Below are 65,062 nucleotides of genomic sequence, written 5' to 3'. Positions count from 1 at the left end.
GCAAACTAAATATTTAGCATAGGCAGAGTAAGAAGATGCAAATATTTGGAAAGATCATTCGTTGGAATAATATATGCAGGAATATGATTTAGATTGGCAATGAGTCGAAATGCTCTTTTTTGCTACAAAAATAAATCCTTAGTGACATATCTTGGAGCTAGATTATAATAAATGTGGATACCATAAATAATATGGCAAAATATAAACTGGTAATAAAATGCAATGGGAGGTTTTGAGTTCATGTATGTTTATGATATGCTTCAATTCTCAAGTACCAGACATCTCAAGTCTCAAGCTTCAAGTCTAAAATACCAAGTCTCAAGTTTTAAGTCTCAAGTACCAGGTATCCACATCAGGATATTTTTATTTTGTACAAAAGATGCACTCGACATATTGCTAATTCTTTTCATCTCTTGTCAGAAGAGATCAGATGTACACCTAAGTATATATAGCATATATAGTGTATATAGTATATATAGTATATATAGTATATATACTATATATAGTATATAGTATATATACTATATATACTATATATACTATACTATATATACTATATATAGTATATATACTATATATAGTATATATACTATATATAGTATATATAGTATATATAGTATATATACTATATATACTATATATACTGTATATACTATATATAGTATATATACTATATATAGTAAATATACTATATATAGTATATATACTATATACAGTATATATACTATATATAGTATATATACTATATATAGTCTTGTTAAAAAATGTTTAATAAAGCATTAAAAAAGAAAACAATATATAATATATATATTATATAAATATATAAAACATTTTTCTATAAACAGGCTTCATTTTTTAGGTTTCGCTACAAATAATTCCTCTAACTTTCAATTTTATGGGTGTAATGGGGCTTTATAACACTAGTCCCTGTATTATGCCACTTTCTTATCCAATAACTCTGTATTAATAAGATGCAAGCGAGCCGTATGTCTGGACTCTCTCAGTTCACTAGCATCCACAGGCGTAGTTTGCGGAGAGCTGGATGGATGCAACATAGCGCTTTTATTAGTTTCTTGGTGTAATGGTGCAGCACTCTAATTAGAGTGCAAGAAGAGTGCAAGAGTGTGCTCAATATAGACCCAGAGTATTATCATTAAGTGTAAGTGCAGAAACTTGATATGATCTCTTATGAGTGTAGCTATAGACCCTTGGAAGAGTACGAAGAGATATGGTATGCAACACCCGCCGATGCGCATACCAATGAAGATACGTCGATGTGCACAGAAAAGAGGGAAAGCATGAAGGTTTGAGAATAAATCAGAACACTACAAAAACCGCTGCTAAGTATATCATTAATGAAAAAATTGTAATATCACAAAGTAAAAGATATTGACAAGAGGAGAATATACATAAATACTGCTGGATCAGTTGATTGAGTGACTCATCCGCACGTGTGTTACTGCTGCCGCGCAAGAAGAAATTTAATGCCATAAGAGTTGTACATCTGAATACAAAACTGGCTGCTTACTCACCAAACTGTAGAAGGTGACAAAACCATGATATGAGAAGGCCTAAATGCCCTCGGAGCGATCCTTTTGCAGGTCTCATCCCTCCTATAGCTAAAGCAGTCTGTTGACACAAGTGAGCGAAAGAGAGAGCCAGAAAGGGAGGTGTGCTGACCTTAGCGAATCCAGCCCGGGCAAGCAGGCCTTCTTACACAACTCTAATATTATCAGTGATATAGAGAGCAGCATGTATTGGATAGCTCACACCCGTAATCAATAGCGGAGTCTGGCTTAACTTAATTTTACCTCTGTGCCAGCTCTATACACAACTCTATCATAAGGGCTGAGGCCTGTAGAGCTAACAATTATATAGAACTGTATCTAGAAGGTGTCTGTGAAATCTATCAGTATTTATACATATATATGCATATATACAGTAGATATATGTTTATATATACAGCATACATGTGTAGATATATATTTATGTACACAGTGTATACATGTAGTACATGTAGATAGATATTTATGTGTACATTATATATACATTATATATAATTATACATAAATACAGTACATATATAATGTATTATATATAATATATATATATATGTATATATATATATATAAATTTGGTAAGAAATTTATTAAAATTTGACTAAGCAAAAAATTACTAAAAGTTTCGTATTACACAAAAGGTGTGTAACACTCATCAGATAAAATGCTTAGTGAGGACTATACACAAGATTCTGCATTAGCTGGTAAGCTGAAATAAAAGCTCAGGTATTAAAAGCTAGATGGATCTTATCCATCTAGCTTTTAATACCTGAGCTTTTATTTCAGCTTACCAGCTAATGCAGAATCTTGTGTATAGTCCTCACTAAGCATTTTATCTGATGAGTGTTACACACCTTTTGTGTAATACGAAACTTTTAGTAATTTTTTGCTTAGTCAAATTTTAATAAATTTCTTACCAAATTTATAGTAAGCTCTACTTTAGTATCGAGCACTTTATGCTGACTTTTAGCCTATACTTTATTGTATATATATATATATATATATTTATATATATACATTGTATATATATATATATATATAAGCAAAGAAAAAGAAAAGGTAGAGAAATATCTCCCTCTTGGAGAAGAGATTGAAAAATGCTGGAATGTAAGAACAATGTATTATATATAATATATGTATATATGTATATATATATATATATATATATAGTATATATATATATATATATATAAAAAAAATTGTTTCCTCACCCCGGATACCTCGTATGGGTGGTAAATTCTGCTCTAACTCGGGTCTCCTACCAGAGACCTGGGAGTTTGAGCACTCGTCTCAAGATCTTAGCTGTTCCCAATAGCGCACTTTTCTGCAACTCTCCTGAGTTGATTGTTGTTGGTATTTGGGCATATATATATGTATATATATGTATATATATATATATATATATATATATATATATATATATATATATAGTATATATGTATATATATATAGTTCTATATATACATGTATATATATATAAAATTGTTTCCTCACCCCGGTTAACCCGTATGGGTGGTAGTTTCACCAGCAATCTTCACCAGACATATATGAGGCTAAACAAAGGAAACCTAATGGCCAATACAGAGTCGTTAATCATGGCAGCCCAGGAGCAAGTGCTCCCAACAAGGCAACTCCAAATGAAAACCTATCACACTAGAGACGATCCTAGATTCAGACTGTGCAAAGATGCACCTGAGACCATCCAACACATCATCAGTGGATGCAAGCAGCTAGCAGGAAACGCATACACTGAGCGGCATAATCATGTCGCAGGTGTTGTGTATAGAAGTCTATGTGATGAGTATGGCCTTAATAAACCACAACACTGGTGGGAAGCTCCTGGTAAGGTCAATGAAAATGACCGGGCTAAGATCCTCTAGGACTTCTACATCCAAACTGACAAGCATGTCCTGGCAAACCAACCAGATATAGTGGTGGTAGACAAGGAGAACAAGAGGGTTACTATAATAGATATAGCAGTACCCAATGACTACAATATAGCCAGCAAAGAAAAAGAAAAGGTAGAGAAATATCTCCTTTGGGGTATCCGGGGTGAGGTGGTGTTATACAGATCATAGTTATTATATATAATAACTATTATCTAATAATATAATATTATATATATATATATATATATCAATTTCTGTATACCTTATATATACACAGGCAGTATATATACATGTATGCAGCTGTATCTAGCACATATATATTACTGTTTAGCATATACATGTATATGCCACAGGCAGTACTGTTTCGACTATTAAAGCCCATCAGTGCAGTTTAGAGCTAGCAGGGGAGATAACTCTCAATGCCAACAAGAGTTCACATTTTGGCTTGAAACAGTTTCTTGCCATATATATATACATGTATATATATACATGTAGGCCTATATATATATACATGTATATACATGTAGGCCTATATATACATGTACATGTATATATATAGGCTTACATGTATATATATACATGTATATATATTTTATTATATATTTATTTTGCTCCAACCCGATAGTTTGACATCGTTTATTATTATTATCATTATTATTATTCTGACTGACTATATGTTTTACACACTGCCAAAATCACTCATAGACTTCTCTAGTTCTGAACTTTAAATTTACTGTTTTTACCCATCTGCAAATATGGAAGAAACAATATTGAACCAAAATGATAAACCAACATTTTATTACAATGGATATTTATTTGCATTTGCCAAGATAGCAAGTGAAGATAATACCTACTTATGACCTATTTGTTAAGATGTCGACATGTAAGAACAAGAATGAATGTAAAGCCTGGATGTGTACTAAAACAGTGATAAAGGAATTGAATGAACAAACTCGTGGTGTGTCTGCTGCAAGCGCACAAGTAACAAGTAATCATGTTTAAATGACTGAAATTCCTCAATCATCACCAATTATTAATTTCTACAAATTACGAAGTTTCCTGACGATCGAATTTAAATACTATATTGCAGTTGGCATCATTGGAAAATTATAAGATTGCTTTTCTAGTTAATTTAAACCTTTGCATTGCAATAATGGTATTTAATTGCGTTTAATAAAATTTAGAATAAAATATACTTTTCATTTTACGCCAAACAAAAGCAGAGTCTTATTTTGGGCACTAAGTTGTATGGGGGGCACTAGCGTTAGCGTCATAAAAAATCGAGCAAAAGCATCGTTGCCAAAATAGTGGCGCAAAAACATTAGCACCAGCATTTCGGGTTCAAAAGGGTGACATTTTGGCGTCAAAAAGCAGTAAACCCTCTACTGGCATATTTTTTGCTAGAGCAGGAGGAACTATATGTGACTTGTGTAATACTCATAAATAGCGCTGTTAAAATAGCCTCTAAGGAATTACTTCTATTGATCAAGGATATTATGAATAGGCTTAAGAGAGTTCATGGTATTAGCGAAGCTCTTCAGAATAACTCCATGGGCGAGTGAGTAGTTTGACCGTATCGAGTTATCGGAACTACATATTACTCCCTTAAGCCCTTTTACTTTGTACTACAACCAAGTGAGAAGATGGCTCATCATAAGAGTGTTTTGATTGAGTGATGAATATATTAGATTGTCCAGACAAATGTACAAACAACGGTATTGACAAAAAAATTATTTTTGATTTGCAAAACCCATACTGTTGGATGTCAGAGTTGGATAAACAATATCTTAAATGCACAAAAAAGAAAAGCAGTCTTAAAATACTGTTGAAGACTTAGAGAGGCAGAGTCTTACAATACTGTTGAAGACTTAGAGTAGCAGAGTTTTACAATACTGTTGAAGACTTATAGAAGCAGAGTCTTACAATACTGTTAAAGACTTAGAGAAGCAGAGTCTTCCAATACTGTTGAAGACTTAGAGAAGCAGAGTCTTACAATACTGTTACAGACTTAGAGAAGCAGAGTTTTACAATACTGTTGAAGACTTAGAGAAGCAGAGTCTTACAATACTGTTACAGACTTAAAGAAGCAGAGTCTTACAATACTGTTGAAGACTTAGAGAAGCAGAGTCTTCCAATACTGTTGAAGACTTAGAGTAGCAGAGTTTTACAATACTGTTGAAGACTTATAGAAGCAGAGTTTTACAATAATGTTGAAGACTTAGAGAAGCAGAGTCTTACAATATTGTTGAAGACTTAGAGAAGCAGAGTCTTACAATACTGTTGAAGACTTATAGAAGCAGAGTCTTACAATACTGTTACAGACTTAAAGAAGCAGAGTCTTATAATACTGTTGAAGACTTAGAGAAGCAGAGTCTTCCAATACTGTTGAAGACTTAGAGAAGCAGAGTCTTACAATACTGTTACAGACTTAAAGAAGCAGAGTCTTACAATACTGTTGAAGACTTAGAGAAGCAGAGTCTTACAATACTGTTGAAGACTTAGAGAAGCAGAGTCTTCCAATACTGTTGAAGACTTAGAGAAGCAGAGTCTTACAATACTGTTACAGACTTAGAGAAGCAGAGTCTTACAATACTGTTACAGACTTAGAGAAGCAGAGTCTTACAATACTGTTGAAGACTTAGAGAAGCAGAGTCTTACAATACTGTTGAAGACTTATAGAAGCAGAGTCTTACAATACTGTGGAAGACTTAGAGAAGCAGAGTTTTACAATACTGTTGAAGACTTAGAGAAGCAGAGTCTTACAATACTGTTGAAGACTTAGAGAGGCAGAGTTTTACAATACTGTTGAAGACTTAGAAAAGCAGAGTCTTACAATAATGTTGAAGACTTAGAGAAGCAGAGTCTTACAATACTGTTGAAGACTTAGAGAAGCAGAGTCTTACAATACTGTTGAAGACTTAGAGAAGCAGAGTCTTACAATACTGTTGAAGACTTAGAGAAGCAGAGTCTTACAATACTGTTGAAGACTTAGAGAAGCAGAGTCTTACAATACTGTTGAAGACTTATAGAAGCAGAGTTTTACAATACTGTTGAAGACTTATAGAAGCAGAGTCTTACAATACTGTTGAAGACTTAGAGAAGCAGAGTCTTACAATACTGTTGAAGACTTAGAGAAGCAGAGTCTTACAATACTGTTGAAGACTTAGAGAAGCAGAGTCTTACAATACTGTTGAAGACTTAGAGAAGCAGAGTCTTACAATACTGTTGAAGACTTAGAGAAGCAGAGTCTTACAATACTGTTGAAGACTTAGAGAAGCAGAGTCTTACAATACTGTTGAAGACTTAGAGAAGCAGAGTCTTACAATACTGTTGAAGACTTAGAGAAGCAGAGTCTTACAATACTGTTGAAGACTTATAGAAGCAGAGTTTTACAATACTGTTGAAGACTTATAGAAGCAGAGTCTTACAATACTGTTGAAGACTTAGAGAAGCAGAGTCTTACAATACTGTTGAAGACTTAGAGAAGCAGAGTCTTACAATACTGTTGAAGACTTAGAGAAGCAGAGTCTTACAATACTGTTGAAGACTTAGAGAAGCAGAGTCTTACAATACTGTTGAAGACTTAGAGAAGCAGAGTCTTACAATACTGTTGAAGACTTATAGAAGCAGAGTCTTACAATACTGTTGAAGACTTAGAGAGGCAGAGTTTTACAATACTGTTGAAGACTTAGAGAAGCAGAGTCTTACAATACTGTTGAAGACTTAGAGAAGCAGAGTCTTACAATACTGTTGAAGACTTAGAGAAGCAGAGTCTTACAATACTGTTGAAGACTTAGAGAGGCAGAGTTTTACAATACTGTTGAAGACTTAGAGAAGCAGAGTCTTACAATACTGTTGAAGACTTAGAGAAGCAGAGTCTTACAATACTGTTGAAGACTTAGAGAAGCAGAGTCTTACAATACTGTTGAAGACTTATAGAAGCAGAGTTTTACAATACTGTTGAAGACTTATAGAAGCAGAGTCTTACAATACTGTTGAAGACTTAGAGAAGCAGAGTCTTACAATACTGTTGAAGACTTAGAGAAGCAGAGTCTTACAATACTGTTGAAGACTTAGAGAAGCAGAGTCTTACAATACTGTTGAAGACTTAGAGAAGCAGAGTCTTACAATACTGTTGAAGACTTAGAGAAGCAGAGTCTTACAATACTGTTGAAGACTTATAGAAGCAGAGTTTTACAATACTGTTGAAGACTTATAGAAGCAGAGTCTTACAATACTGTTGAAGACTTAGAGAAGCAGAGTCTTACAATACTGTTGAAGACTTAGAGAAGCAGAGTCTTACAATACTGTTGAAGACTTAGAGAAGCAGAGTCTTACAATACTGTTGAAGACTTAGAGAAGCAGAGTCTTACAATACTGTTGAAGACTTAGAGAAGCAGAGTCTTACAATACTGTTGAAGACTTATAGAAGCAGAGTCTTACAATACTGTTGAAGACTTAGAGAGGCAGAGTTTTACAATACTGTTGAAGACTTAGAGAAGCAGAGTCTTACAATACTGTTGAAGACTTAGAGAAGCAGAGTCTTACAATACTGTTGAAGACTTAGAGAAGCAGAGTCTTACAATACTGTTGAAGACTTAGAGAGGCAGAGTTTTACAATACTGTTGAAGACTTAGAGAAGCAGAGTCTTACAATACTGTTGAAGACTTAGAGAAGCAGAGTCTTACAATACTGTTGAAGACTTAGAGAAGCAGAGTCTTACAATACTGTTGAAGACTTATAGAAGCAGAGTTTTACAATACTGTTGAAGACTTATAGAAGCAGAGTCTTACAATACTGTTGAAGACTTAGAGAAGCAGAGTCTTACAATACTGTTGAAGACTTAGAGAAGCAGAGTCTTACAATACTGTTGAAGACTTATAGAAGCAGAGTCTTACAATACTGTTGAAGACTTAGAGAGGCAGAGTTTTACAATACTGTTGAAGACTTAGAGAAGCAGAGTCTTACAATAATGTTGAAGACTTAGAGAAGCAGAGTCTTACAATACTGTTGAAGACTTAGAGAAGCAGAGTCTTACAATACTGTTGAAGACTTAGAGAAGCAGAGTCTTACAATACTGTTGAAGACTTATAGAAGCAGAGTCTTACAATACTGTTGAAGACTTAGAGAAGCAGAGTCTTACAATACTGTTGAAGACTTAGAGAAGCAGAGTCTTACAATACTGTTGAAGACTTAGAGAAGCAGAGTCTTACAATACTGTTGAAGACTTATAGAAGCAGAGTTTTACAATACTGTTGAAGACTTATAGAAGCAGAGTCTTACAATATTGTTGAAGACTTAGAGAAGCAGAGTCTTACAATACTGTTGAAGACTTAGAGAAGCAGAGTCTTACAATACTGTTGAAGACTTAGAGATGCAGAGTCTTACAATACTGTTGAAGACTTATAGAAGCAGAGTCTTACAATACTGTTAAAGACTTAGAGAAGCAGAGTCTTACAATACTGTTGAAGACTTAGAGAAGCAGAGTCTTACAATACTGTTGAAGACTTAGAGATGCAGAGTCTTACAATACTGTTGAAGACTTATAGAAGCAGAGTCTTACAATACTGTTGAAGACTTAGAGAAGCAGAGTCTTACAATACTGTTGAAGACTTATAGATGCAGAGTCTTGCAATACTGTTGAAGACTTAGAGAAGCAGAGTCTTACAATAATGTTGAAGACTTAGAGAAGCAGAGTCTTACAATACTGTTGAAGACTTAGAGAAGCAGAGTCTTACAATACTGTTGAAGACTTAGAGAAGCAGAGTCTTACAATACTGTTGAAGACTTAGAGAAGCAGAGTCTTACAATACTGTTGAAGACTTAGAGAAGCAGAGTCTTACAATACTGTTGAAGACTTAGAGATGCAGAGTCTTACAATACTGTTGAAGACTTATAGAAGCAGAGTCTTACAATACTGTTAAAGACTTAGAGAAGCAGTCTTACAATACTGTTGAAGACTTAAAGAAGCAGAGTCTTACAATACTGTTGAAGACTTAGAGAAGCAGAGTCTTACAATACTGTTGAAGACTTATAGAAGCAGAGTCTTACAATACTGTTAAAGACTTAGAGAAGCAGTCTTACAATACTGTTGAAGACTTAGAGAAGCAGAGTCTTACAATACTGTTGAAGACTTAGAGATGCAGAGTCTTACAATACTGTTGAAGACTTATAGAAGCAGAGTCTTACAATACTGTTGAAGACTTAGAGAAGCAGAGTCTTACAATACTGTTGAAGACTTATAGATGCAGAGTCTTACAATACTGTTGAAGACTTAGAGAAGCAGAGTTTTACAATTATGTTGAAGACTTAGAGAAGCAGAGTCTTACAATACTGTTGAAGACTTAGAGAAGCAGAGTCTTACAATACTGTTGAAGACTTAGAGAAGCAGAGTCTTACAATACTGTTGAAGACTTAAAGAAGCAGAGTCTTACAATACTGTTGAAGACTTAGAGAAGCAGAGTCTTACAATACTGTTGAAGACTTAGAGAAGCAGAGTCTTACAGTACTGTTGAAGACTTATAGAAGCAGAGTCTTACAATACTGTTGAAGACTTAAAGAAGCAGAGTCTTACAATACTGTTGAAGACTTATAGAAGCAGAGTCTTACAATACTGTTGAAGACTTAGAGAAGCAGAGTCTTACAATACTGTTGAAGACTTAGAGAAGCAGAGTCTTACAATACTGTTGAAGACTTAGAGAAGCAGAGTCTTACAATACTGTTGAAGACTTATAGAAGCAGAGTCTTACAATACTGTTGAAGACTTAGAGAAGCAGAGTCTTACAATACTGTTGAAGACTTAGAGAAGCAGAGTCTTACAATACTGTTGAAGACTTAGAGAAGCAGAGTCTTACAATACTGTTGAAGACTTAGAGAAGCAGAGTCTTACAATACTGTTGAAGACTTAGAGAAGCAGAGTCTTACAATACTGTTGAAGACTTAGAGAAGCAGAGTCTTACAATACTGTTGAAGACTTAGAGAAGCAGAGTCTTACAATACTGTTGAAGACTTATAGAAGCAGAGTCTTACAATACTGTTGAAGACTTAGAGAAGCAGAGTCTTACAATACTGTTGAAGACTTAGAGAAGCAGAGTCTTACAATACTGTTGAAGACTTAGAGAAGCAGAGTCTTACAGTACTGTTGAAGACTTATAGAAGCAGAGTCGTACAATACTGTTGAAGACTTAGAGAAGCAGAGTCTTACAATACTGTTGAAGACTTAGAGAAGCAGAGTCTTACAATAATGTTGAAGACTTAGAGAAGCAGAGTCTTACAATACTGTTGAAGACTTAGAGAAGCAGAGTCTTACAATACTGTTGAAGACTTAGAGAAGCAGAGTCTTACAATACTGTTGAAGACTTAGAGAAGCAGAGTCTTACAATACTGTTGAAGACTTAGAGAAGCAGAGTCTTACAATAATGTTGAAGACTTATAGAAGCAGAGTCTTACAATACTGTTGAAGACTTAGAGAAGCAGAGTCTTACAATACTGTTGAAGACTTAGAGAAGCAGAGTCTTACAATACTGTTGAAGACTTAGAGAAGCAGAGTCTTACAATACTGTTGAAGACTTAGAGAAGCAGAGTCTTACAATACTGTTGAAGACTTAGAGAAGCAGAGTCTTACAATACTGTTGAAGACTTAGAGAAGCAGAGTCTTACAATACTGTTGAAGACTTAGAGAAGCAGAGTCTTACAATACTGTTGAAGACTTAGAGAAGCAGAGTCTTACAATACTGTTGAAGACTTAGAGAAGCAGAGTCTTACAATAATGTTGAAGACTTAGAGAAGCAGAGTCTTACAATACTGTTGAAGACTTAGAGAAGCAGAGTCTTACAATAATGTTGAAGACTTATAGAAGCAGAGTCTTACAATACTGTTGAAGACTTAGAGAAGCAGAGTCTTACAATACTGTTGAAGACTTAGAGAAGCAGAGTCTTACAATACTGTTGAAGACTTAGAGAAGCAGAGTCTTACAATACTGTTGAAGACTTAGAGAAGCAGAGTCTTACAATACTGTTGAAGACTTAGAGAAGCAGAGTCTTACAATAATGTTGAAGACTTAGAGAAGCAGAGTCTTACAATACTGTTGAAGACTTAGAGAAGCAGAGTCTTACAATAATGTTGAAGACTTATAGAAGCAGAGTCTTACAATACTGTTGAAGACTTAGAGAAGCAGAGTCTTACAATACTGTTGAAGACTTAGAGAAGCAGAGTCTCACAATACTGTTGAAGACTTATAGATGCAGAGTCGTACAATACTGTTGAAGACTTAGAGAAGCAGAGTCTTACAATACTGTTGAAGACTTATAGAAGCAGAGTCTTACAATACTGTTGAAGACTTAGAGAAGCAGAGTCGTACAATACCGTTGAAGACTTAGAGAAGCAGAGTCTTACAATACTGTTGAAGACTTAGAGATGCAGAGTCTTACAATACTGTTGAAGACTTAAAGAAGCAGAGTCTTACAATACTGTTGAAGACTTAGAGAAGCAGAGTCTTCCAATACTGTTGAAGACTTATAGAAGCAGAGTCGTACAATACTGTTAAAGACTTAAAGAAGCAGAGTCTTACAATACTGTTGAAGACTTAGAGAAGCAGAGTCTTACAATAATGTTGAAGACTTAGATAAGCAGAGTCTTCCAATACTGTTGAAGACTTATAGAAGCAGAGTCGTACAATACTGTTAAAGACTTAAAGAAGCAGAGTCTTACAATACTGTTGAAGACTTAGAGAAGCAGAGTCTTACAATAATGTTGAAGACTTATAGAAGCAGAGTCTTACAATACTGTTGAAGACTTAGAGAAGCAGAGTCTTACAATACTGTTGAAGACTTAGAGAAGCAGAGTCTTACAATACTGTTGAAGACTTATAGAAGCAGAGTCTTACAATACTGTTGAAGACTTAGAGAAGCAGAGTCTTACAATACTGTTGAAGACTTAGAGAAGCAGAGTCTTACAATAATGTTGAAGACTTAGAGAAGCAGAGTCTTACAATACTGTTGAAGACTTAGAGAAGCAGAGTCTTACAATAATGTTGAAGACTTAGAGAAGCAGAGTCTTACAATACTGTTGAAGACTTAGAGAAGCAGAGTCTTACAATACTGTTGAAGACTTAGAGAAGCAGAGTCTTACAATACTGTTGAAGACTTATAGATGCAGAGTCTTACAATACTGTTGAAGACTTAGAGAAGCAGAGTCTTACAATACTGTTGGAGACTTATAGAAGCAGAGTCTTACAATACTGTTGAAGACTTAGAGAAGCAGAGTCTTACAATACTGTTGAAGACTTAGAGAAGCAGAGTCTTACAATACTGTTGAAGACTTATAGAAGCAGAGTCTTACAATACTGTTGAAGACTTAGAGAAGCAGAGTCTTACAATACTGTTGAAGACTTAGAGAAGCAGAGTCTTACAATAATGTTGAAGACTTAGAGAAGCAGAGTCTTACAATACTGTTGAAGACTTAGAGAAGCAGAGTCTTACAATAATGTTGAAGACTTAGAGAAGCAGAGTCTTACAATAATGTTGAAGACTTAGAGAAGCAGAGTCTTACAATACTGTTGAAGACTTAGAGAAGCAGAGTCTTACAATACTGTTGAAGACTTAGAGAAGCAGAGTCTTACAATACTGTTGAAGACTTAGAGAAGCAGAGTCTTACAATACTGTTGAAGACTTAGAGAAGCAGAGTCTTACAATACTGTTGAAGACTTAGAGAAGCAGAGTCTTACAATACTGTTGAAGACTTAGAGAAGCAGAGTCTTACAATACTGTTGAAGACTTAGAGAAGCAGAGTCTTACAATACTGTTGAAGACTTAGAGAAGCAGAGTCTTACAATACTGTTGAAGACTTAGAGAAGCAGAGTCTTACAATACTGTTGAAGACTTAGAGAAGCAGAGTCTTACAATACTGTTGAAGACTTAGAGAAGCAGAGTCTTACAATAATGTTGAAGACTTATAGAAGCAGAGTCTTACAATACTGTTGAAGACTTAAAGAAGCAGAGTCTTACAATACTGTTGAAGACTTAGAGAAGCAGAGTCTTACAATACTGTTGAAGACTTAGAGAAGCAGAGTCTTACAGTACTGTTGAAGACTTATAGAAGCAGAGTCTTACAATACTGTTGAAGACTTAAAGAAGCAGAGTCTTACAATACTGTTGAAGACTTATAGAAGCAGAGTCTTACAATACTGTTGAAGACTTAGAGAAGCAGAGTCTTACAATACTGTTGAAGACTTAGAGAAGCAGAGTCTTACAATACTGTTGAAGACTTAGAGAAGCAGAGTCTTACAATACTGTTGAAGACTTATAGAAGCAGAGTCTTACAATACTGTTGAAGACTTAGAGAAGCAGAGTCTTACAATACTGTTGAAGACTTAGAGAAGCAGAGTCTTACAATACTGTTGAAGACTTAGAGAAGCAGAGTCTTACAATACTGTTGAAGACTTAGAGAAGCAGAGTCTTACAATACTGTTGAAGACTTAGAGAAGCAGAGTCTTACAATACTGTTGAAGACTTAGAGAAGCAGAGTCTTACAATACTGTTGAAGACTTAGAGAAGCAGAGTCTTACAATACTGTTGAAAACTTATAGAAGCAGAGTCTTACAATACTGTTGAAGACTTAGAGAAGCAGAGTCTTACAATACTGTTGAAGACTTAGAGAAGCAGAGTCTTACAATACTGTTGAAGACTTAGAGAAGCAGAGTCTTACAGTACTGTTGAAGACTTATAGAAGCAGAGTTGTACAATACTGTTGAAGACTTAGAGAAGCAGAGTCTTACAATACTGTTGAAGACTTAGAGAAGCAGAGTCTTACAATACTGTTGAAGACTTAGAGAAGCAGAGTCTTACAATACTGTTGAAGACTTAGAGAAGCAGAGTCTTACAATACTGTTGAAGACTTAGAGAAGCAGAGTCTTACAATACTGTTGAAGACTTAGAGAAGCAGAGTCTTACAATACTGTTGAAGACTTAGAGAAGCAGAGTCTTACAATAATGTTGAAGACTTATAGAAGCAGAGTCTTACAATACTGTTGAAGACTTAGAGAAGCAGAGTCTTACAATACTGTTGAAGACTTAGAGAAGCAGAGTCTTACAATACTGTTGAAGACTTAGAGAAGCAGAGTCTTACAATACTGTTGAAGACTTAGAGAAGCAGAGTCTTACAATACTGTTGAAGACTTAGAGAAGCAGAGTCTTACAATACTGTTGAAGACTTAGAGAAGCAGAGTCTTACAATACTGTTGAAGACTTAGAAAAGCAGAGTCTTACAATACTGTTGAAGACTTAGAGAAGCAGAGTCTTACAATACTGTTGAAGACTTAGAGAAGCAGAGTCTTACAATAATGTTGAAGACTTAGAGAAGCAGAGTCTTACAATACTGTTGAAGACTTAGAGAAGCAGAGTCTTACAATAATGTTGAAGACTTATAGAAGCAGAGTCTTACAATACTGTTGAAGACTTAGAGAAGCAGAGTCTTACAATACTGTTGAAGACTTAGAGAAGCAGAGTCTTACAATACTGTTGAAGACTTAGAGAAGCAGAGTCTTACAATACTGTTGAAGACTTAGAGAAGCAGAGTCTTACAATACTGTTGAAGACTTAGAGAAGCAGAGTCTTACAATAATGTTGAAGACTTAGAGAAGCAGAGTCTTACAATACTGTTGAAGACTTAGAGAAGCAGAGTCTTACAATAATGTTGAAGACTTATAGAAGCAGAGTCTTACAATACTGTTGAAGACTTAGAGAAGCAGAGTCTTACAATACTGTTGAAGACTTAGAGAAGCAGAGTCTCACAACACTGTTGAAGACTTATAGATGCAGAGTCGTACAATACTGTTGAAGACTTAGAGAAGCAGAGTCTTACAATACTGTTGAAGACTTATAGAAGCAGAGTCTTACAATACTGTTGAAGACTTAGAGAAGCAGAGTCGTACAATACCGTTGAAGACTTAGAGAAGCAGAGTCTTACAATACTGTTGAAGACTTAGAGATGCAGAGTCTTACAATACTGTTGAAGACTTAAAGAAGCAGAGTCTTACAATACTGTTGAAGACTTAGAGAAGCAGAGTCTTCCAATACTGTTGAAGACTTATAGAAGCAGAGTCGTACAATACTGTTAAAGACTTAAAGAAGCAGAGTCTTACAATACTGTTGAAGACTTAGAGAAGCAGAGTCTTACAATAATGTTGAAGACTTAGAGAAGCAGAGTCTTCCAATACTGTTGAAGACTTATAGAAGCAGAGTCGTACAATACTGTTAAAGACTTAAAGAAGCAGAGTCTTACAATACTGTTGAAGACTTAGAGAAGCAGAGTCTTACAATAATGTTGAAGACTTATAGAAGCAGAGTCTTACAATACTGTTGAAGACTTAGAGAAGCAGAGTCTTACAATACTGTTGAAGACTTAGAGAAGCAGAGTCTTACAATACTGTTGAAGACTTATAGAAGCAGAGTCTTACAATACTGTTGAAGACTTAGAGAAGCAGAGTCTTACAATACTGTTGAAGACTTAGAGAAGCAGAGTCTTACAATAATGTTGAAGACTTAGAGAAGCAGAGTCTTACAATACTGTTGAAGACTTAGAGAAGCAGAGTCTTACAATAATGTTGAAGACTTAGAGAAGCAGAGTCTTACAATACTGTTGAAGACTTAGAGAAGCAGAGTCTTACAATACTGTTGAAGACTTAGAGAAGCAGAGTCTTACAATACTGTTGAAGACTTATAGATGCAGAGTCTTACAATACTGTTGAAGACTTAGAGAAGCAGAGTCTTACAATACTGTTGGAGACTTATAGAAGCGGAGTCTTACAATACTGTTGAAGACTTAGAGAAGCAGAGTCTTACAATACTGTTGAAGACTTAGAGAAGCAGAGTCTTACAATACTGTTGAAGACTTATAGAAGCAGAGTCTTACAATACTGTTGAAGACTTAGAGAAGCAGAGTCTTACAATACTGTTGAAGACTTAGAGAAGCAGAGTCTTACAATAATGTTGAAGACTTAGAGAAGCAGAGTCTTACAATACTGTTGAAGACTTAGAGAAGCAGAGTCTTACAATAATGTTGAAGACTTAGAGAAGCAGAGTCTTACAATAATGTTGAAGACTTAGAGAAGCAGAGTCTTACAATACTGTTGAAGACTTAGAGAAGCAGAGTCTTACAATACTGTTGAAGACTTAGAGAAGCAGAGTCTTACAATACTGTTGAAGACTTATAGAAGCAGAGTCTTACAATACTGTTGAAGACTTAGAGAAGCAGAGTCTTACAATACTGTTGAAGACTTAGAGAAGCAGAGTCTTACAATAATGTTGAAGACTTAGAGAAGCAGAGTCTTACAATACTGTTGAAGACTTAGAGAAGCAGAGTCTTACAATAATGTTGAAGACTTAGAGAAGCAGAGTCTTACAATACTGTTGAAGACTTAGAGAAGCAGAGTCTTACAATACTGTTGAAGACTTAGAGAAGCAGAGTCTTACAATACTGTTGAAGACTTATAGATGCAGAGTCTTACAATACTGTTGAAGACTTAGAGAAGCAGAGTCTTACAATACTGTTGGAGACTTATAGAAGCAGAGTCTTACAATACTGTTGAAGACTTAGAGAAGCAGAGTCTTACAATACTGTTGAAGACTTAGAGAAGCAGAGTCTTACAATACTGTTGAAGACTTATAGAAGCAGAGTCTTACAATACTGTTGAAGACTTAGAGAAGCAGAGTCTTACAATACTGTTGAAGACTTAGAGAAGCAGAGTCTTACAATAATGTTGAAGACTTAGAGAAGCAGAGTCTTACAATACTGTTGAAGACTTAGAGAAGCAGAGTCTTACAATAATGTTGAAGACTTAGAGAAGCAGAGTCTTACAATAATGTTGAAGACTTAGAGAAGCAGAGTCTTACAATACTGTTGAAGACTTAGAGAAGCAGAGTCTTACAATACTGTTGAAGACTTAGAGAAGCAGAGTCTTACAATACTGTTGAAGACTTAGAGAAGCAGAGTCTTACAATACTGTTGAAGACTTAGAGAAGCAGAGTCTTACAATACTGTTGAAGACTTAGAGAAGCAGAGTCTTACAATACTGTTGAAGACTTAGAGAAGCAGAGTCTTACAATACTGTTGAAGACTTAGAGAAGCAGAGTCTTACAATACTGTTGAAGACTTAGAGAAGCAGAGTCTTACAATACTGTTGAAGACTTAGAGAAGCAGAGTCTTACAATACTGTTGAAGACTTAGAGAAGCAGAGTCTTACAATAATGTTGAAGACTTATAGAAGCAGAGTCTTACAATACTGTTGAAGACTTAAAGAAGCAGAGTCTTACAATACTGTTGAAGACTTAGAGAAGCAGAGTCTTACAATACTGTTGAAGACTTAGAGAAGCAGAGTCTTACAGTACTGTTGAAGACTTATAGAAGCAGAGTCTTACAATACTGTTGAAGACTTAGAGAAGCAGAGTCTTACAATACTGTTGAAGACTTAGAGAAGCAGAGTCTTACAATACTGTTGAAGACTTATAGAAGCAGAGTCTTACAATACTGTTGAAGACTTAGAGAAGCAGAGTCTTACAATACTGTTGAAGACTTAGAGAAGCAGAGTCTTACAATACTGTTGAAGACTTATAGAAGCAGAGTCTTACAATACTGTTGAAGACTTAGAGAAGCAGAGTCTTACAATACTGTTGAAGACTTAGAGAAGCAGAGTCTTACAATACTGTTGAAGACTTAGAGAAGCAGAGTCTTACAATACTGTTGAAGACTTATAGAAGCAGAGTCTTACAATACTGTTGAAGACTTAGAGAAGCAGAGTCTTACAATACTGTTGAAGACTTAGAGAAGCAGAGTCTTACAATACTGTTGAAGACTTAGAGAAGCAGAGTCTTACAATACTGTTGAAGACTTAGAGAAGCAGAGTCTTACAATACTGTTGAAGACTAAGAGAAGCAGAGTCTTACAATACTGTTGAAGACTTAGAGAAGCAGAGTCTTACAATACTGTTGAAGACTTAGAGAAGCAGAGTCTTACAATACTGTTGAAGACTTATAGAAGCAGAGTCTTACAATACTGTTGAAGACTTAGAGAAGCAGAGTCTTACAATACTGTTGAAGACTTAGAGAAGCAGAGTCTTACAATACTGTTGAAGACTTAAAGAAGCAGAGTCTTACAGTACTGTTGAAGACTTATAGAAGCAGAGTCGTACAATACTGTTGAAGACTTAGAGAAGCAGAGTCTTACAATACTGTTGAAGACTTAGAGAAGCAGAGTCTTACAATACTGTTGAAGACTTAGAGAAGCAGAGTCTTACAATACTGTTGAAGACTTAGAGAAGCAGAGTCTTACAATACTGTTGAAGACTTAGAGAAGCAGAGTCTTACAATACTGTTGAAGACTTAGAGAAGCAGAGTCTTACAATACTGTTGAAGACTTAGAGAAGCAGAGTCTTACAATAATGTTGAAGACTTATAGAAGCAGAGTCTTACAATACTGTTGAAGACTTAGAGAAGCAGAGTCTTACAATACTGTTGAAGACTTAGAGAAGCAGAGTCTTACAATACTGTTGAAGACTTAGAGAAGCAGAGTCTTACAATACTGTTGAAGACTTAGAGAAGCAGAGTCTTACAATACTGTTGAAGACTTAGAGAAGCAGAGTCTTACAATACTGTTGAAGACTTAGAGAAGCAGAGTCTTACAATACTGTTGAAGACTTAGAGAAGCAGAGTCTTACAATACTGTTGAAGACTTAGAGAAGCAGAGTCTTACAATACTGTTGAAGACTTAGAGAAGCAGAGTCTTACAATAATGTTGAAGACTTAGAGAAGCAGAGTCTTACAATACTGTTGAAGACTTAGAGAAGCAGAGTCTTACAATAATGTTGAAGACTTATAGAAGCAGAGTCTTACAATACTGTTGAAGACTTAGAGAAGCAGAGTCTTACAATACTGTTGAAGACTTAGAGAAGCAGAGTCTTACAATACTGTTGAAGACTTAGAGAAGCAGAGTCTTACAATACTGTTGAAGACTTAGAGAAGCAGAGTCTTACAATACTGTTGAAGACTTAGAGAAGCAAAGTCTTACAATAATGTTGAAGACTTAGAGAAGCAGAGTCTTACAATACTGTTGAAGACTTAGAGAAGCAGAGTCTTACAATAATGTTGAAGACTTATAGAAGCAGAGTCTTACAATACTGTTGAAGACTTAGAGAAGCAGAGTCTTACAATACTGTTGAAGACTTAGAGAAGCAGAGTCTCACAATACTGTTGAAGACTTATAGATGCAGAGTCGTACAATACTGTTGAAGACTTAGAGAAGCAGAGTCTTACAATACTGTTGAAGACTTATAGAAGCAGAGTCTTACAATACTGTTGAAGACTTAGAGAAGCAGAGTCGTACAATACCGTTGAAGACTTAGAGAAGCAGAGTCTTACAATACTGTTGAAGACTTAGAGATGCAGAGTCTTACAATACTGTTGAAGACTTAAAGAAGCAGAGTCTTACAATACTGTTGAAGACTTAGAGAAGCAGAGTCTTCCAATACTGTTGAAGACTTATAGAAGCAGAGTCGTACAATACTGTTAAAGACTTAAAGAAGCAGAGTCTTACAATACTGTTGAAGACTTAGAGAAGCAGAGTCTTACAATAATGTTGAAGACTTAGAGAAGCAGAGTCTTCCAATACTGTTGAAGACTTATAGAAGCAGAGTCGTACAATACTGTTAAAGACTTAAAGAAGCAGAGTCTTACAATACTGTTGAAGACTTAGAGAAGCAGAGTCTTACAATAATGTTGAAGACTTATAGAAGCAGAGTCTTACAATACTGTTGAAGACTTAGAGAAGCAGAGTCTTACAATACTGTTGAAGACTTAGAGAAGCAGAGTCTTACAATACTGTTGAAGACTTATAGAAGCAGAGTCTTACAATACTGTTGAAGACTTAGAGAAGCAGAGTCTTACAATACTGTTGAAGACTTAGAGAAGCAGAGTCTTACAATAATGTTGAAGACTTAGAGAAGCAGAGTCTTACAATACTGTTGAAGACTTAGAGAAGCAGAGTCTTACAATAATGTTGAAGACTTAGAGAAGCAGAGTCTTACAATACTGTTGGAGACTTATAGAAGCAGAGTCTTACAATACTGTTGGAGACTTATAGAATCAGAGTCTTACAATACTGTTGAAGACTTAGAGAAGCAGAGTCTTACAATACTGTTGAAGACTTAGAGAAGCAGAGTCTTACAATAATGTTGAAGACTTAGAGAAGCAGAGTCTTACAATACTGTTGAAGACTTAGAGAAGCAGAGTCTTACAATAATGTTGAAGACTTATAGAAGCAGAGTCTTACAATACTGTTGAAGACTTAGAGAAGCAGAGTCTTACAATACTGTTGAAGACTTAGAGAAGCAGAGTCTTACAATACTGTTGAAGACTTAGAGAAGCAGAGTCTTACAATAATGTTGAAGACTTAGAGAAGCAGAGTCTTACAATACTGTTGAATACTTAGAGAAGCAGAGTCTTACAATAATGTTGAAGACTTAGAGAAGCAGAGTCTTACAATACTGTTGAAGACTTAGAGAAGCAGAGTCTTACAATAATGTTGAAGACTTAGAGAAGCAGAGTCTTACAATACTGTTGAAGACTTAGAGAAGCAGAGTCTTACAATAATGTTGAAGACTTATAGAAGCAGAGTCTTACAATACTGTTGAAGACTTAGAGAAGCAGAGTCTTACAATACTGTTGAAGACTTAGAGAAGCAGAGTCTCACAATACTGTTGAAGACTTATAGATGCAGAGTCGTACAATACTGTTGAAGACTTAGAGAAGCAGAGTCTTACAATACTGTTGAAGACTTAGAGAAGCAGAGTCTTACAATACTGTTGAAGACTTAGAGAAGCAGAGTCTTACAATACTGTTGAAGACTTAGAGAAGCAGAGTCTTACAATAATGTTGAAGACTTATAGAAGCAGAGTCTTACAATACTGTTGAAGACTTAGAGAAGCAGAGTCGTACAATACTGTTGAAGACTTAGAGAAGCAGAGTCTTACAATACTGTTGAAGACTTATAGAAGCAGAGTCTTACAATTCTGTTGAAGACTTAGAGAAGCAGAGTCGTACAATACCGTTGAAGACTTAGAGAAGCAGAGTCTTACAATACTGTTGAAGACTTAGAGATGCAGAGTCTTACAATACTGTTGAAGACTTAAAGAAGCAGAGTCTTACAATACTGTTGAAGACTTAGAGAAGCAGAGTCTTCCAATACTGTTGAAGACTTATAGAAGCAGAGTCGTACAATACTGTTAAAGACTTAAAGAAGCAGAGTCTTACAATACTGTTGAAGACTTAGAGAAGCAGAGTCTTACAATAATGTTGAAGACTTAGAGAAGCAGAGTCTTCCAATACTGTTGAAGACTTATAGAAGCAGAGTCGTACAATACTGTTAAAGACTTAAAGAAGCAGAGTCTTACAATACTGTTGAAGACTTAGAGAAGCAGAGTCTTACAATAATGTTGAAGACTTATAGAAGCAGAGTCTTACAATACTGTTGAAGACTTAGAGAAGCAGAGTCTTACAATACTGTTGAAGACTTAGAGAAGCAGAGTCTTACAATACTGTTGAAGACTTATAGAAGCAGAGTCTTACAATACTGTTGAAGACTTAGAGAAGCAGAGTCTTACAATACTGTTGAAGACTTAGAGAAGCAGAGTCTTACAATAATGTTGAAGACTTAGAGAAGCAGAGTCTTACAATACTGTTGAAGACTTAGAGAAGCAGAGTCTTACAATAATGTTGAAGACTTAGAGAAGCAGAGTCTTACAATAATGTTGAAGACTTAGAGAAGCAGAGTCTTACAATACTGTTGAAGACTTATAGAAGCAGAGTCTTACAATACTGTTGAAGACTTATAGATGCAGAGTCTTACAATACTGTTGAAGACTTAGAGAAGCAGAGTCTTACAATACTGTTGAAGACTTATAGAAGCAGAGTCTTACAATACTGTTGAAGACTTATAGATGCAGAGTCTTACAATACTGTTGAAGACTTATAGAAGCAGAGTCTTACAATACTGTTGAAGACTTATAGATGCAGAGTCTTACAATACTGTTGAAGACTTATAGATGCAGAGTCTTACAATACTGTTGAAGACTTATAGAAGCAGAGTCTTACAATACTGTTGAAGACTTATAGATGCAGAGTCTTACAATACTGTTGAAGACTTATAGAAGCAGAGTCTTACAATAATGTTGAAGACTTAGAGAAGCAGAGTCTTACAATACTGTTGAAAACTTAGAGAAGCAGAGTCTTACAATACTGTTGAAGACTTATAGAAGCAGAGTCTTACAATACTGTTGAAGACTTATAGAAGCAGAGTCTTACAATACTGTTGAAGACTTAGAGAAGCAGAGTCTTACAATACTGTTGAAGACTTAGAGAAGCAGAGTCTTACAATACTGTTGAAGACTTAGAGAAGCAGAGTCTTACAATACTGTTGAAGACTTAGAGAAGCAGAGTCTTACAATACTGTTGAAGACTTAGAGAAGCAGAGTCTTACAATACTGTTGAAGACTTAGAGAAGCAGAGTCTTACAATACTGTTGAAGACTTAGAGAAGCAGAGTCTTACAATACTGTTGAAGACTTAGAGAAACAGAGTCTTACAATACTGTTGAAGACTTAGAGAAGCAGAGTCTTACAATACTGTTGAAGACTTAGAGAAGCAGAGTCTTACAATACTGTTGAAGACTTAGAGAGGCAGAGTCTTACAATACTGTTGAAGACTTATAGAAGCAGAGTCTTACAATACTGTTGAAGACTTAGAGAAGCAGAGTCTTACAATACTGTTGAAGACTTAGAGAAGCAGAGTCTTACAATACTGTTGAAGACTTAGAGAAGCAGAGTCTTACAATACTGTTGAAGACTTAGAGAAGCAGAGTCTTACAATACTGTTGAAGACTTAGAGAAGCAGAGTCTTACAATACTGTTGAAGACTTAGAGAAGCAGAGTCTCACAATACTGTTGAAGACTTAGAGAAGCAGAGTCTTACAATAATGTTGGAGACTTAGAGAAGCAGAGTCTTACAATACTGTTGAAGACTTAGAGAAGCAGAGTCGTACAATACTGTTGAAGACTTAGAGAAGCAGAGTCTTACAATACTGTTGAAGACTTAGAGAAGCAGAGTCTTACAATACTGTTGAAGACTTAGAGAAGCAGAGTCTTACAATACTGTTGAAGACTTAGAGAAGCAGAGTCTTACAATACTGTTGAAGACTTAGAGAAGCAGAGTCTTACAATACTGTTGAAGACTTAGAGAAGCAGAGTCTTACAATACTGTTGAAGACTTAGAGAGGCAGAGTCTTACAATACTGTTGAAGACTTAGAGAAGCAGAGTCTTACAATACTGTTGAAGACTTAGAGAAGCAGAGTCTTACAATAATGTTGAAGACTTAGAGAAGCAGAGTCTTACAATACTGTTGAAGACTTAGAGAAGCAGAGTCTTACAATACTGTTGAAGACTTAGAGAAGCAGAGTCTTACAATACTGTTGAAGACTTAGAGAAGCAGAGTCTTACAATACTGTTGAAGACTTAGAGAAGCAGAGTCTTACAATACTGTTGAAGACTTAGAGAAGCAGAGTCTTACAATACTGTTGAAGACTTAGAGAAGCAGAGTCTTACAATACTGTTGAAGACTTAGAGAAGCAGAGTCTTACAATACTGTTGAAGACTTAGAGAAGCAGAGTCTTACAATACTGTTGAAGACTTAGAGAAGCAGAGTCTTACAATACTGTTGAAGACTTAGAGAAGCAGAGTCTTACAATACTGTTGAAGACTTAGAGAGGCAGAGTCTTACAATACTGTTGAAGACTTATAGAAGCAGAGTCTTACAATACTGTTGAAGACTTAGAGAAGCAGAGTCTTACAATACTGTTGAAGACTTAGAGAAGCAGAGTCTTACAATACTGTTGAAGACTTAGAGAAGCAGAGTCTTACAATACTGTTGAAGACTTAGAGAAGCAGAGTCTTACAATACTGTTGAAGACTTAGAGAAGCAGAGTCTTACAATACTGTTGAAGACTTAGAGAAGCAGAGTCTCACAATACTGTTGAAGACTTAGAGAAGCAGAGTCTTACAATAATGTTGGAGACTTAGAGAAGCAGAGTCTTACAATACTGTTGAAGACTTAGAGAAGCAGAGTCGTACAATACTGTTGAAGACTTAGAGAAGCAGAGTCTTACAATACTGTTGAAGACTTAAAGAAGCAGAGTCTTACAATACTGTTAAAGACTTAAAGAAGCAGAGTCTCACAATACTGTTGAAGACTTATAGATGCAGAGTCGTACAATACTGTTGAAGACTTAGAGAAGCAGAGTCTTACAATACTGTTGAAGACTTATAGAAGCAGAGTCTTACAATACTGTTGAAGACTTAGAGAAGCAGAGTCGTACAATACCGTTGAAGACTTAGAGAAGCAGAGTCTTACAATACTGTTGAAGACTTAGAGATGCAGAGTCTTACAATACTGTTGAAGACTTAAAGAAGCAGAGTCTTACAATACTGTTGACGACTTAGAGAAGCAGAGTCTTACAATACTGTTGAAGACTTAGAGAAGCAGAGTCTTACAATACTGTTGAAGACTTAGAGAAGCAGAGTCTTACAATACTGTTGAAGACTTAGAGAAGCAGAGTCTCACAATACTGTTGAAGACTTATAGATGCAGAGTCGTACAATACTGTTGAAGACTTAGAGAAGCAGAGTCTTACAATACTGTTGAAGACTTAGAGAAGCAGAGTCTTACAATACTGTTGAAGACTTAGAGATGCAGAGTCGTACAATACTGTTGAAGACTTAGAGAAGCAGAGTCTTACAATACTGTTGAAGACTTAGAGAAGCAGAGTCTCACAATACTGTTGAAGACTTATAGATGCAGAGTCGTACAATACTGTTGAAGACTTAGAGAAGCAGAGTCTTACAATACTGTTGAAGACTTAGAGAAGCAGAGTCTTACAATACTGTTGAAGACTTAGAGAAGCAGAGTCGTACAATACTGTTGAAGACTTAGAGAAGCAGAGTCTTACAATACTGTTGAAGACTTAAAGAAGCAGAGTCTTACAATACTGTTAAAGACTTAAAGAAGCAGAGTCTTCCAATACTGTTGAAGACTTATAGAAGCAGAGTCGTACAATACTGTTAAAGACTTAAAGAAGCAGAGTCTTAGAATACTGTTGAAGACTTAGAGAAGCAGAGTCTTACAATACTGTTGAAGACTTAAAGAAGCAGAGTCTTACAATACTGTTGAAGACTTAGAGAAGCAGAGTCTTACAATACTGTTGAAGACTTATAGAAGCAGAGTCGTACAATACTGTTAAAGACTTAAAGAAGCAGAGTCTTACAATACTGTTGAAGACTTAGAGAAGCAGAGTCTTGCAATAATGTTGAAGACTTAGAGAAGCAGAGTCTTCCAATACTGTTGAAGACTTATAGAAGCAGAGTCTTACAATACTGTTGAAGACTTAGAGAAGCAGAGTCTTACAATACTGTTGAAGACTTAGAGAAGCAGAGTCTTACAATACTGTTGAAGACTTAGAGAAGCAGAGTCTTACAATACTGTTGAAGACTTATAGAAGCAGAGTCTTACAATACTGTTGAAGACTTAGAGAAGCAGAGTCGTACAATACCGTTGAAGACTTAGAGAAGCAGAGTCTTACAATACTGTTGAAGACTTAGAGATGCAGAGTCTTACAATACTGTTGAAGACTTAAAGAAGCAGAGTCTTACAATACTGTTGAAGACTTAGAGAAGCAGAGTCTTACAATACTGTTGAAGACTTAGAGAAGCAGAGTCTTACAATACTGTTGAAGACTTAGAGAAGCAGAGTCTTACAATACTGTTGAAGACTTAGAGAAGCAGAGTCTCACAATACTGTTGAAGACTTATAGATGCAGAGTCGTACAATACTGTTGAAGACTTAGAGAAGCAGAGTCTTACAATACTGTTGAAGACTTAGAGAAGCAGAGTCTTACAATACTGTTGAAGACTTAGAGATGCAGAGTCGTACAATACTGTTGAAGACTTAGAGAAGCAGAGTCTTACAATACTGTTGAAGACTTAGAGAAGCAGAGTCTCACAATACTGTTGAAGACTTATAGATGCAGAGTCGTACAATACTGTTGAAGACTTAGAGAAGCAGAGTCTTACAATACTGTTGAAGACTTAGAGAAGCAGAGTCTTACAATACTGTTGAAGACTTAGAGAAGCAGAGTCGTACAATACTGTTGAAGACTTAGAGAAGCAGAGTCTTACAATACTGTTGAAGACTTAAAGAAGCAGAGTCTTACAATACTGTTAAAGACTTAAAGAAGCAGAGTCTTCCAATACTGTTGAAGACTTATAGAAGCAGAGTCGTACAATACTGTTAAAGACTTAAAGAAGCAGAGTCTTACAATACTGTTGAAGACTTAGAGAAGCAGAGTCTTACAATACTGTTGAAGACTTAGAGAAGCAGAGTCTTACAATACTGTTGAAGACTTATAGAAGCAGAGTCTTACAATACTGTTGAAGACTTAGAGATGCAGAGTCTTACAATACTGTTGAAGACTTAAAGAAGCAGAGTCTTACAATACTGTTGAAGACTTAGAGAAGCAGAGTCTTACAATACTGTTGAAGACTTATAGAAGCAGAGTCGTACAATACTGTTAAAGACTTAAAGAAGCAGAGTCTTACAATACTGTTGAAGACTTAGAGAAGCAGAGTCTTGCAATAATGTTGAAGACTTAGAGAAGCAGAGTCTTCCAATACTGTTGAAGACTTATAGAAGCAGAGTCTTACAATACTGTTGAAGACTTAGAGAAGCAGAGTCTTACAATACTGTTGAAGACTTAGAGAAGCAGAGTCTTACAATACTGTTGAAGACTTAGAGAAGCAGAGTCGTACAATACTGTTGAAGACTTATAGAAGCAGAGTCTTACAATAATGTTGAAGACTTATAGAAGCAGAGTCTTGCAATACTGTTGAAGACTTAGAGAAGCAGAGTCTTACAATACTGTTGAAGACTTATAGAAGCAGAGTCTTACAATAATGTTGAAGACTTATAGAAGCAGAGTCTTGCAATACTGTTGAAGACTTAGAGAAGCAGAGTCTTACAATACTGTTGAAGACTTAGAGAAGCAGAGTCTTACAATACTGTTGAAGACTTAGAGAAGCAGAGTCTTACAATACTGTTGAAGACTTAAAGAAGCAGAGTCTTACAATACTGTTAAAGACTTAGAGAAGCAGAGTCTTACAATACTGTTGAAGACTTAGAGAAGCAGAGTCTTACAATAATGTTGAAGACTTAGAGAAGCAGAGTCTTACAGTACTGTTGAAGACTTAGAGAAGCAGAGTCTTACAATACTGTTGAAGACTTAGAGAAGCAGAGTCGTACAATACTGTTGAAGACTTAGAGAAGCAGAGTCTCACAATACTGTTGAAGACTTATAGATGCAGAGTCTCACAATACTGTTGAAGACTTATAGAAGCAGAGTCTTACAATACTGTTGAAGACTTAAAGAAGCAGAGTCTTACAATACTGTTGAAGACTTAAAGAAGCAGAGTCTTACAATACTGTTGAAGACTTAGAGAAGCAGAGTCTTACAATACTGTTGAAGACTTAAAGAAGCAGAGTCTTACAATACTGTTGAAGACTTAGAGAAGCAGAGTCTTACAATACTGTTGAAGACTTAGAGAAGCAGAGTCTTACAATACTGTTGAAGACTTAGAGAAGCAGAGTCTTACAATACTGTTGAAGACTTAGAGAAGCAGAGTCTTACAATACTGTTGAAGACTTAAAGAAGCAGAGTCTTACAATACTGTTGAAGACTTAGAGAAGCAGAGTCTTACAATACTGTTGAAGACTTAGAGAAGCAGAGTCTTACAATACTGTTGAAGACCTAGAGAAGCAGAGTCTTACAATACTGTTGAAGACTTAGAGAAGCAGAGTCTTACAATACTGTTGAAGACTTAGAGAAGCAGAGTCGTACAATACTGTTGAAGACTTAGAGAAGCAGAGTCTTACAATACTGTTGAAGACTTATAGAAGCAGAGTCTTACAATAATGTTGAAGACTTATAGAAGCAGAGTCTTGCAATACTGTTGAAGACTTAGAGAAGCAGAGTCTTACAATACTGTTGAAGACTTAGAGAAGCAGAGTCTTACAATACTGTTGAAGACTTAGAGAAGCAGAGTCTTACAATACTGTTGAAGACTTAAAGAAGCAGAGTCTTACAATACTGTTAAAGACTTAGAGAAGCAGAGTCTTACAATACTGTTGAAGACTTAGAGAAGCAGAGTCTTACAATAATGTTGAAGACTTAGAGAAGCAGAGTCTTACAATACTGTTGAAGACTTAGAGAAGCAGAGTCTTACAATACTGTTGAAGACTTAGAGAAGCAGAGTCGTACAATACTGTTGAAGACTTAGAGAAGCAGAGTCTCACAATACTGTTGAAGACTTATAGATGCAGAGTCTCACAATACTGTTGAAGACTTATAGAAGCAGAGTCTTACAATACTGTTGAAGACTTAAAGAAGCAGAGTCTTACAATACTGTTGAAGACTTAAAGAAGCAGAGTCTTACAATACTGTTGAAGACTTAGAGAAGCAGAGTCTTACAATACTGTTGAAGACTTAAAGAAGCAGAGTCTTACAATACTGTTGAAGACTTAGAGAAGCAGAGTCTTACAATACTGTTGAAGACTTAGAGAAGCAGAGTCTTACAATACTGTTGAAGACTTAGAGAAGCAGAGTCTTACAATACTGTTGAAGACTTAGAGAAGCAGAGTCTTACAATACTGTTGAAGACTTAAAGAAGCAGAGTCTTACAATACTGTTGAAGACTTAGAGAAGCAGAGTCTTACAATACTGTTGAAGACTTAGAGAAGCAGAGTCTTACAATACTGTTGAAGACCTAGAGAAGCAGAGTCTTACAATACTGTTGAAGACTTAGAGAAGCAGAGTCTTACAATACTGTTGAAGACTTAGAGAAGCAGAGTCGTACAATACTGTTGAAGACTTAGAGAAGCAGAGTCTCACAATACTGTTGAAGACTTATAGAAGCAGAGTCTTACAATACTGTTGAAGACTTAAAGAAGCAGAGTCTTACAATACTGTTGAAGACTTAAAGAAGCAGAGTCTTACAATACTGTTGAAGACTTATAGAAGCAGAGTCTTACAATACTGTTGAAGACTTATAGAAGAGTTTCTGATGTTAGAGTTTCTGATGTTAGAGTTTCTGATGTTAGAGTTTTTGATGTTAGAGTTTCTGATGTTAAAGTTTCTGATGTTAGAGTTTCTGATGTTAGAGTTTCTGATGTTAGAGTTTCTGATGTTAGAGTTTCTGATGTTAGAGTTTCTGCTGTTAAAGTTTCTGATGTTAGAGTTTCTGATGTTGGAGTTCCTGATGTTAGAGTTTCTGATGTTAGAGTTTCTGATGTTAGAGTTTTTGATGTTAGAGTTTCTGATGTTAGAGTTGCAAAATGAAAGAATGTTTTGTATAAGAAGGGAAACAGAGATGAGAGACTCAATGTAGCAGTGGTAGGATTTGCACGATGAAATTTGTATGCCTTATATTAGACCTTAAAAGACAACTGAACATATCTCTATTCTATTTTTGCCTTTACAACTGTTTGGGGTTGGATTGAATATCATATGCTAGGGCAGTGCCTGCTGCTTGCTGTCATCAATCAATGCAATAACTCGTGTAACACTTGAGTATACCCAAAGGCTATGAGAAATCAATCTTTTCTCGCTGTCCAATCAAATTTGAAATATCAATGAGGTTGCATCAGATTAATTGAATTATCATAGATGAGATCAGGGACAGTTTCGTTAGTGAATCATTTAGACTATTTGTGAAAGTTTACTAATTGTGTGATGTATGGTAGACTAGGTACTTTACAAGTGTTTAACATTGTTACAAAAGGACAAAGTGTAGCTATCATCATCATGAAGAAATGCATTATTGTAACTTAATAACGTTGAGCAAAGGCTATGCATGAAGCTATGTCCTCATTTTACCTAGCAGAAATATTTATCTACAAACAAAACACATCAATCAGAATGTGATCATGTACAGGGAAAGCACTTAAATCTTGTAGTTGCGTTGTAAAGTCAGTGGCTTATACACTGGAATAATCTTATGATTCCATAGAGTTGAATAACTTCATTTGTCTTTCACCATACAAACTATATCTTATATGTCTGTTATGGTATCACGTTATATAAATCTTAAAGAACTAGTTTATGCAAACCTGAACTGCAAACTATCATTTTACAAGACTATAGAACGCCACTTGTAAAAGTTTCTATTTATCTATGATTTCTCCTCTACTGTATGTGTAACTTAAGACTCATGGTTGAGACAGTGCAAAACAGTCTGACTCTATATGCATGATTACAATTCTACAAAACTGATGATTCTATATGCATGTTTATAATTCCACAAGCCTGTATGACTCTATATCCATGTTTATAATTCCACAAGACTGTTAGACTCTATATACATGTTTATAATTATACAAGACTGTATGACTCTATATGCATGTATGTATTTCCACAAGACTGTATGACTCTATATACATGTTTATAATTCCACAAGACTGTATGACTCTATATGCATGTTTATAATTCTGCAAGACTGTATGATTCTATATGCATGTTTATAATTCCACAAGACTGTTAGACTCTACACTCATGTTTATAATTCCACAAGACTGTATGACTCTATATGCATGTTTATATTTCCACAAAACTGTATGACTCTATATACATGTTTATAATTTCATAAGACTGTATGACTCTATATACTTGTTTATAATTCTACAAGACTGTATGACTCTATATACATGTTTATAATTCTACAAGACTGTCTGATTCTATATGCATGTTTATAATTCCGCAGACAGAACTGTCTAAATACATAAGATGTGCAAAATTGTTCAAGTTTTCAGATTGCTTTAATGAGCTCAATAATACAGGATGTCGTGTTTGCAGTTTACAACAAATACGGTTTCTGAAATTTGATGTCAAAAATAGGTCATTGTTTAGGTTATGAAATAAAAGTCTAAAATAGTTTCTTCTTGTTATTAGCAATCATTTTGTTTATTTTTAATATTATATTTTGTTTACTGTTGTTCTCACGTAGAAATACATAAAATATACTCATTGCATCTATTGATCCAATATCCGGAATACTTCATTGGGCATCTAGTTATGACTATTACTTGTTTGCGATACAACATATAACATTATTGTTTCATCAAATGATAAAAAAATAGGAAACTCACAATTAACTACCTTGTATTGTTAAAAACATCTCTTTTGTTTTTTAGGTGTTTCAGTACTCAATAATTGGATTGAATGCAGCTGGCGAGTGATTTGATTTGACATGAACAAGTATTAAATCAAATCCAAAACTTAAATCATATTAGTTTATAACTGGTTTGGTTTGATTTCAAATAAAATAAATTAATTTGGGTGCAGCTTTGAGATTTTTATAAACTTAACTCGTCCTTTTAAAAGCAGCAGTTGGAATTGAGTGATGAGCTGCAGGTAATACTACTGTGTAGAGCTTTACCGCACACAAGAATGTAGTCTGCCTTCCATGGCTATTCTCAGCCTTCAGTCAGCATATTCCCAAAGGACTTCATCTCTCGAGAGTAGAAGGTTATATTAGGGTTTATCAATAAGTGGTTTAGAGCTTACACAAGTGTAAACATCACCTAAATATTAACTTTGGAGTCTCTCAACAAATCGAATCGTAGATCATCAGACTCGAGGAAGGCAAGATTAAAAATGACTCATAATTAGGCAGGGACTCAGCCTAATTATTCAGGCTGGCCCATAAGTGGAGAGAAAAATGCTGACAATATCAAAAGTTATCTATTAAATTGTTATAAATAATTAATTACTATTAATTGCCTTATTGTGTGACTACTTTCTCTATTTATATAAATCCCAGTGTTGGTCGTTTTTTTATTTCATCTGTTTGTCTGCTGGTCCTTTGTGTGCCCAGTTATAGCAATAAAGTTTTAAAAATGAAAAATCTGCCCCACTTTAGATTGCAACTCCGAAACCTTCTATCCCCTAAACACGACAGACATTCTATCCACTAACCACGGCGGACATTCTATTCACTAACCACGGTGGACATTCTATTCACTAACCATGGTGGACATTCTATCCACTAACCACGGTGGACATTCTATTCACTAACCACGGTGGACATTCTATCCACTAACCACGGTGGACATTCTATTCACTAACCACGGTGGACATTCTATCCACTAACCACGGTGGACATTCTATTCACTAACCACGGCGGACATTCTATCCACTAACCACGGTGGACATTCTATTCACTAACCACGGTGGACATTCTATTCACTAACCACGGTGGACATTCTATTCACTAACCACGGCGGACATTCTATCCACTATCCAGGGCAGACATTTTATCCACTAAACCACACGGGTTACCTGCTATGATTTATTATGCACACAGTCATTACATCGGTTAAAATAAGAATAATGATGTTGTGTGAAGCATAACGTCACACAATCTGGTTTCACGGCTTCATTACCTTCATGGCAGCTCCTATTATACTAAGTTTTGCAACACACTAGCTTAAGTTACTCAGATTAGTCAATTTGCTAATTTTACCACTGGCTAATTAATCAACTTAGCCAGTGGCAACCACTGTTTATAAGCTGTTTTTATTACCCATGCAATGCCGGAAATTCATCTATTTACTGTGTAAATCATAAATTCTAAAAAGAATTCTCTACTTTTCTTGATTGCAATGAGTAGACTATCATTCAGGAGATTCTTGCTCTTTTAATGTACAGTATAGAGGTAAGAAAACTCTAGTTTGTAATTGAGTGAGAGCACTAATTACACTTCAACTATCAACTAGCCATTAAGTTTTCCGAGTACTACATAGTTTAGTATACGACAGAATACTTGCTATCAGAGCCAGTCATAGCATTATTAGAAAAAAGTTTTGCCTCGTTTAGCTACTTACCGGCAAACAAAAAATATTAGCTTATCAATTGCGGTAAAGCGACTTAGTGTACTTGCTGAAGCAAGTAATTTATTACAAATATAACAAATAACAATAGAGCTACTAATAAAACTACTACAAATATCTTTTAGTAGTAATGCTTTGTATCTTTCTACAAACAATATAATGATGAGTTGTACTCTCTTTTCCTTATACCAGGTAATTTTGGTAACCGACTGTAGTAAGTTTTTCATTGAGCTATGTAGCCTGAGTTTTTTAAAAGGCGGATAAACTGTCATTTTCATCTTCTAATCTTATATGTAATGCTAGTGCAAAGATTGTCTGCACGTGTAACTTAGGGTACTTTGTGCGAGCCAATATTGGTGACCTTGACAAGGCAGTTACTATCAAAGTTAGTTTATACCATAGAGCTGTATTATTAATGCTATTAACTTGAAATAGGATGATTGTGTTAGACAGTTGGTGTCTAATCATCCTCAACTATGAAGGACAAGCAAAACTTATTCATTCTTCTAAATTGATTGCCATGAATGCATTTATTCAACGTCTTCTTTGCAACCAAAATGATTAATTTGAGCACTTTATTAGACTGTGCTTCTAAGATTCACTTGATTCTAGATATATGTCACATTATGTGACATATATCACTAGATATATGTCACATTATGTGACATATATCACTAGATATATGTCACATTTGAGGTTGAAATCAAAAATAAATCTTACTCTCTATTCTTAAAAATTGTAAAGACATGATAAAGTTGCATAAACAAACTCAATAAAAATTGTTTTAAATTCTAAGACACACTATCAAACAGGTTTGTATACTAAAAATATTTGAAATGTCTTCAGCTTACTGCAGGTAGCCTATACATAGCCTACAGGTAGCTCACACATAGCCTACAGGTAGCCCACACATAGCCTACAGGTAGCCCACACATAGCCTACAGGTAGCTCACACATAGCCTACAGGTAGCCCATACGTAGCCTACAGGTAGCCCATACATAGCCTACAGGTAGCCCATACATAGCCTACAGGTAGCCCACACATAGCCTACAGGTAGCCCATACATAGCCTACAGGTAGCCCACACATAGCCTACAGGTAGCCCATACATAGCCTACAGGTAGCCCACACATAGCCTACAGGTAGCCAGTACATAGCCTACAGGTAGCCCATACATAGCCTACAGGTAGCCCACACATAGCCTACAGGTAGCCCACACATAGCCTACAGGTAGCCCATACATAGCCTACAGGTAGCCCACACATAGCCTACAGGTAGCCCATACATAGCCTACAGGTAGCCCACACATAGCCTACAGGTAGCCAGTACATAGCCTACAGTTGAATAGCACAGCTTAGGAGATGCACACTCAGAGACAGATTTAATGTCCAGCATAATTGAGATATATAAAGTTGATTTTTTACTTCATTATATAGATCAAATGAAACATACTTCCTATTGACCTACAAAAATCATAACCATCTACAGTATATGTATAGAGTTATGTATAGAGTTATGTATAGAGTTATGTATAGAGTTATGTATAGAGTTATGTATAGAGTTATGTCTTGTAGATGCTGAATGAGCTATGTACTCAACTAGCTGTATAATTGACAACTGTGTTCAGTAGTGAAAAAAAGAAATAAAAATAAAATTTGTCAAATCTTTATGAAGTCATGTAATAATTTCCTGTGATGATGCAAACATATTTGGCACAGTAAGTAAAATAGCGCAGGTTGATGTGAGGGTGAGTATCAGGAACACCCATAGCAGGAGTCTATCTATAACTCTAGAGGCAAACTTCCAGTCTGCCACCACTTTTTCCTCTTCTTGCTTCTTTTTCATTTGTTCTGTGATTAGCCTTAGTTCTTTTAGAATGGTTCTGAGCTCTGTACGGGTAGGTGTGCAGTCTGATAAGGAAGGAGATGGACTTCTGTTTACCTTCAAATAAAAAATATTTTTTGTAAAAACAACTAAAAGCAGTATAAATTTTTTAGCAGACCAAAACTTTTAGGCAGAACCATTTTGAAAACATACTTTTTACTTTTCAAGTATAGAAAGCGAAAAGTTTATCTACTTGTGTAGAGCTAATCACAAATATTAGCTTTCAAATAGTACTACAAATCTTATCGTAATTATTCAAGCCAATTATCAGTTATTACAATACAAATTAAAAAATAAGTAAAATGATTTCAAAAAGGTTTATTAAAAGGTGAAACTATGCGAATTTGGTACACTAGGATCAGTCCATTATGATGATACAGTCGGTTTTGGTAAAGAAAAGATTAAAAAGCAAAAAAACTATGAAATATTAAAGATTCACATAAAAGGTTATACTCAAGCCAAATAATGTTGGCACAAACAGGTCTTACAAGGTTAGCTTCATAATTTAGTGGGAGGAGGCAACCCTGAGTGCAATACAATATGTGTTGTAAAAAGATTGGCTGTTCCTAGGTTGATGCTGCAAATGGAGTGGACTAGTGGTCATGTAGGTGGACGCTGAAAATGGAGTAGACTAGTGACCATGTAGGTAAACGCTGTAAATGGAGTGGACTGGTGACCCTGTGACCCTCTCTTAAACTGACTTTCTTATATATGGGATGTTCTACTGCGCTGGCCTCAAAAATGGTTATATTTAACAGAGAGCGTACCTCTTTGCCTTTATGAATGGAGAAGTCAGCGGAAGGAAGGTGGGGGCTGCCTGGCAGGCTGTAATCATCTTCATCTCTGATGTTACACATGAGGCTTTTGCTGCTGAGGGTGCTATATTCCTGTCGCTCTAGCCTGCTTACCTTTCCGCTTGAGCCTCTATGGTGGGCACTTCTAGGCTCTTCTTCTTCGGATTGTTTCATTCTTAGCAGCCAGGCCAGCCAGACACAAATGCCATTTTTTATCTAAAGAATAAATAAAATAGCCTGTTGTCAGTTTTGCTGTTTCATCTCTCACATTTGGACACCCGCGAGTTATCATTAACCTACTAGTACTTGTGTGTAAGACACAGGTCCTCATGTGTGGTAACAATGTGCGCAGTTTTAAAAAAGTGGTGAAGCAGTGAAGGCGGTAGCGGGCTCTGATGGGATTTGGAAGATTTGGGTTTGACTCCCTTGTAGGGCAATCTTTTTTTCTTAGGCTATTAATCAAATTCTAATCAGTCAAAATTTGGAACTTGAAGGTTAAATCGATCATTGAAGAAGTTGTAAGATCAGCAGAGTGCTTCACGCTTTCACTGCCATAATGTATGTAGATCCTTGCCTTGCCTTGCCAGACCTTGCCTGATCTGTAGTAACACTGTCCAATTGAATGGCTCATAAACAGATAACTCCAAAATCAATCAATTAAGATTTCACTTGCATACATAAAATGTAATGTTTAAATAGATAAAAAGATGTGTTTTTACTTACATTAATTGTTTTTTTTTCTTTAGATGTCTATCAAGATAGTTTTTAAGTCAGTTCGGGCTTGGTTTTGTACAAAATCGACTATATTTGAATTAATGTGTAGCCTCAAAAACAACCCACTTCACTATTCCTATAGATTGGTCATGTTTAGGGGTTTCTATGTCTCATACTGAGAACTTCAAAAATACTTCTTCCAATTATATATAGACAGTTGTAAGTTTTAATGTGCACCATTAGTAGCTTTTGTCTGCTGTTTAAATGTCTTTGGGTCAGCATATTATATCTGTTAAAACAGCGCACATTTCTTACTATGTTATATTTTATTCTTAAATCCATTGCAAACTTGTTATACGCTAGTACCCACTACTGGTACCCACTACTAGTACCCACTACTGGTACCCACTACTGGTACCCACTACTGGTACCCACTACTAGTACCCACTACTGGTACCCACTACTGGTACCCACTACTGGTACCCACTACTGGTACCCACTACTGGTACCCACTACTGGTACCCACTACTGGTACCCACTACTAGTACCCACTACTGGTACCCACTACTGGTACCCACTACTAGTACCCACTACTAGTACCCACTACTGGTACCCTGGAAGTTCGGTGTCCCAAAGGAAATGGTCAGGTGTAATACATAACTGCCAAAGCTGGTGTTTGGTGCAACTAGTAGAGTGTTTGGTGCAGCTAGAAGAGTGTTTGGTGCAGCAAGTAGAGTGTTTGGTGCAACTAGTAGAGTGTTTGGTGCAGCTAGAAGAGTGTTTGGTGCAGCTAGTAGAGTGTTTGGTGCAGCTAGTAGAGTGTTTGGTGCAGCTAGTAGAGTGTTTGGTGCAACTAGTAGAGTGTTTGGGGCAGCTAGTAAAGTGTTTGGTGCAGCTAGTAGAGTGTTTGGTGACTCTAGTAAAGTGTTTGGACGCTATTAGCGTTCAGACAAAAAAGTGTTTGTACGCTAATATTGACTAGTTATGCAGTGCAGAAGAAAAGTTGAGGTTAGAAGACATTGTGGAAGGCATTTAACAACTAAAAAATGTTTGTTCTTTTGAAAGCAACAATCAATGCAACAGGCTGAGCAAGCGATGCAAATATTTTTGTTTCAAAAACGATAATCTTTGTTTCTGCACTTATTATTAAGTATGATTAATTTATGTCACTTGTTCATGAATATAGACTGGTAGCATTTGGTAGATTATTGTTATATAACTTATAAATTTGCAGATTTATAGCATATTATTTGATGACATCATTGCAGTAATCTGATCTTACAAAGGATCAACGATCGTAACTCCTCTTCTCTTGCACATAAAAAGCTAGTTTTGGCTGCGATCTGTAGCAAACATATCAATGACTGCAATGAGCTTTTATGCAACATTGTTACATATAAGTATAAAATAAAAATATACCTTAGAATTTAGAATGAAGTTAGAATGAAGTGAAAATTGAAATCTCCAACAAATTGCAAAGCAGGACACAGGCTATAATGTAACTGGTAGAGATATTTTTCGGCTTTCCAATGCATATTTATTAAGAGATCTTTGACAAGTTGGAAGTAATTTAGCAGATTTATTGCATCCAAAAGGGTTAAGGTCACTCCACCCAAAGGAGAGGGCAGAGTATAGGCGACATGTGCTTTGCTCATAAAAGGGCTAATTTTATCTTTCCAAAATCTTGACGAATATTTGACATACATAACGAATACATTTGACGAATACATAATGCCAGATTCGGAACGCCACCTTTATTTGACCGCCACTATAGAGAAAGGGTTGAAAAATAGAGCGTCATAGTGTTCAAAAAGGAGTTTTACGGTATATGGTATATGAAGGATAACTTAAAGGTTGATTTGCAACAAAATTCGCATTACAGTTATTTGGTATTAAAAGATTCACGACGTCTTACCCTGCTGTGTTGTAGGTGCAAAGTATGTGGAAATGTGATTACAAGCTCTTAGAAGCTCAAAAACGAATAGTTATTCGCAGCCATCTCAAAAACGTCGTAGATTGGAAATAATATTGGAACAGGTAATTAAAAAAATGTTTACCACTCATATTCAAATCTACTGCTGTTGACATCACCCTTTTATACATGTAAATCACTTTTAGATATCGTAAAGTGACACATTAGCCAAAACTACCTCTGTTTTGTTTGCTAATGCCCTGAAACATGACAAAAGCTAAGGACACTTTGAGTGAGTTCACACACAGTTCACACGGCTCCCTGCAATAAGGTGAAAACCAGAGCCGCATTGGGCATGTTTAGGCTGAGCAAGTTAGCAATGAAAAGACAAATCATAAAGTAATTTCAAAATAGTGCTATTATAATAATAATTACTATTATTATTATTATTATTATTATTATTATTATTATTATTATTATTATTATTATTATTATTTGTTCAGAGCTAGTGCATAGTGGTTTGTTTACTTTGGTGGAGATAAAGCTATGTTATTCTTTTTATCATCGTTTTATATTTTCTGTTTATAATTCAATCATAAGTTTACTCACAAGTGATCAATATATATATATATATATATATATATATATATATATATATATATATATATATATATATATATATATATATATATATATATATGTATATATATGCTCAACTTAAATAACTGGACAAAGACAAATGATGGAGAAAGATTTGGGTAACAGAGTAGGTAGCACTGTAACAGAGGCCTGTAGCACTGATTATGAGCCTAATATAGGCAGGTTGCTGACAATTTTAAAGAAGCTATCGAATAGTCCATAATTGACAGCTTACGTAGAAAACATTTGTAATAGATTGAGGAGGTGCCAATAGATGGTACCGGACAGGAGTGCAAGACAGAGTAAGAAGACAGGAGTGCAGGACAGAGTAACAAGACAGGGGTGCATGACAGAGTAACAAGACAGGGGTGCAGGACAGAGTAACAAGACAGGGGTGCAGGACAGAGTAACAAGACAGGGGTGCATGACAGAGTAACAAGACAGGGGTGCAGGACAGAGTAACAAGACAGGGGTGCATGACAGAGTAACAAGACAGGGGTGCAGGACAGAGTAACAAGACAGGGGTGCATGACAGAGTAACAAGACAGGGGTGCATGACAGAGTAACAAGACAGGGGTGCAAAACAGGGATATAACGCAGAGGTACAAGTGAAACTTTCAGATGTCAATTGTACACCTAGCACAGCTAAAATTGTACACCTAGCACAGCTAAAATTGTACACCTAAAGCACAGCTAAAATTGTACACCTAGCACAGCTAAAATTGTACACCTAGCACAGCTAAAATTGTACACCTAGCACAGCTAAAATTGTACACCTAGCACAGCTAAAATTGTACACCTAGCACAGCTAAAATTGTACACTATTGTGCACAATTTCAAGAGAAATAGTAGTTAGAGGTAGTTTTGTATTGATTAGAGTATTTACACAAGAGTATGCGACAACCTCGAGTTTCGTTCATTGACAGCAAAACCATCAATAAGTCAGGATCCAAAATTTATATATAAGTATTTTAATGCCTCTCGGTTGCAATAACCAGAGGATTGTCTTATAAGAAACAGCGAGCTAAAAATGTTTCGCTGGATTTGTTTGTGGGTCATGAATAGGGCAAAGTCTATCTTGGCCATGTCTTACCGCAAGCGGCTTGTAGAGGCAAATTTTTACTTTATGGTAAGGAGGACTAAATGGATGCATATTGGATTTTCCATTCTTCAATAAAAAAGATTTTCCGGTATCTCGCCACAAGCATGGCTCTAAGATGTGCGTTGGAAACCTAAATGCAACCCTACTATCCAGTTTTAGCCTTAGCAAAATGCGCACTTAGCTTTAGCGAACCGCGCACTTAGCCTTAGTGAACCACACACTTAGCCTTACCAAACCGCCCATTTAGCCTTAAGAAACAGCGCACAAGCTAGCCGCCAAAAAGGAGAGACTGATGGCAGCAAGTGATGGCAATGACTTGAGGTGTGTAAGTGGAGGCTATTTATAGGTAATAAGTAATAAGCATTAGGTAAACTTGCATATGCAGGCATCCGATGAGTCATCGCTCCTCTATGATGGTAACTCAAAACGAGCACTGCGAAGGCGACAGAAGATGAGTTTAACAGCATCACACAGCAGAAGTACACGGCTGCAAATATACAGTTCATTGCAGTTGTTTGTGCAATATAGATTGGTACTAACAACTTGACCTTCTAGCTTTTGAACAACTGAAATATAAAGAATAAAATGAATTATGATTTTTATTGAAAAAACAAGAGAAGAAATGATTAAGTCTTATAATAAACCTCCTTGATAAAGTCTGCACAATCTCACTTGAGAATTATAACTAATTCAGTATTCTATGTAAATAAACTGAATTTTATAGGAAAATTCTCAAATGGAGCTGAAAAACTGAGTTTAGCCTAGAATTGTAGTAATGAAAGTGTATTTCCATTGAACAAACTGTTTTAATTGTGAAGGAGCACCCCTTACCAACAAAAGTGTATACTTTAAGGTTTATAGCACGCAGACAGCGAAGAACTCTGTGAAGCTGTCTGCCCTTTCAGTCAAGTTAATAACAAGAGCAGCTCTGTAAAGAAAGATCTTATCCCAATAAAAAAGATATTGTTTGCTGCAAGCTATCTAAATATTGTTAAAGCTTTTGTCTGTACACCGGAGTGGTAACCGCTGGTGCAATCACTATGAAGTTGCATTTAACAGTTGATAAACTGTTCATAAATAATTTTACTTGTTATTTAGATAATTATTAAAGGTAGGAAGTGTGTTTGTACTTCTATAAACTACTCAGAAAGGTGCCGTAAGCATTTTGACCAAATTGTTGGTGTACTATGACTTCTATAATAGTAAACTATAAAATCATTGTTCTTAGTATCCTGGCAATCTGGTACAGCCTGTCCAGCCTTACTGTGTCGTAAGAGATGATCAGGTGTAATAGCTATACGTATAATTATTTTGCATTGCTAATAGGTAGTCGATTGTTACAGTTAGTCGTGTTCTGGGTAGCTAAGCGGAAGGTATGATCCCATCTTTTCAGCGTGGATTAGGAAAGATGGAAGAACTCAACTCTTGTTATAGCAAAGATTATAAATATAGTAAAACACCAAAGGTTTACTATAGTAAACATATAGGTTTACTATAGTAAACATATAGGTTTACTATAGTAAACATATAGGTTTACTATAGTAAACATATAGGTTTACTATAGTAAACATATAGGTTTACTATAGTAAACATAAAGGTTACTATAGTAAACATATAGGTTTACTATAGTAAACATAAAGGTTTACTACAGTAAACATATAGGTTTACTACAGTAAACATAAAGGTTTACTACAGTAAACATAAAGGTTTACTACAGTAAACATATAGGTTTACTATAGTAAACATATAGGTTTACTATAGTAAACATATAGGTTTACTATAGTAAACATAGTAGACCTTTAAGTAGTAGGAAAAGTAAATAGTTTGATATGCAACAAGCACATCCTCACTTATAGACATTTTTTATTATTGAAGATTTTAATTGTAATTTTAGGTCAACTGACTGCCAAGATGTTTCAAGATTAAAATCGACAAAACTTGATCGCAGTTAAAAAAACTCGGAACAAAAATATTTTCCTAAAAATGACGCCAATAGTCATGCTTCCTCAACAGATTAACTAAAACAACAAACAAAGTCTTGACTGATATTAAAATATCTATACTTTCTGATAACATCTATTAGAATTTGAAATGATCACACTTTTAATAGTAACAAGTGGACCTGCTTTGAGACAGTTTAGTATGAACTGATTAGCAGGCTCACCTATCACTGGAACTGCGTCTGAAGTTGCTGGAAGAGCCTCAGCTACCATCAGTTGAAACACTGTGAGAGACAGCAATATGGTCACACCTGAAACAGTGTGAGAGACAGCAATATGGTCACACCTGAAACAGTGTGAGAGACAGCAATATGGTCACACCTGAAACAATGTGAGAGACAGAAATATGGTCACACCTGAAACAATGTGAGAGACAGCAACATGGTCACACCTGAAACAATGTGAGAGACAGCAATATGGTCACACCTGAAACAATGTGAGAGACAGCAACATGGTCACACCTGAAACAGTGTGAGAGACAGCAACATGGTCACACCTGAAACAGTGTGAGAGACAGAAGTATGGTTACACCTGAAACAGTGTGAGAGACAGCAATATGGTCACACCTGAAACAGTGTGAGAGACAGCAATATGGTCACACCTGAAACAATGTGAGAGACAGCAATATGGTCACACCTGAAACAGTGTGAGAGACAACAATATGGTCACACCTGAAACAGTGTGAGAGACAGCAATATGGTCACATATGAAACAGTGTGAGAGACAGCAATATGGTCACACCTGAAACAGTGTGAGAGACAGCAATATGGTCACACCTGAAACAGTGTGAGAGACAGCAATATGGTCACACCTGAAACAGTGTGAGAGACAGCAATATGGTCACACCTGAAACACTGTGAGAGACAGCAATATGGTCACATATGAAACAGTGTGAGAGACAGCAATATGGTCACACCTGAAACAGTGTGAGAGACAGCAATATGGTCACACCTGAAACAGTGTGAGAGACAACAATATGGTCACATATGAAACAGTGTGAGAGACAGTAATATGGTCACACCTGAAACAGTGTGACAGAGACAGCAATATGGTCACATATGAAACAGTGTGAGAGACAGCAATATGGTCACACCTGAAACAGTGTGAGAGACAGCAATATGGTCACACCTGAAACACTGTGAGAGACAGCAATATGGTCACATATGAAACAGTGTGAGAGACAGCAATATGGTCACACCTGAAACAGTGTGAGAGACAGCAATATGGTCACATATGAAACAGTGTGAAATAAAATAAAATTTAGAGCTCAATTGTGGAGATTATCATGAGCTCAGGTCAAAACTATAAAAGTGAGATTTGATATGATATCATGAGATTAAAGACAATCAACGATAGTTGTATTTGATGTCTCATAAGTTTTAACATCAAATCATTTGTTGCAGATGTTCATCTGTAACTTACAGGACAAGTAGGGCTAAGCTAGGCTAAATAGGGCTGCAGTTCAAATATGACATCTGACTCACACCCTACAAAAAGATCTTTAACAATATACTGTTAATATTATTAAATATTTGAAGTGGAGATCTGCAGGAAAATTAGCTTGAAGCTGAAGCCAGATAGGCTTTTAACCTTTTTAAAACTATGTAACATTTATGACATGTCATAGTTTTAACGAACCACGAGTTTGAATACGGAGACAAGGAAATGTTAAACGGCTTTAGTTTAGCGAAAGGCAATTCTTTTGAGACAGCCATTAGAAGCGGGTAATAATGTTCAATGTAGCGAAGAATCTGATACTCACTAAATGAGATTTTTTCTCCTGCCTCACATGGTATTGTAAATGTGAGCAAGGTCAAAACAGCCAGCATAACACAGGGAAGAACTATGTTAACAAGATAATAGAGTTTTCTTCTCCTGACATTGATGGAGTATGTGAGATCTATATAAGGGTTATCAGGGCAACAATCATATAGTACCACATTCCTCTCTACTGGTACACCTACAAGCATAACCAAAGGTCTCAGTATGTAGTGGCCTCACAAATGGAAGGCGTGGTGCTCGTATAAAACTCTGTCTCTGATTGGGTAGTGGGTCAGCTTGTTTAGCATGATGGTTATAGTAGATATATTGAGTTGAATTAACAATAAAGTACATAGTAGTATGTATAAAAGGCTAGTTTACTTGCATAGCCTTGCATTTTCAAAAGACTGCATTGATGTGCTTTATTCCTCTTACTTTCAGTTATTTTAGAAAACCTTAGGCTATCAGAGAAACCTAGAAGCTCAATAAATTCTGGAAGAGCAGTAAGAAATTTGCATAATCATGCATAATTACTAAAGTTTTAGAATGTGGTAAATTATAAAAATAAATTAAAATTGGTTCAATTATATCTGGACATTTGTCATGTACAATTAAGATACCTTATATAAGACACCATATATAAGATACCGTATATAAGACACCGTATATAAGATACCGTATATAAGATACCGTATATAAGACACCGTATATAAGATACCGTATATAAGATACCGTATATAAGATAACGTATATAAGATACCGTATATAAGATACCTTATATAAAACACCATATATAAGATACCGTATATAAGATACCGTATATAAGATACCGTATATAAGACACCGTATATAAGATACCGTATATAAGATACCGTATATAAGACACCGTATATAAGATACCGTATATAAGACACCGTATATAAGATACCGTATATAAGATACCGTATATAAGATACCGTATATAAGATAATGTATATAAGATACCGTATATAAGATACCGTATACAAGATACCGTATATAAGACACCGTATATAAGATACCGTATATAGGATACCGTACATAAGATACCGTATATAAGATACTGTAAATAAGGTACCGTATGTAAATTGTAAGACACGAGACTAATGTAAAGTATAAAATGTAATTAGGTGTATTTTGAAGTGAACTTGGTTGCCTCTCCAGTTACAAGTTAAATCTCCATTAGCACATACAGTAACTTACATAAACAGTAACAGGCAATTTCAAAATACCTCTCAAAAAACATAACTAACCAGATAGGGATAAAGGTTTCAGTTTTTGTCTGTTTTACTATTTACCAAGCAAGTCCCACTCTCCGCTTTTTCTGTACCCATCCGTGCTGCCGGTGCTGACTCCTGCTTGCACCTTTAAGTTTATCTTTGTCCCGTCATATGTCCAAGAACCAAACTTGAGTTGACACGATTGGATATCAAATGGGAACCACCTGATGTTAATGAGACAAGAGCTGGTAAAGATACCGGGTGGCATCTGCTGCACAAATCCACTGTTGTAGACGACCATATTGACTGGGTAGCTGCCGTCAAACTTGGGATCAGCGCTGTAGAATGAAAAAATGAAAAATAGTTTAACTTGAGTTAAAAACAAAAACTTTTCTAGAGCAAAACCTTGCAAGTCTAGTTTGCTTTTGCCAGTTGCTGTTGCCAGTTGCCAAATGACAGGTGACAAGTGACAGGTGCCAAGTGACAGGTGACAAGTGACAGGTGACACCCGTATCACGATGCGAATGTTTAATTCTGACAAGCTTTTTACTTTAAGAATAAAATGATATAAAATAAAAAGCTATTGCATCTTTCTACTTCATGGTATTAGTTATATTTACATTTAAAGTTTGGAAGCAATTATTGATGTTTCTGTTTAACTGCCCGTCTTTTCTAGCAACGACTCCGAAAATGTTTTGCCATTCTCTCAATTTATTTTGTCATAAACAGACATGAGCTGCTACAAATATTGATGAGTTAAAAACTGACAGGCCAGAGGTTTTTACTCTTCACAAGGAGCACTCTGTATTTCCTGTATTAGTATTTATTTAATAATGATAATAACAATAATCATAGTGATAATAATAATAACCATAATAAAATAATCAATATAATATAATCGTAATAATCATAATGGCAGTAACAACAACGATGATAATGTTTAATTATGTTAAAAATGTTAATTACCTTAAATTTTTACCATGGAAAATTATTATTAAGGAAAACAAAATGTTATCTTTTAATCGTTTTACTAATGCTTTGTTATTAAACAACAAATGTATAAGTAGATAAATTTAACCTGTTATACATGAGAATGTCTGGCTTCCAGAGTAATTTTGCAGGCAGTCTAATTTCAGTTATGTTCTCATAGTCCGCAGGATTCCAGGCTAGTTTGTAATCACTCCATTGCTGCAACATCCTACTGCACTTTAAAATTGGGTTTCAATTCATCTTTTTAAGAGCAGCGATAACAGCAGCAGATAACAGCAGCAGATAACAGCAGCAGATAACAGCAGCAGATAACAGCAGCAGATAACAGCAGCAGATAACAGCAGCAGATAGCAGCAGCAGATAACAGCAGCAGATAACAGCAGCAGATAGCCACCATTATGAAAGTTTTGAACTATTATGCGTAGTTAATGTGGTATTAATTTTAATGTGAGATTAAAATTTTAAAAAATCGCTACACAATTTATGTTAATCCATAAAAAATATTTTTGTTTTTCTTGTACTAGCTGGTTAGTCTCACTGTTCTTTGCTGACTGCCGATCTCCTACAGGGCATCGAACTGCCACAAGCACTAGTAGCTAGTAGCTAGTAGCTAATATGTATATGGTTACACGATGTAGTTGTTCTGGGCAAAGTTATGCCTTAGTAATTCAGCTCTGACTGGTAGAATATACTGTCTTTATTTCAGACATTGAAAGCCATGGATGTATGTAAGTAGTGAGCTATCGATAATTATGTTACTAGATAGTCCTATTTACATCTATGGTTCCTCTCTTCTTCATGTTCCTGCTAACAGTTGCTTAGCAGCGATAGGATGTTAAACTATTACAATGCTCTAATCTAATTGGCTGTCAATTCTTAGAAGGTTAGCGAGTTGATGAAAATCACCTGTACTAATTGTACACAATGATCAGGTGTATCAATTGTACACAATGGCCAGGTGTACTAATTGTACACAATGATCAGGTGTACTAATTGTATACAATGATCAGGTGTACTAGATGTAGACAATGATCAGGTGTACTAATTGTACACAATGATCAGGTGTACTAAATGTACGCAATGATCAGGGGTACTAATTGTACACAATAATCAGGGGTACTAACTGTACACAATAAGCAGGGGTACTAGTTGTACACATTGATCAGGTGTACTAGTTGGTCATCCATGACAGTACTAAATTAATATTGTTCACAGCTGTAAAGTAACATTGTTTGTGAGCGATTAAAAGAAACATTTTAAATTTGAGCACATGTTGTTTAAAAATGGCTTGAGATATGAAGGGCATGTACAAATGTGGTAGTTGCCATTTTGGACTTGAGAAAAAAATGAATCGCTACAGGTCTGATCATCTCATCTGAAAAGCCACATATTATCAGTTACCAGTTACTGGTTACTGGTTACTGTTTACTGGTTACTGGTTACTGGCAGATGTTTACTGCAAATTTAAAGAATGCAGGTAGACAACTCTTAAACGAATCATCTCTACACAATTAGTAGAAGCATTGTTTCATTTGAATGCGTTGAGCAGATAACTCCTATCCTAATTAAACTTCATGTAAGTTCAGTTATTAAAATGTCCTATGCACATCTATGTCTATGTCCTATGCACGTCTATGTCTATGTCCTATGCACGTCTATGTCTATGTACTATGCACGTCTATGTCTATGTCCTATGCACGTCTATGTCTATGTCCTATGTATGGCTTTTTATTATACTTGTAGTGTAGACTTCATAAGCTAAACAAAATACATGAAGCCTTTGTCTGTATCAGAAAAGAAGGAAGTGTGGAGCAGACAAATGCATTTCATTTTTCCCTTACATCATTTAGTTTTGAGGGCAGCTAATTCAACCCTCTCATTAACCCTTATTATTCACCAAATATTCTTGTGCAAACTATAATAACTTGAGCAGGTGGTTTAAACAAATATTTCAAATATAATAGATTTTAGCATTAATAACTACAACATTAAACACATGTTTGCATAGTCATTTATAAGAACAATAAGAACAATACGACCATATAAAATAGCTGTGAAATATTTTAGAGATAATGGCTCTAAAGCAAACAACTTCTATGTTGTTGACGCGCAGCGATTATCACTATTAAGCTGAAATGCGTGAGAAAGTTTCTTTAGAAACTCTTGTGCAACACCTCTGCCTCTTTGATCAAATGAGGTGATAACAAGTGTCAATAGGTGGCAACAGGTGTCTAGAATATCAGTCATTGGCTCTGAGAACGTTCGGAACAGTTTATATTTATGATCATAAAAAATTTACATTTTGTAATAGTGTTAATATCTAGCATAGAAATCATCAACGTGACACCTGAGTTTGCGGTCTTTTTAAAGTGAGAGTTTAACAACAGTTTTCAGTTTATTATTATTAAAGTATTTTACTCATGTATAAATATATTTATATGCGTATACATATACATATATATGTATATATACATATATATGTATATATATATACATATACGGTATATATACATATATACATATATTAATGTATATACATATATATATGTATATATACATACATATATGTATATATACATATATATAAGTATGTATATACATATGTATACATATATATACATATATATATATATATATGTATATATAAAATGTTTAACTTATAGAGTGAAGTTCCACTTATACATATTTCAAAATTTAGCTCTGATTTATCATTGAGCACTCTGTAACGAACTGTGCAGCATCCACTTTGTCTATATATATATATATATATATATATATATATATATATATATATATATATATATATATATATATATATATATATATATATATATATATATATATATATATATATATATATATATATATATATATATATATATATATATATATATATATATGTATATATGTATATATGTGGCTGCCATACAAAGAAACTTAACTGTAGAATGCTAGAGTTTAAATTTTAAAGGTACTAGGTAAAAACACTGTGTTGGTTTGAGTCAGTCTGGTAAGTGATGCGCTACTAGTGACTAACAACTGGTAAGTGATGCAGCACTAGTGACTAACCACTGGTAAGTGATGCACTACTAGTGACTAGCAACTGGTAAGTGATGCACTACTAGTGACTAACAACTGGTAAGTGATGCACTACTAGTGACTAGAAACTGGTAAGTGATGCACTACCAGTGACTAGCAACTGGTAAGTGATGCACTACTAGTGACTAACCACTGGTAAGTGATGCACTACTAGTGACTAGCAACTGGTAAGTGATGCACTACTAGTGACTAACAACTGGTAAGTGATGCACTACTAGTGACTAGAAGCCCTACCATGATGAGCCAGAGATTGGTTTGGATGACTTGATTCTTTTCGTCAACGTCCATTATCTGCTGCAAAGTTATTTGAAATTCGACTGAGAGTGCTTCGCCATCCACCTTAGAGGGCCTTTCATAGGCATTGTAACTTTTGAGTAAAGCTTTTATAAGGCGATCTTCAGCAGGGCTTGTTTCGGTGACATCTAGTGAGAATAGATAAAATAAAGACAAAAATTGTTTTAAATATTGAAAAATAATCAATTACAGAATTCACATAGAGAATTAGATTAATCTTAGGATAAGCTCAGCTAGATGTGTAGTTGTGTGAAGTTGTTCTGTATGCCAAGCTCTGCCAAATTTTTGCCAAATTCTCCCTTACTATATCCTTGAAGTTTTCTTGAAAAGGTCAACAATTTTCTTGTAGATTTTACTGTATGTAAACCACACTGTACGCAATCATCACTCTATGTACATTTTTTGCAAAGCCTTTCAAGTTGTACTGTATTTGTTGTATGTAGAAACTTAAACTTTATAAAGATTATATATACATGTAAAAAAGTTCTCTGTTTACCAAACATAAACGATGAGTAACAACTTATACTGCTAAAATTTGGCAGATAAAAACTAGAAGTTTTTTTAATCCCAGGATACCTATCTATATAATTTGTTCATAGATAGGTATCCTATCTATGAATAATTATTATACATATACATATATATATGTATATATATGTATATATATATATATATATGTATATATATATGTATATACATATATGTATATATATGTGAGTAAACTGCACCCTTCTTCTTCATCAGAATTATATATATATATATATATATATATATATATATATATATATATATATATATATATATATATATATATATATATATATATATATTTGAAAAATTATTGCGAAAAAAGTAAACTTTTAGTATTTGCGTTACAAATCTGTTTCGTGCGAAGCACTCCTCAGACGCAATATAATATATATATATATATATATATATATATATATACAGTATATATATACAGTATATATATACAGTATATATATACAGTATATATATACAGTATATATATACAGTATATATATATACAGTGTATATATATATACAGTATATATATATATACAGTATATATATATATATATATATATATATATATATACAGTATATATATATGTATATGTATATAATTCTGATGAAGAAGAAGGGTGCAGTTTACTCACATATATCTACATAGATATGAGTATTATAGGCTATTACATTAACGATAATTTTTCATAAATCAATCAGAGTTTCTGATTAATATTCTATGACCACATGGTAGGCAGACAATAAGCTGTGCTGACATGGATTAAATATCACTGTCATCCTAAATGAGCTACCTGAGAGTAGGAGCAAGCAGATGACACTTGACACCAAGTGCTTGACAACAACACTTGACACCAGGTGCTTGCCAGCGACACTCAGCCACTTGTATCCATCTGCATGACGCTTGTAATTAAATGTCATTTTTCTCTGAACTGCAAATATGAAATGGCATAAAGTACAATATCAATAGGAGTACCGCTCTACAGGGAGTAGGAGAAATGGAAAGCTGTTGGTGCAATCCAGATAATATAGCAAAAGAAAATATTTGCCTTGTCACACCCGTTCTCGATCTCATTACAGATACCTGGGGCCTTTCCATTTATTTATAGGAAAATTAAAAGCTGGTACTTCATAAAGCCCTTGCATAAGCTAACAGCAAATGCGTGTGAGAGAAACACGATAAAAATTGTCTTTTAAGTGCAATAACTACTAACAATTAAAAGTTAATCAGTTCACATTTTGAAAGTGTTGAGCTGGGAGAGTTACTAAGTTACTTAAGTGCTAAAAGGTTTGTCTGACAATTTTAGAATAAGGTATTGCTAGCATAAAATTCAATATGTAACTTAGTGGGAAACAGTAAAAACATAATTTAACAGCTGTATATAGCGAAGACCCTACTGGGCAGTTTCATTTTAATAATAAAACATGATTTGACAATTGTAAGCCTTAACAGTTTGTGTGCAGTTTCATTTTAATAATAAAACATGATTTGACAATTGTAAGCCATAACAGTTTGTGTGCAGTTTTATTTTTATTGGCGCAAAGTGACTGCCTTATGAAAGTAATATTTTATTTTAAGTAAAATGTGACTAAAGAGTTAAGAGCCTTACAAAATATAGTTTGTGAATTTATTTATGTTTATAGTTATTTATTCGAAAGACGACAAGTTAAATGCGGACCTACACTACCCAAGTGATGCAAATGAATATTATTTCAATTAAAAGCTAAGACATCGAGCTTCAATTTGATGTCATTTGTTGTCTTTGTAGACCTACACAGTCAAAAGATATAATAGTTTGAATGAGATCCTTGCTTGGAATGCATCAGTTTTTTTGATGAAAATATAGTTGAGCTTTACATCTTTATCTTTATAAAATTCTGGTTTTTATGATTTTGATTAAACCAAAATACCTGTCGGCACGTTCATAGACATAGACATAGACATAGACATAAGCACTCACAGCATAGCACTCATAGACATAGACATGAGCATTCACAGTTTTAGCTAGCACCAATTTTTATAATCTTATTTGTCATTATATTATCTTTATACTGTACTTACTACTATACTATGCTATGCTATACTATGCTATACTACGCTATATTATGCTATACTATGCTATACTATACTATGCTATGCTATACTATGCTATGCTATACTATGCTATGCTATACTATACTATGCTATGCTATGCTATACTATGCTATATTATGCTATACTATGCTATACTATACTATGCTATGCTATGCTATACTATGCTATATTATGCTATACTATGCTATATTATGCTATACTATGCTATACTATGCTATACTATGCTATACTATGCTATGCTATACTATGCTATATTATGCTGTACTATGCTATACTATGCTATACTTTGCTATACTATGCTATGCTATACTATGCTATACTATGCTATATTATGCCATACTATGCTATACTATACACACTTGATCACTAATTATCTTAACAGGTGCCAATCAACACCGGACTCGTCAGAGGCTTTCATCCTCTCACAGTTTCTCTCAGAGACTTGCCCAGGTGTCCTTAAAGGTAATTCTATGTCTGTAGCGGTGGGTAGTGGTGGGTAGCGGTGGGTAGCATAGACATGTAAACTCTTTTACTACTTATTTGTATAATAATTTCTTTGAACCTCGATTAAAAGTTAGAGCTATATATCACAGTAACACAGGCTATACACGCATATGTATCACAGTAACACAGGCTATACACACATATGTATCACAGTAACATAGCCTATACACACATATGTATCACAGTAACATAGGCTATACACACATATGTATCACAGTAACATAGGCTATACACACATATGTATCACAGTAACACAGGCTATACACACATATATGTATCACAGTAACACAGGCTATACACGCATATGTATCACAGTAACACAGACTATACACACATATGTATCACAGTAACACAGGCTATACACACATATGTATCACAGTAACACAGGCTATACACACATATGTATCACAGTAACATAGGCTATACACACATATGTATCACAGTAACATAGGCTATACACACATATGTATCACAGTAACACAGGCTATACACGCATATGTATCACAGTAACACAGGCTATACACACATATGTATCACAGTAACATAGGCTATACACACATATGTATCACAGTGACATAGGCTATACACACATATGTATCACAGTAATACAGACTATACACACATATGTATCACAGTAACACAGGCTATACACGCATATGTATCACAGTAACATAGGCTATACACACGTATGTATCACAAAGGTCCTTATGGTACATATACAGAAAACCATCTATAATGTTATATATGGCTGTACATGCAAATAGGAGATAATAACAGCTATGATAGAAATATAAAGTTTATTGCATAAAAATACAAAACATTCAGTAGCATCTGTCAATAGGACTATCTGTCAATTGGACTATCTGTCAATTGGACTATCTGTCAATTGGACTATCTGTCAATTGGACTATCTGTCAATTGGACTATCTGTCAATTGGACTATTTGTCAATTGGACTATCTGTCAATTGGACTATCTGTCAATTGGACTATCTGTCAATTGGACTATCTGTCAATTGGACTATGTCTAGCAATGTTTTAAGTAATAAATTTCAAGTTCCCCACACATCATGCATTCATCATGCTAAAGATACGGTTGAAGTAGGCTTTCTTTCCTACCATCAAAGAGTGACAGATAGCTATAGACTCGCTGCCATCGCTGGCCTCTTAGGTTTTAAGGAAGTACAGTTGAAGGCTCACTGATACATAATACCTCTGCTGGCTGTTATTAGGAACACAGGTTCTGTTGTTACCATCCGTAGAGTTTCTTTGCGAAGATGGTTTTTTGATATTACATTCTTATTAAAATAACAATAACACTTGCAATAATTATATGATTATTCAAACTAGATTAATCTCAAGGATTATAGAACTTGGAGGTGATGTTATATAAAGGAAGGGTTGTTTGTTTGATTGTTTTTTATGTCAATCTATAATTATAGGATGTGAATTGTCTCTCCCTTGAGGCTTTTGAGACGCAGATGACTCTCAGACAATACCAAATAAAAAAGGTAGATAAGAATGCAATCAATTACCATTTTTAGCCAATGATGACAAGTTACCAAAGTAAATACGCTGATCTAGCTCTCCATTAAAGTCTGCGCAGTGCAGTGCGGAAGATTGTCAGAGTCCACATTTACGCAACAAAAGATTTTAAATTTACATGTCCTTGTACTTGAGAATTTTTTTTTAACTTGGTTAACATACTTACTGATATTTAAAGGGTGAATAGAGCAGTGAGTAAAGAAGCTGCATTTAGGTGTTGAACATGCTCTATACATCTGGAATAACTGTATTGCTAGTTGAACTATCAGTATATTAATAGAGCTGTATTACAAATTGAACTATCAGTATATTAATAGAGTTGTATTACAAATTGAACTATCAGTATATTAATAGAGCTGTATTACAAATTGAACTATCAGTATATTAATAGAACTGTATTACAAGTTGAACTATCAGTATATTAATAGAACTGTATTACAAGTTGAACTACCAGTATATTAATAGAACTTTATTACAAGTTGAACTACCAGTATATTAATAGAACTTTATTACAAGTTGAACTATCAGTATATTAATAGAACTGTATTACAACTTGAACTATCAGTATATTAATAGAGCTGTATTACAAGTTGAACTATCAGTATATTAATAGAGCTGTATTACAAGTTGAACTACCGGTATATTAATAGAACTTTATTACAAGTTGAGCTATCAGTATATTAATAGAACTTTATTACAAGTTGAACTATCAGTATATTAATAGAACTGTATTACAAGTTGAACTACCAGTATATTAATAGAACTGTATTACAAGTTGAACTACCAGTATATTAATAGAGCTGTATTACAAGTTGAACTATCAGTATATTAATAGAGCTGTATTACAACTTGAACTATCGGTATATTAATAGAACTGTATTACAAGTTGAGCTATCAGTATATTAATAGAACTGTATTACAAGTTGAACTATCAGTATATTAATAGAACTGTATTACAAGTTGAACTACCAGTATATTAATAGAACTGTATTACAAGTTGAACTATCAGTATATTAATAGAGCTGTATTACAAGTTGAACTACCAGTATATTAATAGAACTGTATTACAATTTGAACTATCAGTATATTAATAGAACTGTATTACAAGTTGAACTATCAGTATATTAATAGAGCTGTATTACAAGTTGAACTATCAGTATATTAATAGAACTGTATTACAAGTTGAACTATCAGTATATTAATAGAACTGTATTACAAGTTGAACTATCAGTATATTAATAGAACTGTATTACAACTTGAACTATCAGTATATTAACAGAACTGTATTACAAGTTGAACTATCAGTATATTAATAGAACTGTATTACAAGTTGAACTATCAATATATTAATAGAGCTGTATTACAAGTTAAACTACCAGTATATTAATAGAACTGTATTACAAGTTGAACTATCAGTATATTAATAGAGCTGTATTACAAGTTGAACTATCAGTATATTAATAGAACTGTATTACAAGTTGAACTATCAGTATATTAATAGAACTGTATTACAAGTTGAACTATCAGTATATTAATAGAGCTGTATTACAAGTTGAACTGTCAGTATATTAATAGAGCTATATTACAATTTGAACTATCGGTATATTAATAGAGCTGTATTACAAGTTGAGCTATCAGTATATTAATAGAACTGTATTACAAGTTGAACTACCAGTATATTAATAGAACTGTATTACAACTTGAACTACCAGTATATTAATAGAGCTGTATTACAACTTGAACTATCAGTATATTAATAGAGCTGTATTACAAGTTGAACTATCAGTATATTAATAGAGCTGTATTACAAGTTGAACTATCAGTATATTAATAGAACTCTATTACAAGTTGAACTACCAGTATATTAATAGAACTTTATTACAAGTTGAACTATCAGTATATTAATAGAACTGTAATACAAGTTGAACTACCAGTATATTAATAGAACTTTATTACAAGTTGAACTATCAGTATATTAATAGAACTGTATTACAAGTTGAACTACCAGTATATTAATAGAACTGTATTACAAGTTGAACTGTCAGTATATTAATAGAGCTGTATTACAAATTGAACTATCAGTATATTAATAGAACTGTATTACAAGTTGAACTATCAGTATATTAATAGAACTGTATTACAAGTTGAACTATCAGTATATTAATAGAGCTGTATTACAACTTGAACTATCAGTATATTAATAGAGCTGTATTACAACTTGAACTATCAGTATATTAATAGAACTGTATTACAAGTTGAACTATCAGTATATTAATAGAGCTGTATTACAACTTGAACTATCAGTATATTAATAGAGCTGTATTACAACTTGAACTATCAGTATATTAATAGAGCTGTATTACAAGTTGAACTATCAGTATATTAATAGAGCTGTATTACAAGTTGAACTATCAGTATATTAATAGAACTGTATTACAATTTGAACTATCAGTATATTAATAGAACTGTATTACAACTTGAACTATCAGTATATTAATAGAGCTGTATTACAAGTTGAACTATCAGTATATTAATAGAGCTATATTACAAGTTGAACTATTAGTATATTAATGGAGCTGTATTACAAGTTGAACTATCAGTATATTAATAGAACTGTATTACAAGTTGAACTACCAGTATATTAATAGAGTTGTATTACAAATTGAACTATCAGTATATTAATAGAACTGTATTACAACTTGAACTATCAGTATATTAACAGAACTGTATTACAAGTTGAACTATCAGTATATTAATAGAGCTGTATTACAAGTTGAACTGTCAGTATATTAATAGAGCTGTATTACAATTTGAACTATCGGTATATTAATAGAGCTGTATTACAAATTGAACTATCAGTATATTAATAGAGCTGTATTACAAGTTGAACTACCAGTATATTAATAGAGCTGTATTACAAATTGAACTATCAGTATATTAATAGAACTGTATTACAAGTTGAACTATTAGTATATTAATAGAGCTGTATTACAATTTGAACTATCAGTATATTAATAGAGCTGTATTACAATTTGAACTATCAGTATATTAATAAAGCTGTATTACAAGTTGAACTATCAGTATATTAATAGAGCTGTATTACAAGTTGAACTACCTGTATGTTGTTATAGCTGTGCTACAAACTAAACTCTTATATTAAAAAAGCTGAACTGAGCTGATTTGGCACACAGGAAGTTACTTCATGTCTCTAAATATTTACAGCAAAAGATACCAACTATTCCTTTAAAGGTCAGTTAGCCTCTAGCAAGCAATAATCAGCGGTAGATTTGCAACTTGATCATCCTCAAATGCCTTAAATTTATATAAAGACTTAGAGCATCTTGCCACTGCTAATGTTTGCAAATTGATGTCAGTAAGGGAAAAAATCAATGCTACACTAGATTCAATGAAACTGTTATCTGTGCAATTTTAGCACAATGGTGCTGTAAGAATTTTTGAAGTCTCATTAGCTATACGGACTTATAGATTGACTTGATTACACTAATTTTTTTCTCTCAGTAGGTGTGGTTTTGCTGCTACACCTACTCCTCATTTAGCCTACACTTATGTTTCTATGGTAACTTCTATGTTCATCTGTTTCTTTTGTAACTATAAAAACTTCTTTTCATTGAGATTTCATTCACCAAAATACTTCAATTTTTCCCCTATAGATTTTTTATGTTTGATGTTTTTTCTTCATGTCTAACTATCTCCAGAATTCACTAATAATGTGTTACAGACTTTATGTTTGTAAATTTAATTCAACAACTCACATGCATGTGTACAATTTTGGTTTCAGAACAGTTAAAATTTTTATCTATTGGTTGGACTTTATATATACATATATATATATATATCGTATATATATATCGTATATATATATATCGTATATATATATCGTATATATATATATCGTATATATATATATCGTATATATATATATATATCGTTTATATATACATCGTATATATCCATGTATATACATCGTATATATATATATATATCGTATATATACAATATATATTCGATATATATATCGTATATATATATATATATATATTGTATATATACCATGTATATATTGTATATATGTATACTATACTAAACACATATATATATATATATGTTTGGTATATATATGTATACACACAACTTCAGTTCAGACAGGCAGCTGTTTCATTCTCTATATACAATAGTACGCTTGCCATGCAATGTGACCGATTGTCATGAGTAAGAAGTGTGTGCATAATTATCTAGTGAAGTGGAACGACAACGGAGTGGTGTGGAGGTAGTGTGCTTATTATTGAGTCTGATGCTCTGGGTTTGATTCCTGTGCACGGCAATCCTTTTTTTCTCGCTTTTGGCATGATTGGGCCGGACACACAGACGAACACAGCTCTCATTATAGTAAAGATTATTCATCACAGATTTCAACATCTGATCCAATATAAGACTGATAAGAGGAATGTTCTCTATGGTAAATTGCTTTGACAGTTATCTCAGCTTATTTTTACACAACTATTCTCTTATAGTTAATATTTAAAATATTGATTTTATACGCATTGTAAGCAAGAGAACTGGCAGAGCATTGACGTAATGAATGAGAGAGAGACTGGGAGTAAGATATCCGTTTGATACGCATTGCTAGGTACTCAAGTTTTATATGATCTGTTAATCTGTCAAGAAACATCACATCTTGAGTCAAAGTGTGCTAAACATGTGTTATGGCCATTCGACATAGACATATGTTTATGTCTATAAAATATGCTTACACAGGCAATTCACATAGACAAATATGTTTATGTCTATCGAATATGCTTACACAGGCAACTCACATAGATATATCGTTATGTCTATGGAATATGCTTACACAGGCAATTCACATAGACATATGTTTATGTCTATGGAATATGCTTACACAAGCAATTCACATAGACATATGTTTATGTCTATCGAATATGCTTACACAGGCAATTCACATAGACATATGTTTATGTCTATCGAATATGATTGCACAGGCAATTCACATAGACATATGTTTATGTCTATCGAATATGCTTACACAGGCAATTCACATACGGTAGTAATAGCCAAGAATTCATACCTGACATATCTCTCATTTTGATGTTTATATTCTGAGACCTAGTACCTAACAAAAAATTTGCTTGTACAATCACACTAGCAAATAACAAATATAACGTCATTGACAAAATAACTCACACTGTTATAGCTTGTTTGCTTGTATTAAACCTGTTTGTCAAGCCCAGGTTAATTACCCACAATTCACCATTGAACAAGATGCTTTAGTGATAATAAACTCACTAAATATAGAGCTCTTCAATAGCAGTGTTGGGACACAAAGAAATATTAGAAAATAAAATCATTTTCTCCTTACTCTTAAAATCCACAACCATTGTTTTTTCATGTCTCAGCGTGGAAGCCAAAAAGCACAGTTAAAAAGTCTTATCCATTCTCTCTAAATCAGGATCATAAGATATCATTCAATTCCTAAAGAAGTATAATTTTTCTCCCTTCAAATATTTATAATATGCGGCACAAATATATATTTATAGATACTATCCTCTTTACAAGTCAAGTGTAACGAGTCAGGTACAACTAACACGCCTACCAGTGGCACGACTAACACACCTACCAGTGGCACGACTAACACACCTCGCTTTTCATTCACACCGTTTTCTAACTAGTATTTGCTCTACTAATTGTCGGTCAAACTTAGAATAGCTTTATATTGGCTTGCAGTTGGTTTTCATAATGCTGTCAGTTGCTGAGGTATGTGTTTATCTGTTCCTCTAACTGATACAAGTTAAACATAAACCAGGATTATTTTCAAAAGTTTTTTCTTTAAGTTGTTTTGTTTGCTGCACCAAACATCTGTTTGGCTTATAATTAAAAATTAATAATAATACCAGTAACCATAATAATTATAAATAATAATAGTAATAAAGTGATATGAAATTCACCCCCCTCTGCCATCATCTTTGGCTATATGTTCAATGTATTCCTAAACCTATAAACCTGATTTCAAACACAGACCTTTTTATTTGAAGGTAGAATTATTCTTAAATAAGCTGTTTAATATCTAAACAAATGCTTACCGTATACCCGATCGGAAACACAGCTCAACCACACATATCAGCATATCAGCATATGTGTGTAGGATCAGTTGTATTATGTACTTACTTACCCTCTGAGATCTATTAAACTATTTGCTCCGCCTAATAGCTTTGAAAAGCTCCGCCTACATGTGGATTAGAGCAATTACAAGGGTATTGTTGGAATGATTGGTCTAAGATAAGCAGCATTTTATAGTCTATGCATTAAGTAAAGATCATAGGCCAATTATGAAGCGGTGAGCAATGCTGCATGTCCACGACGTCTCGCGCTACTGCTCATATGCTATCCATTTGTTGTGTATGCTGTGTATGAAGCATATTATAACATAACACCAGACCTTAAAACTAGAGCAAGGTCCTTAAAACTAGTGCGAGGTCCTTAAAACTAGACCGAGGTCCTTTAAAACTAAAGCGAGGTCCTTAAAATTAGAGCGAGGTCCTTGAAACTAGTGCGAGGTCCTTAAAACTTAAGCGACGTCCTTAAAACTAGAGCGAAGTCCTTAAAACTATAGCGAGGTCTTTAAAACTAGAGCGAGGTCCTTAAAACTATAGCGAGGTCTTTAAAACTAGAGCGAGGTCCATAAAACTAAAGTGAGGTCTTTAAAACTAGAGCGAGGTACTTCAAACTAGAGCGAGGTTCTTAAAAGTAGAGCGAGATCTTTAAAACTAAAGCGAGATCCTTAAAACTAAAGTGACGTCCTAAAAACTAGAGCAAGAGCTTAAAACTAAAGCGAGGTCCTTAAAACTAGAGCGCGGTCCTTAAAACTAGAGCTAGATCTTTAAAACTAGAGCGAGGTCCTTAAAACTAGACCGAGGTCCTTTAAAACTAAAGCGAGGTCCTTAAAACTAGAGCGAGTTCCTTAAAACTAGAGCGAGGTCCTTAAAACTAGTGCGTGTTCCTTAAAACTAGAGCGCGATCCTTAAAACTAGAGCGAGGTCTTTAAAACTAAAGTGAGGTCTTTAAAACTAAAGTGAGGTCTTTAAAACTAGAGCGAGGTACTTAAAACTAGAGCGAGGGCCTTAAAAGTAGAGCGAGATCTTTAAAACTAAAGCGAGGTCCTTAAAACTAGAGCGAGATCTTTAAAACTAAAGCGAGGTCCTTAAAACTAGCGTGAGGTCCTAAAAACTAGAGCAAGAGCTTAAAACTAGAGCGAGGTCCTTAAAACTAGAGCGCAGTCTTTAAAACTAGACCGAGGTCCTTTAAAACTAAAGCGAGTTCCTTAAAACTAGAGCGAGGTCCTTAAAAGTAGAGCGAGATCTTTAAAACTAAAGCGAGGTCTTTAAAACTAGAGTGAAGTTCTAAAAACTACAGAAAGAGCTTAAAACTAGAGCGAGATCCTTAAAGCTAGAGCGAGATTCTTAAAACTAGACCGAGGTCCTTTAAAACCTAAGCGAGTTCCTTAAAACTAGAGCGAGGTCCTTAAAACTAAAGCGAGGTCTTTAAAACTAAAGCGAGGTCCTTAAAACTTGAGCGATGTCCTTAAAACTAGAGCGAGGTCCTTAAAACTAGAGCGAGATTCTTAAAACTAGACCGAGGTCCTTTAAAACCTAAGCGAGTTCCTTAAAACTAGAGCGAGGTCCTTAAAACTAAAGCGAGGTCTTTAAAACTAAAGCGAGGTCCTTAAAACTAGAGTGAGGTCTTTAAAACTAGAGCGAGGTACACTCTTGCAGGCCTGCATGAGATTTCGTCCCATGCCTACTAAAAAGGACTGAAGTAGAAATTGTTAGAAACATTGCTACCTGGTAAATGTGTTGTACCTTAAGATAGAGCAGAAGTTAACATTAATAAACAAGTTACTGCCTTGAAGTGAAAAAGTCTGATAGTCATAATTATATAATGTCTGGAGTATATATGTTTGACCTCCCCAGTCAGCGCCACCTGAAGATCACACATGAGCGATGAGAGCAGTTGTTTCCCTCGCGTCTATAGAGTTTGAAAGATGCCTTAGGAGTTTTCCGACACCGATAAAGAGTCATATGTAAGCGAGTTGAGCTCTTGAACTGGTTTCCTGTAACCTAAAGCTAATCTTTTTTTCAGCCAAAACCGCTTTTTCTCTGTTGCAATAGTAGACAACTCCTAGATGGGTTTGTTTCGATTATCAAAGGTTTACTGAGAATACGTGCAGGATTGAATGCTGAGTCATCTCATTTACAAAGTCAGTTTGACTTGTCCAAAATGACAAACCAAATAAATTGACAATTTACTTACTTTCTTACTTCATTACATCATCATCTACTTCAACATTTTTCTCTGAATTGAATAACATATTACAATAATAACATATTACAAGCAATAATAACATATTACATGCAATAATAAAAGGCGATATAAAATGCTGCTGCTATTAGCCTCATTTTCAAAACTGGCTGACTTTATGAATATAAATAGATTTACTCTTGCGCAAAATTTGTAGTTCATAATTCCAAACAAAAATGAAGAACATTTTTTCTCTTATTTTATCTTGTTTTATCTTATTTTATCTTATTTGTTATATACTACACTAGCTGCATTACCCGCCTACAGGAACAGATTCACGCGCAGCATAAGGTTTATTGAGAGTTGTCTTTCACACTGTATAACAACTCCACATATGCAGTCTACTGAAATCGTTGCCCTGAATATGCATACACATATTACATGTCAATAATGTTGGGGAGGATAATGGAAATCTGCAATGTGTTTTACAGCTAGATGCGTGTAAAATCTAGTAAATATTTTAGATTCACGTGTCTAGATTCATGCGTCCGTCCATACCCATCTATATTTGCAGTTGACGATTGCGCACTTCTGCCGCTGAGCCCCCGCCTTGGCTGACCAGTCTTTACCCGCCGAGCAGTTGACAATCGCGCTCTTGCACTTGCCTCGCAATCAATCGCTTTGCACTCGCAATCAATCGGCCCGCACCCGCCTCGTAATCAATCGCCTCGCAATCAATCGCCTCGCAATCAATTGCCTCGCACTCGCCTTGCAATTGATCGCCTCGCACTCGCAACCAATCGCCTCGCACTCGCAACCAATCGCCTCACACTCGCAATCAATCACTTCGCAATCAATCACCTAGCACTCAATCGCTTCGCAATCCATCGCCTCGCACTCCGTCAACTCATTAATCCGGAAAGCCGCGCCTGGATACTCTTGCTGCACTCGGGGCAAAAAAGGTCTTCCGCGCATCCCCGAGTGACGCCACAGCCCCAAACCGCTAGCTGCATTACCCGTCCACGGGAACAGATACATGTACAGCAAGAGGTTTATTGAGAGTTGTCTTTCGTACTGTAAAACAACTCCAAATATGCAGTCTACTGAAATTTTTTGCCCCGATCACACTACGCATACACATATGCAGTCATATATGTCAATAATGTTGGGAGAACAATGGAAATCTGCAATGCATTTTACAGCTAGTCTACAATGCATCAGTCTCAAACCACTCAAATCGGCATTGCCCTATTTGTGTACAGAGAACTGATAATGAAATTGACATTTCTAGTCAAACTGAAGTTCTTCAAACTGGCAGTATTGAAAGGTTTTGCATCTTCTAAAAAATTATACAAAATATTTTGCTATCGCCAGCATTTATTGAATGAAGACTACATGCTTAAAACACTAATCATAGCTCACCAGTTTTTCGTCTATAGCCCGTGTTTTGACATGGTATATACAAACAGTAATGAGGTTGTGTCGATGAAATTTATATGTATAACAGCACAGACAGTGTGATGTCAAGGCAGATACAGCATTAGCACCTTACAGTAATAAAACATAACGCCAACATGATAGCCTTTTTATGAGATACAATAAGGATAATCAATGCATGAAAATATATACATGTATATACTGAAAAATATGTTAGAAAATGCTGCATGTGGTATAGCAAAACATGAAGAACATAGCATGACATAACAATAACACAATGTTAGTTCAATGCAACACTTGCGGATAGACAACATCTTTTGTTTTTCTGTCGGGTGTATGAACAAACAGTTTTCGGCTTGTGCCTACTTTTTAGCAGGCGACGTACAGCTGGTCATGGCTAAAGCAGGGTGACAGTAAGTCGATACCGGCTGCTCTCTTTTTTTTCACCATCGCCTATCGCAACCCTCGGAGTATTCGTGCGAGTTCTGTAGTAGTAAGTTACAGTAGGCCTACTCGTCGCTGGAAAAAAAATTAATAACTCAGCTGCTGAAGGAAATGAACTTGTCCAACTATCACAAACAGTGGCAAATCCAACGTTATTAAGTAGTTGAGGTGTGGCAATTCATAGGCAATACAACATTGAATAAAACGTACTAGCCTTTTTGATGTAGAAATTTAGTAGGTAAAATGCAGTAGCAGTACCCGTGCAAGTTCTGTAGTAGC

At 34.9% G+C, this 65,062-nt stretch overlaps 1 protein-coding gene across 3 annotated transcripts; it reads right to left on the bottom strand.

Annotated features, from left to right (window-relative positions):
* Nucleotides 1-34,387: 34,387 nt before the first annotated feature.
* Nucleotides 34,388-49,922, bottom strand: LOC137388855 (neuronal acetylcholine receptor subunit alpha-7-like). 3 transcript variants are annotated; one of them, XM_068075319.1, is made up of 8 exons: nt 49,845-49,922; nt 46,600-46,709; nt 45,600-45,859; nt 44,285-44,482; nt 42,687-42,773; nt 40,900-41,009; nt 36,129-36,371; nt 34,388-35,418 (listed from the first exon to the last, which is right to left on the bottom strand). In XM_068075319.1, exons 1-8 carry the CDS (start codon nt 49,896-49,898, stop codon nt 35,152-35,154), a joined length of 1,329 nt encoding a protein of 442 aa, XP_067931420.1. In that variant the 5' UTR covers nt 49,899-49,922; the 3' UTR covers nt 34,388-35,151. The 3 variants fall into 3 exon arrangements, with proteins under 3 accessions (XP_067931420.1, XP_067931423.1, XP_067931422.1); XM_068075322.1 differs by having other exon boundaries at nt 36,270-36,371; XM_068075321.1 differs by having other exon boundaries at nt 46,609-46,709.
* Nucleotides 49,923-65,062: the final 15,140 nt, after the last annotated feature.

This window comes from Watersipora subatra, chromosome 2 (genome assembly GCF_963576615.1).
Source record: "Watersipora subatra chromosome 2, tzWatSuba1.1, whole genome shotgun sequence".
NCBI classification, from domain to species: domain Eukaryota; kingdom Metazoa; phylum Bryozoa; class Gymnolaemata; order Cheilostomatida; family Watersiporidae; genus Watersipora; species Watersipora subatra.
This window is presented reverse-complemented; position numbering and strand designations above follow the sequence as displayed.

Excerpts from the sequence above, each read along its gene's own strand:
- LOC137388855 (XM_068075319.1), bottom strand. The coding sequence starts at position 49,898 with ATGGACGTTGACGAAAAGAATCAAGTCATCCAAACCAATCTCTGGCTC. Across the intron at positions 45,860-46,599 it reads GACATTCTCATGTATAACAG|CGCTGATCCCAAGTTTGACG; the intron begins GTTAAATTTATC and ends TTCATTCTACAG. Across the intron at positions 42,774-44,284 it reads AGGAGAAAAAATCTCATTTA|GTGTGACCATATTGCTGTCT; the intron begins GTGAGTATCAGA and ends ACACTGTTTCAG.